A 72089-nucleotide genomic window follows, 5' to 3' on the forward strand; every position below is an offset into this window, starting at 1 on the left:
TATTTATACAAAGGCAGGCAACAAAACCGTATTTATTTGCAACACTGTCGAAAGAGAGAAAGAGGGAGAGGGTTGTGTGTGTGTTTGAGCCCCACATGGGTTGTAGAGATTACTTAAAAATAAAATCTTTAAAAAACCTTACAGAAGGGGAGGCTATGGCTGGGAAGAATATCCCAGAGGCAGTACAAATCTCTCTCTTAAGACTTTTCCAATGCTCTTGATGATAGGGAATGATACTATGTAGTAAACATTGACAACCCTGAGTTAAAAAAAAATTAGCAAAAGTTAAAGTTGGTATTTTAATAGTTTTGGAAATAGTTTACTCTCTTTATTTCACTTATATTTTCCTTCTTATGTATATCCAGAAGTGGACGTACATGATAAAATATTTTTAAATAAGTCTAGAAGACCTATGTCTATTAGTATAAGATAATTTGAAGTAGAATAAAACATCATATATTAGTTATATATGTATAAATTATATATAAAAACTCAACAGTGAGCTTTTATTTCTAAAGTGTTGAATATCTCAATACACAATCAATACTCTCCATGATGCCTTAGATTTGATGAAATACAATAATGGTGATGTAATATGAAAACTACTAAAATAGAAGGCAAAAGAACTGTGCAAGATAGAGTGAGAGTAGTGAATTAGCCTAATTTGCAAAAGTCAAGGGAATATTTGAAAGAGATGTGACAGTAGAACTGAGTCTTAAAGGATGCACAAGGTTTAACTAGCAGGAGAAATGTCAAAGCTTTCCATGCAACACATAGAGAGACATGACAGCACGTGGTGTTAAAAATAAAAGCCATAAACGCAGTTAAAGCATTTTGCAGAATGTGTTTCTTAAAGTGTTATTCCAGAGATATCCTTACAAGTGAAAGTTGTCTGTGGCCAAAGAAGCTTACAAAAAACTGTATATTATAGTTTCTTCTTCTAGGAAAGTTTATAAAAATGCATTAATATATTAAGAGTTTACTTTAATTTTTTTGACCTAAATATATTTTAACCCAGAATGCATCCTTGGGTAATGCCAGGTAAAAAATGAATTAAAAAGGAATGAGTATACAGAGATGGGACTGGTTATATAAACTAAGCCTTTTGCATATTGAGCAAGATGCTTCAAAGGGTTTTGAGCTTTATTCTTGGAGAAATGAATAGCCATTAGAGGATGAGCATAGAGGCCTTGTTTGAAATTCAAACGCAATTTTTAAACACATTTAAGTAAAAATGTATTTAATAAAGTTAAATGTCAGATTTTTAAGAAAGAATAAGTGCTCTTTTCCCCCTATATAATAGATACTCACTGTGAATGCTTGTAATACAGCCTTACTAAATATAGTTCTAAAATGACTTAATATAGAAAAAAAATCTATTGGCATATTCTGTTGATTTTTTTATGAAGCATCTTCCAACTGATTGCTTTTTAAAATATTTATTACATTACTGAAATATAATACAGATAGTAATTCAATAGAATTTAAATTACTTAAGGATAATTTTCATGATAAAAGCATTCATTTTAAGGAATAGTAAAATTTTATTTATATGGGATAAGAATGTTATAGCATTATGTGTAAATTTCATATGTATATAAATCTACATTTATACGTGAAACTTGAAATTGATTTAATTTGCAACTTAATTTTCCAAAAACAGTATAAATTAACTATCCTTATTAAAACACACTAGAATTAGTTCATACCCTATTGGATGTGATTTAGCGAAATAGTGCTCTGGAATCAATCTCCAGGCAAAATTTGGTGTCTGTTTAATATTAATAATTTAAAAGCTTATCACCAGTTTTTTAAGCAGCTCACAATAGGTAGAACATATTCTATCAAAGTCTTATATTAAATTACTTTATTCACTCGTACTGATGAGGATTGAAACTTGAGTGTGTTAACATCATGTACAGCAAGATAATTTATTGTTTTGATGTGGCCAGATGTATCAGGCATGCCTTTGCATATCATTAAGTACGAAGTTAGATATTGCTGTTAAGACCACGGGAGAAGAAACATGACCTCCAAGGCAATGAATGAGTGTCACGCACACTAGTCAAATTCATTGAACACTAGCAAGGAAGGGATTGATGTGTTGTTTTGAGCCAGAAATGCAATTGGTGAGTCAATGCACTTTTTAATTCCCAATATTTTCCACATGATGTATACTCCTTGTATTTTGTTATTCCAGTTTTTCTGTAGAAATAAAATGAAAAGTACAATGAATGTAGGGGGAATAGTATAGCTGCAGGTCCTGGTTACTTGGTTGACAGACATTTTTTTTCAGCAAGAGTAACAGCAGCAGAAGCAACATCTGGATCTTTGGCTGACTGCACTACAGAAAGTGACTGGTCAGACATTTCTTACTTACATTGGTGTCCATTAACTTGCCTGAAGATCAGTCAGCTGGGGGGCTATCCGGGAGAACCTGCCCAGATGCATGCCATATTCCTTTGATAACCCTGTCCTTGTCAAGAATTTGTTCAAGTTTACATGCCTAAGAATAAAATCTTGTTCAAGTTTCTGATGATTTCTTCCACATGTTAAGACCCTTTTTATGATGCAGAACAAAGGCCAAAAGAATTCCAGGGAAGGCAAAAGAGAAGGTTCAAAAGATCCATTGGTTGACTCACATTTGATGAATTATTAAACTACAGATTTCACCATGTGATACAGAATTCATTTTTCAATGTTCTAGATGAAATACAAATTCTACCCCAAAATAAAAGAACGTTTCTAGGATGACAGATTTACAACAAAGCTGAAACGATTAACGTCTTTACCCTAAAGAAATTTTATTTGCAAGTAATGCAAAGAAAGAAACAAGCCGATTCCATAATTTGTGAATGAGCAGAACATTTATACAGTGAGAATGTAAGCTTTCTTTTAGATATCTAGACATAATTTGCAGAGGTTAACCACAAATTAAGATTTACATGATATCAGAGTTAGATGAGATCCTAAAAAAAATGTTAATTTTCCAGTCTTTACTTCCCCTGCAAATGTCTGTTTTTGTCAGGCTGTGCTTTGAGAAGTTCACTACTTTCTCAGGAAGACAACTAGAATATATATCCTTGACTTACACGGAAATCATTAACCCTCTAGTTTAGTTTTAGTTTGATCTATAATGACCATTGTATCTGGTCCACTCCTATTAGTCTGCGTTTAACTATTCAAAAGCAACCATGGTGTCCTACCACTCTTCCCATTTTGAGTTTTTTCAACTTCAGACTAGCAAACTCAGCTTCCAACACTTGTTTTTCAAGTATTTTTCAGAACCATTTATTTCCCTTATTTGCTTTCAATTTGAATATACCTCTTTACTCTGATCCTCATAACTAAGAATAAATGTGGTATCACCATTATAGAATTTAACTCACTGAGTAATAAGCTAAAATTTATTAGATAATTCAAATATTGCAGATGGTAGATACAAGGAGACAGAAACTTCACAGGGCCTCCCAGAGATAAGAAAATTCAGATGATCACTCTTGTTCTTCCTGGGACGGCAATGAAAATACCTTGCATCTGTTTACCTTCGTGAGTTCTTTAAATTTCCTTTTTTGTTGTTGGTGTTCCTTCACCACTTGTTTTACAGATATTTTTTGCTCACTAAAATAAGCCAAAATAATGAAACTCTCTCTCATTTGGGCAATGAGAACTTTAGTAATGTTCTTTTTCCTGATTCCTTTTCATTCTTTCAACCCATTTACATAAGACTGGAGTTTGTATAAATTACCTATCATAACTGAATTAAAAAATCACCAATTATATGTTATTTTTAAGCAAATAAAACAGACTTTTCTTTAAAAATGAAATGATACAGAGTGCCTGAGTGGCTCAGTTGGTTAAGCATCTGTCTTTGGCTCAGGTCATGATCCCCGGGGCCTGGGTTCAAGCTCTATATCAGGCTCCCTTCTCAGCCAGGAATCTGCTTCTTCTTCTCCCTCTGCCCTTCCCCACCACTTATGCTCTTTCTCACTTGCTCCCTTTCTCAAGTAAATAAATAAAATATTTAAAAAATAAATATAAAAAATTAAAATGAAATTATAAAAATCAAGGTAATTTTTCTGATAATTTTGAAAAAGTACTCAGAAAATCCCTTAAAAATCCTAAATCATGTTTTCATTCTCTACCTTCAGTTTTTGCTGAAAGAATCTGGAACATCGGTGTTTCAGAACAATGTTTCATAATGTTAATCTGAAACATTGATCAAGATATTTTTTTAAGATTTTAGTTATTTATTTTGAAGAGAAAGCAGCATGGAGGGGCTAAGGGAGAGTGAGAGAGTCTTAAGCAGACTCCATGCTGAGCACAGAGCCTGATCCAGGGTTCTGTCTTAGGACCCTAAGATCATGACCTGAAATCGCACCTGAGCTGAAACCAAGAGTCAGATACTTAACCAACAGCACCATACAGACATCCCTCAAAATATTTTTAAAAAGTCATAATACTTGAGGCACCTGAGTGGCTCAGTCAGCCAAGTGTCTGACTCTTAATTTCAGCTCCAACGGTGATTGATCTCAGGGTTGTAAGATGGAGCCCCATGTTTTGGCTTGGCGCTCAGCCAGGAGTCTATTTGAGATTGTCTCTCCTCCACCTGCCCCTCCCACTCACTCTCTCTCTCTCTCTCTCTCTCTGGAATAAATAAATACATATTTTTAAAAACACTTAAGCTTTTTTTCTACTCTTGCTTAATTCTATTGTAAAAACAATATATAGATGCATAAAGTTTTAACTATATCATGTTTAAAACAAAATTTTCTGGAATATCCTAATAACCAAAGATTTATATGCAAATCAAAAATGTCTGCCTATTTCCAAATAACCAATGTATTAACATCAGAGAACCCAACATATATTTGTTGAATATAACCTTTACTGTTTCTTGAGGTATGCACATGAACGAATCCTTGATTCTTTCTTAATGTGATAATCCAGCCCAAGATTTTTTTAATATTTCAACCATGACAACAGTAAATATGCTTGTATTCAATTTGATTGTCTATCTTAAATATTAAGAACTTTTGGGCTGGGAATATGTATTAGGGCAATTGCAGTCAATAAGATTATTGTGTGGGGCATTGTTTCTGCCATTTAATAGTCATTCTCCCTCAAAATAAGTTGCTTGGAGTAGAAATATCAAATGAGAACAATAATGATATAATGGTGATCTTGAAAATATCATTATTCAGTGTTTTACAAATACCTTTTCAAAATATTGGATCAAGCAGTCAGATTTCTTTACAGTAGGAATTGTCTGATCTGGGATGCCTGGGTGGCTCAGTGTTTGAGTGTCTGCCTTTGACTCAGGGCGCAATCCTGGGTCTGGGGATTGAGTTCCACATTGGGCTCCCTTTGCCTCTGTCTGTGCCTCTATATATATGTATCTCATGAATAAATAAAAATCTTCAAAAAAAAAAAAGGAATTCTCAGATCTTACGTAGGTGAATTGTAGATCTGTTAAGGGATGACATAGTGGCAGCAATTCCAGAAAAAAATGTGTGTGTGTTATATACTTTTTGTGTGTATACATATGTATGTATACGTTTCTGTGTGTATTTTATATATATATATATATATATATATATAAAATCATATTATTATATTGCATGTATATATAATCTATCTATCTATCAGACATATATACATTTTTTTAAGGAATATTTATGGGACTGCTGTTCTAAAGAACACACTTTAAGAAATGTTGCTACAGCCAAATTCTTCATCTCACACCAATGGTAAAAAGGATGACATAATCTAATCCCCGATACCAATATATCCTAGAAAAACTGTTATATTTGTATAATGAAAGGAGTACAGTGTTACTCATTTCAACTTTATCTGTGATACAAAAAGAAAACAAATAGATTTTAAGACTGGAAACTATAATATTATGAAATATTCAAAAATGGAACATCACACAGCAGTAAAATGAATACATTTTATTTATATTTACCAAAATTGATAAATCTTATAAGCATTTTTGTGTAAAAAATAAAGTTTATTATGACAAAAAGTTTTGTTATATACACAGAAAATGTTTTATTGCCATTTGTACATACATGCATGTACATATATGCGTATAGATATGTGCATACATGGACATATGCATAAGCAATAAGTAATAGAAATATAGATGCAATAATATTTAGCTTTGAAGAGGAAAGAAAAAATGAGAATTCTAAGTAATTACAAACATAGCCCCAACTATATTGATCAAGCATTATTAAAAAGATCTTCAGATTTGTTCTCTAACATCTTTTCCCTGGACTCGAGTTGGTGGAAATAATCCACATATCATGTAATACACTAACAGCTCTTTTATGAAGAAGCTTCACTCTTAGTTTTATCAAACGCCCCATGAAATGTTTGCCTTTCCTATATTGCCTGGTGGGGGATAGAAGACTAAGGCTAGTAGAACAATTTCATATTTAAGCATATTCTGCATAGGTGGTTAGGCAACTTATTTAGAATGTGAGGGTATTTGGATTTACAATTTAATATTGACCTTCTTTATTCTAAATTATTTCTGATAAAAAGAATTATATTTTGACATGTTTTACTAATGGTCCTTCCTTCTACATATTTTCCCCTCAAACCTGCATATTCCTCATGTAATTATCCTGTGAAAATATAATTCAACCTATGATCTTTGCTTTGAAAATCATTACTATTTCCCTTGCTGTCTGAATAGGTAGAGATTCTTCAATCTGTATTCAAAAACTTGAGTGGCCAACTGTTTCTGACCTTCCCACCTTCCTTATTCCTGTAACAAAGGGAAAGAAATCGATTTCTTTATCTTATGTTACCTTTCTTCTGTAGTGTAATGAGGAGCTGGTAGGAGAGGGCCTTGTTATGAACCTAGAATTTTCTCATTTTCAATATCTGATCATCAGAATTTTAGGATTTTATTAAATTTTTTCAGATTCCATGTCTTCTTTGAAGGCTTGTCTTTCTTCTCCAGGAGAAACAATTTATTTAAAAAGAAAAAAAAAAAAGTCTGTGGTCATTATGTACTAGGTATTCTTGTAACCACTGAAAAAAATAAAGGAATTTTCTAAAAATCACACAAAAAGAACAGTGAGAAAAATTTTAAAACTCTCCTTTCGGCCAACCGGGTGGCTCAGTGGTTTAGCACCACCTTTGGCCCAGGGTGTGATCCTGGAGACCTGGGATCGAGTCCCATGTCAGGATCCTTGAATGGAGCCTGCTTCTTCCTCTGCCTGTGTCTCTGCCTCTCTCTCTCTCTCTCTCTCTCTCTGTCACTCATGAATAAATAACTTAAAAAACAAAAAACAAAAAACCCTCTCCTTTCTTCCTAGTCTTGTATTGTGTGGAATATAAGCTTATTTTTGTTTCTCCTACCCCCAATCTCCTTTCTAATCCATACCCAACTTTACCCGAGTTAGTGTTAATTTTCTTAAAATATACATATTCTTGGTATTGTTAACTTCTCCATAGTCTTGACTCAGTTATCCCTATTTTAGTTGCAACACACACCACAAGCAGAGCACACAGCAGGAGCTCAATGCGTTTCTTGATTTGACTTCATTTAATAACACATATTTGGTGTCATGCTATATGACAACTGATTCTAGAATAGAACTTGGATCTGAGCAAATGTCAAATGAATGATGACTTGAGAGAAGCAGGTGTTATACATGAATTAAAGATCCTTTGTTGGTACTTGACATAATATTAGTTCCTAATGTAGCAAGAAAGAAAAGGACTGCATAGGCATTAAATGACTCGATGGTCCTGAATTCTGAACGGTTAAAATAATGTGTTGTCAGGTTGCTAACACAATAGCAGGGGATTGACAGGGATAAAATGTGAAACAGCTGTTGTTATATTCTAGGAAGTCTTAAATATTCCTAAACAATGATTTTCTTAAAAAAAAAAAGATTATTTAAAGATTCAGGGAGAGAATGAAGTCCTAATTACAGCAAATATTAGGGATAGAGGAAACATAGGAATTCATAACCATACTGAGTTAGTGTAAGAAGGTAGAGAAAAGTGATGTGAATAAAAATAACATTTATATTTTAAACTATTTATATAGAGTGCAAAATTATTTTACCTTATCATACTCTATATTTATAGCAATGATTTGGACATGATTAAAGTTTTCATTGGATTTTTTGTACCTCCAAGCTAGTTCCCATTGTGTTACTTAAAATTGTTTGTCTGCAGTTTTGATAGAAATTGCTATTGTGAATCAAAATGTGTTTTAGGATCATATGAAGAATTTTATTTCTATCTGCATGCCTAGTTTTCATATAAATAGTTATACTATTAATTTGACATGGTTATTTATTTAATATAAATGTGCTGTTCCTAAAATTTTCTAGTTTGTGTTATTATTGATCTTTCATCAACAAAGAACTATGAAAGGGAATGTTATGATCATACTGGTAGAAAGACTATTGGGACAACAATACATAAAATGGACCAAAGGAATATGTAGGAAAAACTAACAAAAAGAATAGTTAGAGGCAGTGGAGTTAATCTGGTAAGAGGTGACTGTCTTGTAAAATGAGTGTCAAGGAATTCTAGGAAATTGGAGAGGATTTCCCTCATTAGATACAGGGAGGAAAAGGAGGGGATAATTACAACTGAAATTGGATTTCTGGCTTTAGACACTGGCTAGTACACAATGTCCTTTACCATTAATACCAGAAAAGGAAGAGATTCTGTAGTAAATGAGGTAATAGGTTGGGGCACCTGGGTGGCTCAGTTGGTTAAGCATCTGACTCTTGATTTCGGGTCAATCATTATCATAAGATGGAGCCCCGATAGCGGGGAATCTGCTTGAGATTCTTTCTCCTTCTACCTCAGTCCCTCCCCCGACGCATGAATGCACTTGCTCTCTCTCTAAAAATAAATAAATGAATCTTTTAAAAAAAGAGAGAGAGAGAGAGAGGTATTAAGTTGATTTGAGAACATATGGAATAAAAAGTTTTTCATAGGATGTCCAAATCAGAATTTATATAATAGACTTAAATACACAAATATGTTCTCAGGCTGGGACTCTGGAAAGATTAAAACAAATGACACAAACAAAAAGTTACTGAGTGAAGTCATGGAAATGGATGTTTTCATTGAGATGAATGTTGTTAGAAGAAATGATAGTAAAAAAAAAAAAAGAAATGATAGTGTCTGGTAAAAACTGGAAAACACCTAAAGATAATTAAGCAGAAGAAAGGAAGTCATAAAATAAAAGAAAGAAGTTACTATGTGTGTAGGAGAAACATGGGGAAGTGTTATTCCAAGTTTCAAGGCAAAGGAACATGCGAAGAAGGAAAGTGGTTGATAGTGTCAAATCAAAGAGAAACCAAGAAAGCAACTAAAAACTCAATGTTTCTACAAATAATCATTGATGACTTTTACCAGACTTGTTTCAGTTTAAGACTTTAGTATAGACACCAGGTCGCAAGAGTTTGAGAAATGAATTGGATAGTTGGAAACAAGATTTAATGGGAATGAAAGATACAATTGGTCTCCTAGGTGTGAATGAAATCTGCATTGACTTACTTTGAGGTTACGTCCTGATAAACCCATCATAATTTGAAAATGCATTTAATATATCTAAGCTACCGAACATGCTTTAAACATGCTCAGAGGGGCGCCTGGGGGGCTTAGTGGCTGAGCATCTGCCTTTGGCTCAGGTCATGATCCCGGGGTCCTGGGATGGAGTCCCACATCAGGCCCCCCACAGGGAGCCTGCTTCTCTCCCTGCCTATGTCTATGCCTTTCTCTCCTCCATGAATAAATAAATAAAATCTTTAAAAACAATTAATGCTCAGAACACATTAATTTACAGTTTAGCAAATTTATCTAATATGAAGCCTATAATACAGTGTTGAACCTTATGTAATTATTGAACTATGTACTCAAGGTGAAAAACAAAATGGTTGTACAGGTACAGAGCAGTTGTATCAGCTGTGATCATGTGGCTGACTGGGAGCTATGGCTTGCTGCCACTGCCCAGCATTTTGAAAGAGTACCTGTCCCACGTATCACTAGTCTGGGAAAAGGTCAAAATGCAGAATTTAAAGTATAGTTCCTACTGAATGAGTATTGCTTTTGCATTATTATAAAGTTGAAAAGTTGTAAGTTGAGCCATCATAGGTTGAACCAACTTTACAGTCAGGTATTGTCTGTATATCCAACAGTCGTGGATTTAAGGGAGAGTTTTTTTTTTTTCCTTCAAAATTTAAGGTATGGTTAAATAATGATGAGAAAGACTTAGTACAAAGCATAGGGAGAAAGTGATAGGATATGATGTAGAAATGATGGGATTAGTCTTACCATTGAGGGGGTGAGTATTCTATTTTTACTTGAGAGAAAGAAGGAAAGATACTGAGTCAGTTTAATCTTCTTTGCAACACCTCATGTAACTAAACAAGAAAATAATACCAGTTTTTGATCATGAAAGCCACATTCTGCTCAAACCAAAACAATGTAGAACTTAAGATTTATGTTTATTGGGGATCCCTGGGTGGCTCAGCGGTTTAGCGCCTGCCTGCCTTTGGCCCACCCAGGGTGTGATCCTGGAGTCCCAGGATCGAGCCCCGAATCAGGCTCCCTGCATGGAGCCTGCTTCTCCCTCTGCCTCTCTCTGTCTCTCTCTCTCTCTGGGTCTCTCATGAATAAATAAATAAAATATTTTAAAAAAGATTTATGTTTATTGGAAGACAAATAAGAAAACAAAAGGAAAAAAAAACAAAAAAAAAAGGAAAAGAATGAACTTAAATTTTCACATGGTTTAGAGCACTAAAGGGAAAAAAATGCAGATCAAGAGAGTCTAGTTAACCTTTCATAGATCATAGCTATTTGTATGCTTAATCATAGATGGTGTGTACGAATCTGTACAAGAACATTTTTTCTCTAAAAAGAAGCACCTCAAATCAATTTCAGTCCTCTTCTTAGGATGCCAAATATGTTTGTAACTCAATGTCCCTATTAAAACTAAGGGTTTTTTAAAGATGTTCTTGCAAAAACTCATTATCACAAACTATATATGCATTTTATTGTCTCCTTTCCCTGTATCAGTATCCTTAGAGTTCAGTCTTTTACCTAAATAAATATATTTGAAACATATTGATTTTAACACATATTGGTGTTTAATTGTTCTCCTAGAGAAACTGCTTATGATCCCTTGCCATTTCTATATTCCTAAAAATATATTTGAGTAATCAAACAAAAATGCTTATTTTCCTAAAATATCTATTTTTTTCATCGAGTAATATTTTTCCCACACCAGCAAATAGCATATACTTTCTCAATGGTGCACTCAGTTCTGAGACTCTTATTCTTCCTTCCACAGAAAGCACACTGTGTTATAGTCTGAAGGTGATCTTTGCCAGCGTTAAACTATTTCCAATTATGTGGGGGTCATATCTCCTTCATATGTAACTCTGTGCCATCATATGAACCGCAGAGGACCCATAATGGCATATATGGGTCATGTACTTAACTAAAATCCTAGGGGTTCAGTCACACAAGATAAGGTTGCATTCAGCTTTTTCTGAAGTACGTCTTCTATTTTGTTCCACTAAATATTTATTCATATAATTTTCCCTATACATAGGTACATTTACTCTCTCTCCAATGAAGAAAATATAAAAAACTATGCAATTACTTCATCCAATTCAACATCCAGGATCTCTGAACAATGCGATATCTCTCCTATCATGTTGCATATAATTCTGAAACTGATCTAGGAAAAAAGAAGAATGGAAACACATTCATTTAGCAATTTCTAATAGACAGAAATCAAGGAGAATCCTGTTGTATCAATAGAGTAAGTTCTTCTGTTAGCCCATCTGACTGTACCTGATTCTTGTCTCTGGAAACCTTTGTATCTTCTCTATGTCTCTTGGTTTTGCTCTTGGAAAGATATTTTCTTATTTATTTAGGATTATTATTAATATGCAATACTAATGAACATACTTCTATTTATAGGCAGAGAGAAAAATGTGCTTCCATGCTTCTTTTTTTTTTAAGATTTGTTTATTTATTTACTCATGAGAGACACAGAGAGAGAGGCAGAGACATGGGCAGAGGGAGAAGCAGGCTCCATGCAGGGATCCCGATGCGGAACTTGATCCTGGGACTCCAGGATCACAACCTGAGCGGAAGGCAGACCACCGACCGCTGAGCCACCCAGGTGTCACTTCCATTCCTCTTTAAAGTGACCACATCACTTTCTAGGGCCAGTGAAATATGTGGAAGCATCTTTATGATGGTGGAAACATCTATTGCCATTGGGCCATCTATCCTGGAAAGATATCTAATTTCACATCAAACATTTTAGGTCCAGAAATAAAACTTCTTGTTGTTATTGTTGTATGCTATAGAGGTTTTGATCATGCAACAAAACTCATTCTACACTGACTGATGCATCAAATTTCTGTGTAGCCAATTTGAATTTAGAATGTATATCTTTTCCAGAGGATGGTGAACTTTGGGATTTACTTCCTGCTAGGGCAGGTTTGGGAGTCTGGGGGCTTTTATAGGAATGAAACAATCACAGATAATTTTGTAATTTGGGATTTTTTTTGGGGGGGGCAGCAAGGTTATGTAGCAGTTTTCAATTCTAATTATTTAGAAAAACTTCCACTATTGAGTAACCAAACCTAAAGTCTATTCTTGATATTGTACTTAAGCTTAGTAATTCTCTTTTGCTTACTGAATTCTGTGCTTACATCATCTATCTATCTTCCATTTAATGACTCCATGTGAAGCAATAAGCCATCTAAAAGACTTCCCTTAGCCTAATCTTTGCCATGGATCTGACTCACAGTATCTGGCTGAAATTCTTAATAAGAGATTCAGAGAAAATATCTGAATAAGAATAATACCTCTTGCTAACTACATTTGAATAGCTTTTCCCAACCTATGAAAGACTTCAAGTTATTGAATTTTCATTCATTTGCTTTATAGCTATAGTCTTAGTGGGCATGTGGCCTGCCTTCTAGGTTAACAAACAACAGCAATTTAAGCAAATGTTTACTATAACATAATGAGGATCACCAGCTCTTTGGCTTGCAACACTGCCTGCCCTCCCAAGTTCAAAGGCAGTACTACATATTTCAGAAATTTAAAAAAAATCGGCAAGAGATTAGTTTTTTCAATAACTAGTAATATAAGCCATACTATTAAGAAAAAAATTCCAAAATAAAGTGTTTTAAACCAAGTTAGTTTATTTTTGTCTCCTAATAGATTCATAAATGGGCAAGTGGTTGTCAGTAAATCTGTACTCTGTTCAGGATTCAACTTCCCTTTTGTTCTTTTTCTCTTTTTTTGAATTATTTTTATTTTTATTTTTTCCCATTTCTTTTGTTTTAATTTCATTTATTGGAGTTCAATTTGCCAACATATAGCATAACACCCAGTGCTCATCCCATCAAGTGCCCCCCTCAGTGCCTGTCACCCAGTCACCCCAACCCCCGCCCATCTCCCTTTCCACCACCTCTAGTTCACTTCCCAGAGTTAGGAGTCTCTCATGTTCTGTCTCCCTCTCTGATATTTCCCACTCATTTTCTCTCCTTTACCCTTTATTCCCTTTCACTATTTCTTATATTCCCCAAATGAATGAGACCATATAATGTTTGCCCTTCTCTGATTGACTTATTTCACTCAACATAATACCCTCCAGGTCCATCCATGTCGAAGCAAATGGTGGTTATTTGTCATTTCTAATGGTTGAGTAATATTCCATTGTATACATAGACCACATCTTCTTTATCCATCATCTTTCGATGGACACCGAGGCTCTTTCCACAGTTTGGCTATTGTGGACATTGCTGCTAGAAACATTGGGGTGCAGGTGTCCAGGCATTTCACTGTATCTGTATCTTTGGGGTAAATCCCCAGCAGTGCAATTGCTGGGTCGTAGGGCAGATTTTTAACTCTTTGAGGAACTTCCATACAGTTTTCCAGAGTGGCTGCACCAGTTCACATTCCCACCAACAGTGCAAGAGGGTTCCCCCTTTCTCCACATCCTCTCCAAATTTGTTGTTTCCTGTCTTGTTAATTTTCACCATTCTCACTGGTGTGAGGTGGTATCTCATTGTGGTTTTGATGTGTATTTCCCTGATGGCCAGTGATGCGGAGCATTTTCTCATGTGCATGTTGGCCATGTCTATGTCTTCCTCTGTGAGATTTCTCTTCATGTCTTTTGCCCATTTCATGATTGGATTGTTTGTTTCTTTGCTGTTGAGTTTAATAAGTTCTTTATAGATCTTGGATACTAGCCCTTTATCTCATAGGTCATTTGCAAAAAAAATATCTTTTGTTCTTTTTCTTTGTTAGCCTCTGTTGTTGTCACCTACATGATTATTGCTGCTAACAATACCACAACTTCATTTCACTGTATGGGAAGAATGAAAGAAGTGTAAGACAAGTGATTTTCTTATACAAAAACATGATATGGAAATTGTGAACATTGAATAAACTCAGATGCTAATGACTGAGTGCCATGTCTAGCTGTAAGAAATGTTATTTGCAGAGTGATAAGTTTTAATCTCTAGTTATACCCTTAGCAGGGAAGGGGAGCATTCTTCCTAAAAGAAGAATCCTTAGAAGGAGAGAATTAATAGCTATGTCAATATTTGTAAAGCACTTGGCATAGCAGCTGATAAATAATGGTTACTTAATCAATGTATCTTTCATTGTTTACCATGCTGTGCCTTAATAATTTGGATTGAAACCAGAATAAGACAATTTATCCCTGGTTTAGTAGCTTTGTTATGGTTTTTTGGTTGCATAACTACTTAAGGTATATCTAACAGAGAATGGCCTAACTTTGAAAGTGCTACAAATGAACAATTAATGATGTTTGCTAGTGGTATAATACTATAATGCTCTTAATTAACACTCTAATGATGTTTCTGGGATCTTTAGCAAATGATGGGTCTTCTGATGCACAAGTGTTCAATTACATGTCTTCACGCTAAGAATAAGAGTTATGTTTCAGTTATTTCATGCAAGGATAAGAAAGATATTTTGATATTTCCTAAAGTTTTCAGGTCCATCAATCTGGGAATGAATCAGCAATGGGACAATAAAATCTGCCCATCTGTGTCAAATATAATCTTGTCCCAATGAGTATTCTGAAACATATATTACAGTGTGCTTTTAGGAGAACTATTTAAATGCCTAATTAAGGAATAAATTAAAATCATAAAATATTGCAGGTGACCTGTTTTAACTTTAAAGATGCCATCATCAGTAGGTAGATCATGTTATAAGCACTTATTTTAACCCCCCTTCCACTCCTTTTTTATGATACAGCAAAATGAGTATTCTCATACTTTTTTGAAGTAGGATGATTAATATATTTCTGAATAAAATTTAGTACTTCAAATTAAAGACCTTAAAAATATGAGTATCTTTAAAGCTTCAGTTTAGATTATTGGAATATAAACTTAGCAATGATATAAGAAATACACAGAAAGATAAGTCTACGAAGAGTGTCACTACAACATTCTATATAATAATTGCATTGATCAACTTTTACTTGGTAATAAAAATACCTCAAAACTCTCATTTGTAAAAACAAGCATTTATATAATGCACATGAGGCTACAGGCCACCTGTGCCTCTACCAGGCTCTTCTTTATTCAATGTATCTTCTCATCTGATTTTAGTCTGGAGAAACTCCAATATCAATGACAAAAAAGTGAGCTTTAAACTAGACACCGAGTATTTTCCAGAAACAGCAGCATTCTCACACTTTTGCCTAAATTCCATTGTTCAAAATAAGTCACAAAGCTGTAGCCCCAAGTTAGTGGAAGGAAGGGGCAAGGGGCTTATATTCAACTTTCTTTACTGAGAGTTACTGCAAAGTTGCATGGCAACAAGCTTTTATGAGTCATCCTATTATAAGAATATAGCAAGGGTATGAGAATAATAATCTAATTGATAACAGTTGCTCCCAAAATAGAAATAAATGCAAAGATATAAGTTAGATAAATTATTTTTCAGAGATATGATTAAATACCACCCAAACATTAAAAATGGTGTTCTTGAAAGAATTTAACTAAGATAATGTTCATAACACATATTTAAGGTGAAAATGCAGATTATAAGTTATATTTAATTTTCTCAATCTTATAAATGAAAATATATAAATAATTTCAGAGGAAGATATATAATATATATAAATTATATAATTAGTAAATTATATAATATATAATGTGTATATACATTGAAAACACTGACATTTTATATCTTTTTTAGCAACATGGGACTGTAGGTGATTTTTGTCTTCTCCTTTGTGCTCTTCCTCTAAAGTTCAAGATTTTATAATTTCAAATTTTTCACAACAAAATACATAGCTTTTCATTAATTGTAAATAATGTACCACTCTGGTGAGGGATGTTGGTAATGGTAGGGGCTTTGCATGTTTGGCCAAGAGGTATATGGGAAATCTTGTTTACCTTCCTCTAAATTTTTCTGTAAACCTAAAACTGCCCCAGAAATCAAATATATAGCTTTTACAAATAAAAACAACACCATTACAGGGAAGCCTAGGTGGCTCAGGGGCTGAGCTCTTCTTTTGGCTCAGGGAATGATCCCAGGGTCAAGGGATGGAGTCCTGCATGGGCTCCCTGCATGGAGCCTGCTTCTCCCTCTGCCTATGTCTCTGCCTCTTTCTCTGTGTCTCTCATTAATAAATAAAATCTTTAAAAAAATAAAAAAAAAAACCAACACCGTTAATTTAAAATTCAACTTTATTCTCTTATTTTAATTTTCTATTTTCTAAGGCATTGTTTGGATTCAGTACTAGAAAATGCATCTTTAAATAGCATTTAAACCTAGTATCAGTTCCTACTTTGGCTGCCCTCATCTGTGAGTTGCTTCATTATACATCCAGCTTTGCCCAGTTCTTAAGCAAATCACAAGGTCATACCCTTGGGATGGGAGCCACTGGGAAATAGTCCAAGCTTTATTAATGGCTTTATTAATTCATTCAATGAAGCTGGGCTTCTGACAATATTTCCTAATGTACAGTTTGAGTTTCTTTAGAGATAGAAGCCAGGAACATAGATTTAATAATTCAGAGAATTACTATGTATCTTCATCCTCAATAGGTGAATCTTCTAAAAACATCAAACCTACTGTTTGTTCTGACATTTTACAGTTTGCCTGCTCCTAGGACTTCATCTGCTGTGATTTTTTAAAAAATCCTTTATCAATTATTGAGTGTAACATAATGATAATGATAGGCATTGACACCTCTCTTCCCCCTTCCCTTCTCCTTTGTAAAGTATATATGTGTATGTAGAGAGGTTTTATATATATAAAATATTTTTATAAATAAATGTTTATATTTATAAAATGTTTATAAATATGTGTGTGTATATATATATATATATATACACACACACACACACATATTTTTCCCCTATAGTCACACATTACAAATGTTGAGCAACTTGCTCATTTTCTCCAGTTAGAGAAACCAAGGTCTCTCTACAGAGGAGCAAATATTCTTTCTCAGATATCCTTGGTTATGTAATTAGTTTAAAGCAAGTCCTTTGGAAAGTCTTAATGACTAGCTTTCTCAGTTGCTATCTCCAAAACCAAGATATTTCTTTATTTCCTTGCATTCAGGATTATTTTCCCACAGTTTTGAACCTACGTAGGTGAGATCTCAGCCTACCTAGAGGGATGATTTTGCTCAGTTGTGGTAAATGATGTAAAAAGTTCTCAGTGGCAAATATGAGTTACTTGGTTGTTTGCATTACAAAATGTCTTTTTGAAGGAGAATGCTTCTTACATGAGCTGAGATAATGACTACTCAAAGAGGGCTTTTTTTTTTTTTAAATGCTGCCTTTTGGGATTCTGGAACGAAAGAACATGTATTATGAGCCTAATATGTGAATCACTGTGCTAAATACTCTACTATCATTCAGTCATCACATAAGCCCTTCACAAAGTGAAAACTGAATCTCAAAGGTGTTAAGTAAATTTTCCAGGATAACAGAAATTGTGGAGCCAAGATTGAAATCCAGGACAGTCTGCTTCCATAAACTGTATTCCTTCTGTTATTCAATAACATTTAATGTAACTCAATATAATTGAAAGAAAAATAATGGAAAAGTCTATTTTAAAATACTCCTGGATATTCACTGGATATTCACCATTGAACATCTCATATTAAATGCTATTGCTCAGTTGGCCCACAAACTCCTGATTCTGCTGAAAGGGGCTAAGATAGTTGATCTCTCCCAAGGAACACAGATGAATATAGTCTTGGCTTTCTATCAAAATGGAAGAAGTTTAATAGAGGAAATGTTAATCCTTATAGTAGGAGAGAACAGTACAGTAAGAAGCAAATTTTAGGACAAGTATAACCAAATACTAAATAACCAGCAAATATTATAGTACAAAAATATTATTTGGGGACAAAAACAAAATAGTCATTTCTATAGTATAAAGCTATTGCTATGCTGCTGTTCCTTTTACTTTGAATTTGATTAAAAGTTTTACTTCTAATAATTTCAAAGGGTAATTCAGGATATTTTGGAACTTCGCAACTTTGCAGTTTGGAAATTTAGCTTAATCTTCAACAAGCTATGAGAGCTTATAGATGGTCATAGATGACCATTTTAAATTTGCAAGAATTACCTTTAGTTAATAGCATATTTTCAGTTATCTTTGATACAACTTTAATTCTTTTTATAATATATACACAAATTCAAGCCTCTTCCTGACCTATTTGATTACCATAAATAATATTCACTAGAATTCTGATTTCAAAAATATGTTACAAAGAATGTTACTTCATATATATATATATATATATATATATGTATATACACATTTGGAGTTTAGGATAAACTAAGAAAAAAACACAAATACATATTTTTAGCACAAATATAAGTTGTACTAATGATGAGTTTTGCCCTAAACTTAATTTTGATCTGTTGATTTTCACCCACAATTACCTAATTCCTTCTAAACCTCCTTCAAATTCAAATTGTTTGGAATTATAAATCTATATATTTCTTGATTAGTTACATACTTCATTTGGGAATATTTAATGACTCAATCACATTAAAAATACTTTCATTTTGGTAATCATAATTTACTCCCCTTCCAAAGTCCATGATGTGATATGTGTTTTACCAAATTGGGATGAACTAAAGGAAGTGTGGTGGCATTTTCTTGAATGCTTTGTTAGGGAATTACAGAAGAACAAGAATTCATATATATGCCTATAGAGAGAGACTTTCTTTCATGGTCTTAAGAATAGTAAGAATATAAAGGAGAATTTTGCAGACAAACATTAATTCCTCGAATGAGTATCACTGAGTGCCAATTCTGAGCCAAACACTATGCCAAATACTAAGAAAGAAAATATAAGTAAGATCCTCTTGCCAAGGATTCAGACAAATCAAAACGATAAACATTAAACAGGTAATTTGGGATTTCTGGTCCAAGATTATGAGCCCAGTTTATCTACTTGCCCTCCTGGAACCTCGCTAAAATTATTCTAAGAACCAAATAAATCCACATCAACAAAAAGAACATCAGTAGGGGGCCATTGATAGAAAAATGGTTGCAATAAAAACCTAGAAGAAGAACAGAAGTGTGTTGACTGATAAAGCATAGCAGTGGAAGTCATAGTAAATGGCATGCTCAGTAATGGCTGAAAGAAGAAGAGAGAGCTAATTTGCTAGTTTTAAACCCCAGGGAGTCTCTGGGCTAAAGATGTGGAGAGTGTCCTGATATATACACTACAGCGCTTGCCTTCCCCTATTCCTGAACACAGAATGATTAGAAGAAGAGCATCTACCTCCTAGGTAAATACATATCAACAAATGTAATTATGTGACTGGGAAGGAGAAGAATATCTGGAAAGGTAGCCCAGAATAATTCATTTGCACTTTGGCGTTTGGGAATACTCAGTAAAATGGAAGACCGTTCATCAACTCATCATAGAATGAAGAGTACCAGTTGCCAAGGGTTACTTATGAATGAAGAATATATAATATGTACTCTCTTTGCATCATTATTAATATAGTCTAATAATTTCTTATTTATTTTTAGTTTTTTAAAGATTTCTTCATTTAAGAGGGAGAGAGAGAGAAAGCATGAATATGAGCAGGGGGAGGGGCAGAGGGACATAAAATCCCAAGCAGGCTCTGTGCTGAGCAGGGACCCTGAGATCATGACCTGAGATGAAATCAAGAGGTGCTCACTTAACCAACTGAGCCACCCTAGTGCCCCATAATCAAATAATTTCTAAACAAGCAAAAATGGCCCCTTGAGGAAAAATCTAATATTCAGGGAATTGAAAAAAAGCATAATATAAATAGGAAAAACAAAGATCACAACATCTTCACCCCTCCAAAAAATTAGAGAAGTCACTTTAGCAGATATTTAAGCAATGCATGACAACCAAATCCTGAATAAAAGGATTATATAAGAAAAGACTAAAATAAATTGAATAGAAGGCAGTGTCAAAAACTATTTAGGAAATTCTTCTTAAAACCCAAGACCTTAAATAAAAACGACATATATACATGTATATAATGAATAAAAGTAACTTGAGCTTGGATACATTAGCATTGCATTTAAGAATATCAAAGCCTTTTGATATTTCATCAGTTCAACTTTCATTCATTTTAAACAAAAAACACTTCTTTTCCTTTTTTAAAAAAATTTTCTTATTATTTATTTATGATAGGCACACAGTGAGACAGAGAGGCAGAGACACAGGCAGAGGGAGAAGCAGGCTCCATGCAGGGAGCCCGACGTGGGATTCGATCCCGGGTCTCCAGGATCGCACCCTGGGCCAAAGGCAGGCGCTAAACCACTGCGCCACCCAGGGATCCCAAAAATACTTCTTTTCATTTGAAATAATGACTTGGGGATCAAGAAAATTAGGTCAATTGTGGCAACCAAGGTAACTGAAATAAACATTTTATTTTGAATTTTGTTGAACTTTCAGATTCTATTTACTGTTTAGGTATCACCAAATAAAATCCAGATTACACAAAACAAGAGAGTCTGTTAATTTTAAGAAATCATTGATTAGTAAGGTAAATTAGTGAATTAGTAAACTAAACTCCTGATTTTCTGGACATAATTACTACATTTAAGTATTAGATATAGAGGAAGTCTTTAATCTGGGAAGAAATTGAAAAAAAAAAAAGTTTAAACAAATTATTTAGTAGTCCTGAAGATTGTATACCTGAACCTTGCTGTGGATTTGTCTCTAAAAAATTCGAATGATAAATGCTGTTTCTTCTGCATTTTCAATTTAAAGTTAGATACATGAATATAACCCTCAAGCCTAACATTTTCCATTATAAATTGTAAATTTCTTGAAATACTCAATTTCTCATTTTTTAGAAAATATAAAAGCTTAAATTACCATATATCTAATGGTTGATTTGGGCTAGATACTGAAATAGATCTGAATGGATACAAATATGAATAAGCCATTTATATAAAAGGCTGTAGAAAACATGCCGTTTTACACTTGGTTTTGGATCCATTGAAATTTAATTAAAAACAAAGTGCAATTCTATTTGGACCCATCATATTCCAATTTATTAAAATTGTAAAAGCTTCTGGGCTGAAATTTACAGCTATCTCAAAATAAAATGAGTTGTTTTGAAAGATAATAGTCTGTACAAAAAAGTGAGAGATAGTGGATTCTATACTCATTACGGACTTCTGATATAATAACCACACATACAAACAAGAAAAGACCCTGGTTATATTATTATATTATATTATATTATATTATATTATATTATATTATATTATTATAATAGTATATTAATGTACTTTTCATTGAATCTGACATGAAAATGATAGAAAACACCAGCTTTTTTCATTTAGTTAGTGTTTTGTGTTTCCTGAACACCAGCACAAAGCAATGATGCTTTACCTACCCAAGACTGTATAATTTTAGTTGAACAGCATACTTAATAGTATCAGTTGTTATTAAACCAAAAAAATAAGATTGTGGGTTTGTTAGGATTTTAGGATGGTTTAGAATTTTTCTGGAAAAACAAGATTGTTCATTTTGTACTTGTAGAGTCTTTCCTTTGGCACCCAGCCAAAATTAAATACGCTGTTTTATTGTGCTCACAGAATATTTTATACAAATATATGTTCTGTATAAGCATTGTGTTGTAGTTGTCAATTTTGGAGTTTCCCACAAGAGTATAATCTCTCTAAGGGCAGACATCTTGTACTGTTTGTCTATTCATCTTCTGTCCTTACCACATCCACAGGCAATTTTGTGGATGCTCGATTAACAGTTCCTTGATGTTTTGATTAAAGCAAATGTAGGATGATATGTAGATTATCACTGTGTGTTTGTTGTAACAATGAGTTATTTGTTTTTTATAAACTACTCAGAAATTAAATGTGAATATAAAAGTAACTTAAAAGGAACATATTAATTTTTTTTCCAAATTAAAAAATCATAAGCAGGCAAGCCATATTAAATATATCCTAAAAAAGAGACTCTAAAAATACCCTAATATACACTGATATAACATATGAGTGTATATTAGGGTATTTTGAGATAAATTTAGAGCATATCCTAAGTCATAGAAAATAAGTGATCAATGATCAAATGACAACAATGTGGTTGTTAGAACAATAGAGTAAATATTTTGAAAAATTAGTAAAATGCCCTCTGAGAAATGTGTAGAAATAGAGATTTTTTAAAAATCTTCAAAGATTAAATTATTATTTTTTTAACCAGGGATTTTTTTCCCTAGGGAGATATAGAAAAAGAGTTGGGAAAATGGCTTGTTGCTAAATGTTGAATTATATTGCCAAATAATATTTGCCTATGGGCATTGTCTTCTAGCATTAGTACTAAGGTGCCATTCATAATACTAAATCATGGGAATTCAGTTTCTTTGATCACAGCAGCCCAGAGGGACAAGTTTGAGTAGAGCAAATTCAAGAGCTGTGACTGAGCCCAAACCCTCTTCTGGATAATGCTATTATTCCCTGCTTCAAAGTGGCTATCTTCCTTGTAATTTTCCTCAAAGCACATTACACTTCTTGTATTTGCTGCCAAGTATCCTCCACCCCAGCTGCTTTTTGTTCTCACTTTTGTCACCAGCATTAAAAAAAAAAAAAAAAAAATTCCTGGATGTGACTGTGGCTGAACTGAATCAGGGAAAAGGGGTAAAAGTGAAAAGAACACAGACTAGTTGGATATACCTGAAGAATTATATCTATCCTCAAAAGCATTTTTTATGAAACAAAAGAGATATTTTATAAGAAATTCCACTGTATTTTTTAAAGTATATAAATATTTTAAAACAATTTTCAGTCTCCATGAACAAATTGTTAAATATTGAAGAATAAGAGATATATTTATGATAATTTTAAAACTTTGGCATATGTGTGTACAAACAGAATGTAAACCTGGTGGAGAAGAAATGATTTAAAAAATTACTGAATTGACTCTACCAAACTTCTCATGGATTGTTTTCTAATAATAAAAAAATATATATTTTTAAAATTACCACTGCAAAACAAAATAGAGTGGTAGCTTATGTTTCACATTTGAGTTTCTGATTTTGAGTTTCTCTTGTAGCTTTGTCCTACAGAAATTTCCATAACCCCTTAGAAATTGAAGTTGACATGTGTCCTACTTTTGCTTCCAATGCTTCTTTACTATCACAGATAATGTCACTGACATTTAACTGGGACTACCTATTCTGCTCTGTTACTTTGCTGAGTTATTTTTTAGAAAAAAAAGATTCTTTACCTATTAAGTCAAAGTAAAGTTAACAGTTATAAGTATAAATTGACCATAAACCTGTAGAATTGTTTTCTCCTTCTTATGCAAACTTATATCAAATGATCTATTATATACATGTATAAAGGAATGGTACATTAATACTTAAGGAATGAACATTTGCTAGACACTGACTTATGTAAACTATAAGGACTCTAGTTTCCACTCTTCATTTCCCGCTTCCCACCTAAAAGAGAGGGAAGATATGCAGAAGTCCTTGACAGACAACCTATTAATTTCTAAGCAAGAAAATATTCAATTATTTTTGGAATAATTATTATAGGTAGGACATTTAGATAGATATACTATAGCTAAAGAGGTAAAAACACGGTAAAGGGCTTTCCAAAATTCTTCTGGTTTTGGTTATGTCTTGGAACCAATTACCAACAATGAGAGTCATGATCTAGTCCTGACTGGACTAGTCCTGAATTCATTTTAGCTTTGTCATGAGAAGCAAGCATTGTATTATATGCCAGTAAGTGAAGCAGATAAAGCATTGGCTATGAATCAGGGAAATCTAAGTTCAACTGGGACATGTTTTCTAGACCTGTGACACTCCTTGAGTTATTTTCCTGTTTCTTAATACACTCTCATAAATGTAGAAAATAATGACTTCTATTAAAAGTATATATGTTAAAATAATTACATTAATTTTGTGTTACCTTCCATCACTGTTTCTCAACCTTGAAACAATTGACAGTTTGAGACAGGAAATTATTTTTTTGTAGGGCCATGCTGTTTATTGTAAGACATTCATCAGCATCCCTGGCCTCTACCCACTGGATGCCAGTAGCACTCATCATCTTTAGTTATGGCAACCAAAAATATCTCCAGGTATTGCCAAATGTTCCCTGAGCAACAAAACTGCCCCTCAATTGAGAGTCATTTGTTTAGAGTAAAGAATTGAGTTCAATGCTTGGGAAATGCAAAGGACAGATACCAGGTAAAAAGATTGAAAGTGTTATTTTCAAAAACATGCAGTGTTTTACAAAGACAAGATAATGGTTGAAAGTTGCTATAAGTTTATTCCATACGACTTCTTATTTGATTTTTTTTTTAAGTTGCCTGTATCTAGAGCCCACAATGTTATTCCTCTTTCTAACTTTGGCAGATAGGCTAGTTTTTCTCTGTTTTTTTTTTTTTTTTTAAATCTAGAATTAAAATTTAAGAAGGAGCCAACAATTTGAACAGCTAAGCAATGGAAGTGTTTGACTTATGTAGCCTTGTATAGGAAACATTCAGAGACTGAGTGGACATCTCAATGGAAGGTTGGATGGAAAGCATTCTCTTATTAAATAAAATGACAAAGAATCTCTAACAACTAAAATTTTGTACATCTAATAATAGTGATTTTATTGCTTACATATGCAATTGTGAAATTGCAAAGCTGTTGTCTACCAGCCACTTAGTACAAAGATGTGGAGTCCCTTTCCTGACTTCAGCCAGGCTGGATGGCACCTTTCACTTGACAGGCAGCTTGCCATGACTCACTCAGCACTTCTATAAGTTCAATAAATAGAACCAAGTGAAAATTGGTAAGAAAGAAAGTGTGCGTATGGTCTCCAGATGCAATTTTGCTACTATAGAACCACTAATATAGCTCAGGCTCAGCCAATTTAACCTGGAAGACACCCAGACAATATGGAAACATAGGCTCTGTTAACAGGTAGAATCAGCCCAGAGTCTCTGGGACCATACCACACACAGAACGTTCCTCCTTAACAGAAATCATTGATTTTACTATTATGTTCTTGCAGATTTTAAGATCATATGAGTACTAGTTTTCTTGCCAATATTATTTTCAGCAAGTTCTGTGATCCACCACAGTTAAACAGTGAGAAACTTACCAAGTAGCTGCCATAAGCCTGTCAAAATCTAATTCATCAATTATCTCAAGTGTCACTCATCCAGTCAAATATTCACTTATTGGATGTAAGATTTTTGCCTTCCTCTTTGGTGTATAAATATTCCTGTGTGTAATCTGATAATTTCACAGTTCTATTAGATGAAGATATAGATACAAATAAATAGACATGGCTACATTAACACAGATACAGATATCTGTATATACTTATAGGGATAGATAAATAGATAGATTTAGAAAAATGATAGGGAAATATGTTTTGGAAAAAAATTAAAAATTGATGGTTTTGTTATATTGTGTTTTAAATGAGAGCTGTTCAGCAATAAAAAATGTCATGAAAATTAATGAGCTGTCCACTAAGAAATACTCAAGTAGGTCGAATTGCTACAAGATATGATAAACGAGATGGTTTGGGAAAAATGGACTCTAAATTTTCATCAAAGGAAACCAACTAATGAAAAACAACCAAATAGCTAGGGTTGCTTTGGCAAATATACAAATTATTGGTGCATATTATCTTTGACCCAGATAATTAAGACAGAAGTTTTTCTAAATATATGACTAAATGGCAGCAAAGAAACATGTAACTTTTTATTTTTAAAAATTCTTTTGTAATATAGATAATATACAAATCACAGGCATTGTCATTTCTGATTTTGCAACATCAGGATATATTAATTATTCTTTTGGTTAATTTTTAGAAATTTATTTGTATTTTTCCATCAAACTACCTTATACATAGCCTCATGTCTTCTAATTACAGGGGCCTTAACATAAGTCCTTCTATAAAGAATTATTATTTTTCCTCAATTTTCCACAGTGCAAAAAGACCAAAAACAAAAAATAATTTGTTTGTCTAGTAGATACTTTCATGAGTAGTGTACTTTGTTTCAATAAAACATGTGCACACACTATAAACTGGATTAATGAAAGGAAACCCCTTTTTAAAATAAGAACAAGGGAAGCTTTCAAACAGCTTGACTCATAGGAAAAACTGAAAGCCGTTTTCTCTGTTTTATGTACTGTGGTCACTTGCTGAAAGTTTATTCCCAGATATGAATGTTGCTGGGTGCAAGAGACATCAGGTGTGTGGATGGTGCTGAATAAATAAATTACTATCATAGGTAGATAGTTCAAAATGCCTGTGGTAACTATGAATGTTGCATCTTCTTAAATGAACATCACATCATTTTCTTAGTAAGCTAGAGGACTTACCATCTGACTATACTTAATAGAGTAGCATAAAGCTGCCTACTACTGGTTAATTCACATGAAAACTCTGTGGGATGGTTAAATATTTCCAGAGTTGTCATGGAGAAGCTGAGAGGCAGACAGAAAATCAATGCCAGAGTAAAAATTGTACCTTTAATGTTTTGTATTCCTGAACGTGTTCAGAACCCTCCTGTGATATTTCTAATACAATTATTTATGTCAATAAAGGTAATGAATTCACCAGTTTGTTGCATACATTTCTCATGTATTTTTCTTAAGAATACTTAAAAATAATGTTTATTATCCATATTTTAAATAGGACAAGTTATCACAAGCTAAGTTAGAACTGGATTTCAAATTCAGTTTCCTTAAACTACAAATTTCAGATTCTCTCCAAAAGTCTAGATAGGTTTCATTTTGAATTAGAAAAATATGGTTTTGTGTATGCAGATTATATAGAGTATATTGATAGGATTGAAGTTTGATAATTTTTTAAAACTATAGTATCTTGCACATACTAGAATATGCAATTTATCTATATCTATCCCTCTAGATGTACATTTTATGTCATTTTTTTGAATCATAGAAATAGAAATTGAAAATATGAAGACTGAAGACTTTGTCATTAGTGGTATTTCTGTCCTTAACTGAAGATATACGTGTATATCTATAATTATATATAATTATTATATAATATTATATAATATTAATGATATTATATAATTATACTCATACTGTTTTAGCAGCTTTGAGCTCATGAAGTTCTTCAAAATGTACTTTGGATAAACAGAAATAATAAGAAAATATGTTAAAAATAAGAAAATATGTAAAAAAAACCTTTTGAAAAATATAATTAATAACTGATAGATTGTATTAACCATATGACTGGCATTATTAGTTTTCCAAATAAGTTTTGTCTTTAACCAGAATTGTAAGGTTCATGAATATTTAAAGTCTATTATTTTATATGAGAAACTGAACATTGTTCAAAGGTAAAAAACAGGACAAGCTTACTGGCAGAAAGAAAGCACCATGACTGAAATGGATTTCAGATAAAAACTTGCAAGTTCTTACAAGAGGAGAAATCAAGGACAAAATAAAACAGCATATTTTCCCCTTATCAGTGAAAATATGAATTATTGTTTTCTAAGGGTAATGTAAAAAGTTACTGCCCCTTACAAAACCAAGAACATTTATGGAAACACAATTTCACTCTATAGTATTTTGTTATATTAGAGGAATTTCTATAACTCATTTCATCTAACTCTGTAATTTCAATTGCAAAGTACCACTTTAACGCAGTAGCCACTATTCAAAAATGATTTTTACATAGAGATGTTGTTATAGTTAAAGATAACCTTAATTTTAAAAAATTGTTTTAGGAGTATTCACAAGCTAAAATTTATGCAATACCTCAGTCTTTTCCATTTTCTACTTTTTTGGTTTGTTTAATGAAGTTGAGACTGAAAATCCAAAAGGTTATCATAGTATTTGTGTGAGCATTGGTCTCTGAAACTAGAGGCTATTCTAATGAATCTACAGGCAAATAACAGCCCAACCTGGGCTTGATGTTGATAAGATCAAATACTCTGGATCTGGCAGCTGTAGCAACATCATAGCAGATGTGCTCAATTATCAAAACCTGTGGCCCACTTGCAAATCAACCTGCACTTGGTAAAATGTGAATGTTTATCTCCTATGTCAGTAGACATAAAAAGGAACAGGATTTTTAAGCAAAGGAAAAGTGAATAAAGTAAAATACTAGTATATATCAATTCCTACTGTTAACCTACTCCTAATTTATGGTAAACAGCACATACTTAAACAAGTGAAAAGCAAGCAAATGGAACTTGTAAGCACATTAATGCAGAACCATTTTGACCTAGACATTGGAATTAGCCAATCATGACCTGGAAGAAAAGATGGAAATAATGAACGAGCAGATAGGGAATACATTCAAAGAAATAAAGACTATAAAAAGCAATTATATTAGTGAAACTACTCTGTATAATATAATGATGAATATGTGTCATACGTTTTTCCAAACCTATAGACTGTATAGCACCAACAGTGAACCCTAAGGTTGGGTCATTCTTTAAAATCTATTTTGTCAGTCTTTCTTTTTTGAATGATATTTAGATCAAATGGCAGATTTTAATGTTAAGACATAATGTTATTTTGCTAATTTGGCAGATAAAAAATATTCAAAGAAATTAATTATCTTGCCCAAAATGATCCAGACAAAATCAAAACTAGAACATGATCCATAACTTCTGACTTGACTCCAAGTAAAATAACTTCTGGTTTCTTCTTCAGAACTTTCATGTTATGTTTAGCACTAATATGAATAACAGTAATATTAAGTTGATTAATCCTAAGGATTCTACAAAAATATGCAGTTAATATACAACTATTTAAACACTAGTGTGTAAGTACAGTTGTCTGAAAGATGAGAACAGCAGCTTTTGAGTCCCTGTCAGTAGATAAAAATTGATGATTTTGTATATTTCTAGGCAATACTTCTATATCTGTCTTATAGAAGTTGACATATTCTTTTAGTACCAGTGCTTTCTAAGTGTCAATTAACTTAACATTTTTGAAAACTTCTATTTGTAGGCTCTGGGCTTTTTCTTTCTTGTCTTCTAGAAGCAGGTTACTGTAATTTTAATACCCTTTTCAAGAATATACTTTTATGATTATTTTAACTGTTTAATTCTATGGCAATTACAATAAGACTTTGAAAACCAACTATATTTTAACGTGAGCTTTCAGAGTTTACTACCACAAGGTGATAGCAGATGTCAGCTATGTAAGAGCAATAACTCTAGTCACACAACCATAAGAAAGCATAGCTCAGACTTAAAAATAACATGAATCAAATCCTGCACAGTAAACATAAAGCAAAGTATATAAAATAATCCTATCAGAGATGTGCACATTGTGACAAATGATAAACCACAATGTGTTTATGTTAAAGATAAAACATTTTGAAATGGGTCTTCATTCCCTATTAGTTTTCTAAGTTTAAACCAGCTTAATAAAGTTAATATAAGATGTATAGGCTTTATTGGAAAAAATTCTTCCATTTATCTTGAAAGTAGCACAATTTAGAAAATGAATCATAACATTAAATTTTGAAAGTTAGAGAAGTTTATTTAACTACATAAACTACATAATGTTGATACAAACATTTTAACTGAAGTTTGAACATTTAAATAAAAATACTTATTTTTGTGAAAAAAGTAAATAATTTTCCTTAGAATGCCTAAGGAGAATGAATAACTATGTATCTGTAGCTAGGCCATACATCTCATCTTTAGAAAGTATATAGAATAGTTTTGAAAATAAATAGAATAAGTATCTGAGTTACCATAATCAGACAACAGAATCATTGACATTTGTGATTTTAATTAAAATACAAAAAAATATTTTGCTAACAAATTTCTATATGGATTAGAAAAGAGAGGCTTAATAATATAGTTATTAAAAGTATAGTATCTGGAATCAGACTACCCAAGTTCATATCACTACTCTTCTATGTCTCTGACCTTGGATTACTTAAATTTTCTGTTTGTTTTATTTATCCATAATATACATTTAAAAGGATCTAACCATTTCTATATTATTAATTCTATTTCTGTATTTTAAAATTATAGTCCAATGATTTCTAACATACCACAAGACGATGAGAGCATTTCATGAAAGAATACACATATTCACTTAGCATGCTCCTCCCAGGTTGTAAACTATATATTATCTGCTGTGGCCATTTTTAAAGCAGTTTCAAAAGTCTGTCCTTGCATATTGCCAAAACACTGTGTAGGTTATTGCTTTCCATGTCGATGATTCAGAAATCCATATTATGTTACTTTGGATGTGTGTGTATGTGTGTGTGCACATTTTTAAAAATAACACTTCAAAGTTTTGGGAAATCTTTGAGATCTCATCAAAACCAGAACATATGAACATTGAGGGGCCTGATGATCCAAAACACCAGTATTTTTTTTCCACATATCAACTCACTCTTTGGTGAATTTTAAAGGTTTGAATGCAGCCAGGCAGTTCTAAATGCACCAAGAGTTTTGTCAGTATTCTTGCTCTTAGATTTCTGGATTATGGCCAAGCTATAAAAATAGTTTAGTCATGAGTGAAGTGATGGAGTCACTCATGGGAAATAGCCCTGTTATCCTCCTTTCTTAAAATAGGAGGTTGCAAAAGCAGTCAAATAATTCAAAAGGGAAATCTTGGCCCCCTCTTCATTAAAAAAAAAAAAAATCAGAAGAAAGGTAGTCTGACTTCTGGGGATGTTAGCCATTTCTATTTTGCATTTAGATATAAATTAGTGGAACTTCCCATTTCCTAGTACTTGGGTGTTTTAAGCTGAGTCAAGAACCATTAAAAAAATCAGAGCATAAAAATTAACAAAAGTAAATCTTTGTTAAATTCTGCTTTTGAATTCTTGCTTATGAAAACACTGTTGCATTCACTTTGTTTCTCTGTAAGTTTAATCCATTCAATAAGAAAATAATCGCTTTGGCAAACCAAAAAAATTTACTCTTAATTATAAAGAACAAAATGGTGGTTACCAGAGGGGTGGTAAGTGGGAGGATGGGTGAAATAGATGAAGAGGATTAAGAGTACACTTAAATCATGATGAGCATAGAGTAGTGTATAGAATTGTTGAATCACTATATTGTATACCTGAAACTAATTTAACACTTTATAATAATTATACTGGAATTAAAATTTTAAAATAAATAAATAAAAACAAAGCATCTCCCCCAAAAGAAACCCCACAAAATAATCTCTTTTTTTGTATCTCTGTGTGATTTTTGCAACTGATGAGGGATTTTTTAACTAGAATATTTTAATATGAATTAAAGTATTTGCCAACATAGCTGCCGCTAACAACTATAGTTAAATAAATTGAAGTATATTTATATGGGAATTATTTTTTTAAAGATTTTATTTATTTATTCATGAGAGACACAGAGAGAAAGAGAGGCAGAGACACAGGCAGAGGGAGAAGCAGGCTCCATGCTGGGAGCCGGACATGAGACTTGATCCCGTGTCTCCAGGATCATACCCCCCGGCTGAAGGTGGCGCTAAACCGCTGAGCCACCCGGGCTGCCCAGCCACCTGGGCTGCCCTATATGGGAATTATTTTATTTTAAATAGGTGATTGCAGTGACCTATCTCTATCAGCAGCAGAATTTGAAACTATTAAAAATGCACAGTTGAAATCAAATGCGTATTAAATCATTTACAGAGATCTACAACAATTCTCGTGTGCAAGATCACCATAGAGAAAACTTAATTGTGCATTGTGAGAGTCAGTGTCACTTCAGCCTAGGTAGGGATATCACAGCCTTTCATTAAGTTGGCTCTCATACTTCTGTGCTGTAATATCTTTCTGAGTAAGATATTACTGAGTGTACTATGCTTATCTATAATAATTGATAAGATTATCTATTGTTCTAATAATTGGGCTTATGCTTAATACATATTTACATAATCATACAGTTTTAAAAAGGTAAGACATGTGGACACATACAGGAAAAATTTCCTGAATGTCAGTTAAAAATGGCACTCACAGTTTAGAATTCTCATATAGCAATTTTTTTCTATTAGATTTAACGAAAAATATTATAGATATTCAAATAAATAGATTTATGGGTTTTTTTCTAAATAAAGTTACCATTTTCTATTTATTCAGTCAACAAATGCCATTACATTTTATACCTTGAATGGCTGATCTCCAAGAAACCCCTGGCAACTCCCATAGGTCTATTTTGATGCCCCTGATTTTTTTTACCCTGCCTTAAATTTCAAGAGATCATTATGGACATTTTCTTTATAATACCTAAGGGAGTTTTTCACAACTCAGTTTGCCTGCCTTCCATTAAAAATGTTTAAAGAATTTTGTGCAGAAAAATTATTCCCTTTTATCAGGACCTGAGTAGCTTTCTCTTTACACAAACTGTAGTTGCTCAAAGAAGTTGATGGAACTGACATAAAAAGGCTTATCAAAATGCATTCTGGGAGTCTAAAAAACAATTAGCAAAACAAGATAATTATCAAATTTAATTTCATCCCTTTGTAACGAGTCAACTAATTGAATGTTTGTGAATAATCCCCATGGAGTATTGACAATAAACCACTTCTATTAATTGTACAGTGCCTATCAAGAAAGAATAAAAGCCAATGAGTCTCCAAAGAATCACATGATTCTGATAGCTGCCATATAATTATGGATTATAACAGCAGTGATTTTGAAAGAATTTATTTAAATATCTTTTGTTCCATTGGACGGAAAATAATATTTTAACAAAAGTTAAGAAATAAACTGCACTGTAAAAAATTATAGTTACACACTTTAGGAGGTCTTTATATTACATTATTTTTACATCTTGAGAATGGTCTCAAGTTATATATCCAAGGACAGATGAAGGATGTTAATATAACTGTAACAACAATAACAACAATAAGAGAAATCTAATATTTTATCAAAGGACCATACTTATGTCACAGATGTTGGCCCATAAAAAGCTGAAAAGAGAGATTCTTAAGCAGAATTTTCAGAAGGATCCTTCTAGACAAAATTTGGCAATAACAGAAAGAGATTACTCAATGGGTAACTCAGATGACCTCAGTGAAAATACTTTTCAGTGAAATTATACCAGAACAATTTTTATAGTTAAACCCTTGTTTTTCTTTTTCAATAAACCCACCAATTCTATTCTGAAGTATATTGGCAGTTAATTTTTATAGCAATGTATCGTAGTATCTCCTGAATCACGTCCTGAGGACATTCACTGTAATTGACATTCAAATGGTTCAACAGAGAAGTTCTAAGGGAATCCTTTTGTAAATAAAAATATCTTCTTTCCCCCAAGTACTAGAAGTTTGTTTGAAAGCTAACAAAATCATCAGGTCTAATGCAACACAATAACTAGTCAAATATTTTCAGCAACTTTGCCAATAGACTCAAATTTACAGCAAATAAATCAGGTGAATTTTCATGTAGGGTGACAGCAAAAAAAAAATAGCATTAGATATATAATGTTAGGATTTTATAGTCTATATAAACATTTGTCACAAACAAAATCTATTTTTCTATCTTTATATATCAAAATTCTATCTATTTAACTGTAGTTATTATTCTTTATAAACAATAACACTTCCTGTTTCAGTGCTTCAACCAGAAATTCTTAGCTTGCTTGTTAAAATCCCTTCAATGCTCTACTCCAATGTAGCTGTCTTTCTTCTCACTGAATTTTAGTTTTAATCAAACTGAACAAAATCCCCCACATATGCCTTTCATAATCCTGATTTAATGTTTTGGGTTTACACAATCCCTTTCCTCCAGAATATTAATCCTCCTTAAGTCCATATTTTCCAACATGGAAATCTCAACTCAAATTTCTCTGCTGCCATGAAAATTTTCCTTTAGCCAGAATTAATCTAGTCCTCTTCTCAATTCCCAGAACACTTTAGAGCAATAACTGTGTTCTGTCATACATTATTTTGTATCTTTTCTTACTGTCCTGGATATGTCTGCTCTTATTTTCAGCTTATATATTCTTCAAGAACAGAGAAAATGTGTTTTGTGTATATATTTATTTTTTATTTTTTTTTTTTTTTGTGTATATATTTATATGGCCTTCACCCAGCATAGTCCTTCAACACACTCTATATGTACTGCCTAAAGGAATTGGTATTTGGGTTACTGTCAGAATGAGGTGTCTATAAAAATAGAGCTTAAATGAGAAAGCCCCAGTAAGACTTGCATTTTCTCAGAGATAGTACTGAATTTAGTGTAGGAATGTGTTATTTTTAAACAAAATATCATTGATAATTCTTTTTTTTTTTTTTTTTTTTCATTGATAATTCTTAAATAAAAATGTCTGAGACAATTTCCTCTTAAAAATATTAACACCAAAAAACCCCAAACAACTCAATTTAAAAATGTTGTCAGGATGGCTAGAATCAAATACACAGGAAATAAGAGGTTGCAAGGATGAGGAGAAAAAAGAACCCTTGTGCACTGTTAGTAGGAATGTAATTTGGTGGAGTCACTGTGGAAAACAGTATGGAGGTTCCTCAACAATTTAAAAATAGGAATTCCATATGATGCGGTAATTCCATTACTGGGCATTTACCCAAAGAAAATGAAAAAACTAATTCAAAAAGGTAAATGGACCCCTATGTTTATTGCAGCATCATTTATAATAGGCAACATAATGTTAACAACCCAAATGCCCATCAATAGATGAATGGATAAAGAAGATGTGGTATGTGTATAATATATAGATGCACATACAATAAACATATTACCCATAAAAAAGAATGAGATCTGGTCACTTGCAACAAGATGAATGGACCTAGAAGGGTATGATGCTAAGTGAAATAAGTCATCCAAAAAGACAAATACCAGATGATTTCACTTGTATGTAGAATCAAAAACCAAAGCCATCAAAGAGCAAAACAGCAGACGTTTAAATACAGAGAACAAACTAGTGGTTGCCAGAGAGGAGGTGAGTGGAGGGTTGGGTGAAATAGATAAAGGGCAGTAAGAGGTATAAACTTCAATTATAAAATAAATAAGAAAAAATAAATAAAAATAAGATTTTATCAAGAAGATGAAGACTATAGCATAGATGAATATAGTCAATAATATTGTATTAAAGTTTGATTTTAAAAATACCTAAATATGGTTTAGATCACTGTTCTTCATATCTTTTACCTATAACTATTCAAAGCTTAAGCAATCAATCCTCTATTCTCACTTATTATAAGATCACTTTCCTCTCTGCATATCGTGATATTCAGAAGGTCTTTTAGTTTAGAAGACTTATACACATTTGAAGTGTCATAAGACAGATCTCTAGTAGGTTGTGTTTTCCTATTCACCTGAAAAGATACATGTGAGAAGTTAATGTTTTTCTCTGATTTATATGAATTTACTGTATTATGAGTTTTATAAAATGCATGGTATTTTATTCATGAATACTACAGTGTATGAACATTTGAGGAAAAAGCTCAAATAGTAAGAGAAAAGGAGCCTGTCAGGATGAGAGCTAGATGCATTGTCAATGATAAAATTTCACAGCTTTTTTATAGTCCCCTGCCCTAATTACATTTACATCTGTTATCTTAACGTTTTCTTTTTTTTTAAGATTATTTTTATTTATTTATTTATTTATTTATTTATTTATTTATTTATTTATTTATTTATGAGAGAGACCAAAGTAGGGAGAGTGCCAGGCAGAAGGAGAGGGAGAAGCAGGGAGCCTGAATTGGAACTCGATTCTAGGATTCTGGAATCATGACCTGAGCAGAAGGCAAGTGCTTAACCAGCTGAGCCACCCAGGCACCCACCTTAATGTTTTCTTACGAAGGGAGAAAGAAGAACACAGGCAGCTTTCTGTCTCTCTGATTTATGGACTCAATGTTCATGCTCCCCTCATTCTTATGTTGAAATCCTAACCCCTAAGGTCATGGTGTAGGTGGGACACTTAGCAAGTGGTTGGGTCATGAGGGTAGAGTTCTCATGACTAGGAGTAATGCTCTTATAGAAGACACCCCAGAGGGTTCTATTGCTCTTCTGCCATATGAGACACAGCAAGAAGATAACAGTCTATGAACCATGAAGCAGTCTCTCACCAGACAGTAAATCTGCCAGCACATTAATCTTAGACTTTCCAGCCTTCAGAACTATGAGAAATAAATTTCTATTGTTTGCAAGCAGCCCAAACAGACTAAAACAATTAAGTATATGTAAGAAGCACAAATGTGACAGCATGCTGTCACTTATGCTACAAGAATCATTTATTTCTTTTAAAATTTCATAATTTGTAGACATTTCTCCATAGCCATTGTTTCTCTGCATGACAGATTCAAATGATAATTTATTACCGAAGTGAAAAATATATTATTTTTTAATGTTCTTGTTGAACTCTACCACAGTCATCATATAATTTTGATAAGTTAATCAAGAGCTTGGAAAAGTCACTGGGAAGACTAGAAAGTGTATTCAGGTATCTGAACAGGAGATAATCAATTTTACTTTTAATACATTAGGTATTTGGATAAAATGTTACCCATTGAAGATATGCTTATTTTTATTACATACTTCACTGGCTTGTTTTCCATTTAAAAGGTGTTAGTCCTGTCTTTTATAGTAATCATTAAACTTCCCATTCTCTGGGCAATAGAAATTGTTCTTTGTTATGTATTGAACCTTGCTGTCAAGTAATGATGAAAGACCACCTTGAAAAAGAAAAAGAAAAATCAAAAGCAGATCAAAAATGAGGATGAGCACAGGAGAAAGATAGTGGTTTAAGGACATCATAATTTACTAATTTAGACCTAGAAGTCAATAAAAGCTTAATGTCCTGGAAAGAGTGTTGAAACCTGTGTTTTACAGAGCCATAGCGTGCTATATTTCAAAGATGACAAAATAGCACAACACTAGTTCTTTTGTAAGAAAAATAAGTGGCCAGAGGAAAAGATAGGAGAAGAAAAAAAAAAAAGAAAGAAAGAAAGAAAAAGAGAAGCAAAATAGAATTAAATTCACTTTTAATAAGAATTTTATTTTAGAGATATAATTTAATTATTTGGCAGAGAAAGAGTACAAGCAGGGGGAGCGGGAGAGGGAGAAGCAGGCTCCCTGCTGAGCACGGAACCCAATGCAGGGCTCTGATTTGGGCTCAGTGTGGAGTTCTATCCCAGGACCCTGAGATCCTGACCTGAGCCAAAGGCAGACGCCCAACAGACTAAACCCCCCAGGAGCTCTGCTTTTAACAGGAGTTTATTTTGTACCTGTTCTATGCCAAATGCTGTGCTAATTGCTTAAAACTAGATAATTAAAAAGATACATTAAAATCTGAATTCTCAACGAATTTAAAATGTAAAGAGGAAATTGACAATAATTCTATATTAATAATAATGAAAATAAGGTGTTTTATACAGTAGGTCCTAGAGCAAAAGATTATAGGAATGTCTTTAAAAAGAGTGACAAAATGAACATGCAATTTATTATTTCCATTTGCACTTAAATATAGCACCACATTTACAAGGAAAAGTTTGATTTTAAAGTAATCATAAATGACTAGAATAGACATTTCTATGATGTGTATTTCAATACAAGTTTAATGGCCTAGAGAGAGTTTTCTCACTTGAGTATGAGGCCATAATACTAGTTTTCAAGAGGTAAAAAAGTGGCACAGTATTACTTTTTAATAATTAGGAAAAAACCCCAAACTTTCATAATTAAGGAAACTTGAAATTCTTGGGTTGTCCATATTGTACAACATCTCATATTTTGAGATGTGTTTGTATGTATGTGTACACACTCATATGACAGAAAATATGGATTATAAAGTACTCTAAGAAAATGATCTCTTATCTTTTGGTTTTATAATATTTCATGACTAGTATTTTTATTTAAAAAATGTAGAAATTAGACTTTTAGAATCACATGATTTTTCCTGTACATTTTATTAGAGCACATTTTGAATGTGAACAAGATAGTGGAACTTTAACAATAAACTATCATGAATCAATCACCTCCCTCAAATCTTATTTATATACCTAATTACTTCTTTATCCCAAATATTATATTAACAAGAGCCACATTATTTCATCTATGATTATTTAGACAGAACATTTTAGCTTCTATAAAATCATTATTTACATCCCTTAATTTTACAGATGACAAAATTCAATCCAAGGGACATAATTTTAGATATCATATGACTAGTTAATGATAGAGTTAGGATTAGTATCTGACACCAATGTCTCATCTTGCCATTGTCCAGCTGGATTTTAGGAAGTTATAAGAAGAACGGAAGTTTCTCAGTAGGAAATGGCAGAGGAAAACATATGAATGAACACATGAAAGTCTACTAATTTCAGCCCTCAACTCTGAAGAACCCCTGCAGCTCCAGAATTGCAAACCCCTCAGAGTTACAATTTTTAGAGTATTCCCTAATATAATTCCGGCATGCAAATCTTAGTCTCAGAATCTACTTTCTGAGTAGTCAACCTGTGACAAAACTGAACGTTAGAAGTATTTGTTGTCATTTTACAATGCAGCATTTTGAAGATTATGAATTTGTCCTGAAAATAATTTGCATGCTTTTGTGACTTTTCCTCAACAGTGGTTGGCAGGACAAGTATACAATAAGAAGGTAAAATACTGAGTTAACCCAAAATTGTTATATAAACTTGATTATAGAATATTAAGTAGCTCAGATGTTATACTGCAGATTTCATAGGAAATATATGGCTTTTGCAACTATCTTTATTCCTGTCATAACCAGGATTTTATCTCTATATCACTGGCTCAGCAAAATCTATTTGTAGGTTAGCAGGCTGCCATCTCCACTGAATTAAAGTGGTAATACCTACCAGGATGTTATACAAACACTGGCAAAAGGAAGACATAAAAAAACAACAACACTAAACTTTAAAAAATAATAATGCAGTGGGGACAGAAGGCGGAAGGCAGTAGTCTGTTGTTGTCTGTAATTGTACTCATGAAACAGCTGTAAACACTTAGCTATTTTCTATTTTATTGAGTTATCAACCATTATTAGAGCTGGAATAGTAAGTTTCAATTAAGAGGTCTGTTCATGCTTTATAGGGACATCATATTTTTCCCACTAAACCAGAGATTGCACAGTTCAAAATACCATGAAGTAGCTAAAAGAGATACAATCTTGAAAGAGAACTTAGTATTAGGAACCAGGGAATAGTACATAGGACATTTTGATGGTTAGCAGAATGGATGCAACTATGCACTTCTCTTCCTCTTGGGTGTTTGTATGTACTTGCCTGCACACGAGGTGTTTCTTGTTTCATTGCCTTTAAACTTTATTCTGAAATATAAAAATAAATCTCCTATAACTCATAAGAAATTATAGCAAAGTTGCAAAATACAAGGTTAATATATAAAAGTCAACCATTTTCCTGTATCACCAGCAATGGACAATTGGAATTTGAAATCAAAAGCACAATGCCATTACCTTAGTACCCACAATGTTAAATACTTAGGCATAAATCTAACAAAAAATATAAAAGATCTATGTGAGGAAACTATATAGAATCCTAAGAAACAAACCAAAGAACTAAATAAATGGGAAGTTATTCCATGATCATGGTTAAGAGACTCAGCATTATCAATATGTCAGTTATTCCCAACTTGATCTATGGATTTAATGTATTTTAAATCAAAATCCTGGGAAGTAATATGTGGATATTAAAAAACTGATTCTAAATCTTATATGGTGAGGCCAAAAGATGCAGAATAGCCAATGCAATTTTGAAGAAGAACCATTTTAAAAGATTGACATTACTTGACTTTAAGGCATACTACAAAGATATAGGAATCAAAGCAATGTGGTATTGATGAAAGAATACACAAATAGATCAATCAAATAGAAATAGAGCCCAGAAATAGTCAACTGATCTTTGACAAAGGAGCAAAGATAATCTTTCAACAAATGATGCTGAAACAACCTGACATCCAAATGTAAGAATCTAGACATAGACTTAAAATCCCTCAAGAGCATTGTCAGAATGTTTCATAAATCTAAATGTAAAATGCAAAGCTATAAACCTTTTACAAAACAGGAAAAATCTAGATGGTCTTGGGTTTGGAATTGACTATTTAGATACAACACCAAAGGCATGATCCATGAATGAAATAATTAATATGTTAGACTTCATCGATATTAAAAACTTATGCTCTGTGACATTGTTAAAAGAATGAGATTAGCCACAGATTGAAAGAAATTATTTGCAAAAACCATATCTGATAAAGTATTGTATTCCAAAGTATACAAAAAACACTTAAAACTCAACAGTAATAAAAATTTGACTTAAAAAATAAATATACGCAAATGAGAAATAAGTGGATGAAAAGATGTTACGTATCATATGTCATTAGGAAATTACAAATTAAAATAATGAGGTAACACTACACACCTATTAGAATAGCTGACATCTTAAATACTGATGATATCAAATACTGGTAAGGATGTACAGCAACAGGAACTCTCATTCACTACTTAGGGGAATGCAAAATGATATACCATTTGGAAAACAATGTGAGTTTCTTTAATTTTTTTTTTTTTTTAAGAGAGAGAGAGTGGGAGGGAGGGGTATAGGAAGAATCTTAAGCAGATTCCTGACCAGGGCAAAGCCTGATCTCATGACCCTTAGATTGTGCCCTGAGCCAAAATCAAGAGTTGAGTGCTTAACTGACTGAGCCATCTAGGCAACCTGCAATGTCGCAATTTCTTACACTAAATATCCACTTATTGAGTTGATCTCACAATTGTGTTTCCAAGTGATTTGAAAACTTATGTCTACACAAAAGCCTGCACATGGATGTTTACAGCAGCTTTATTCATAATTGCAAAAACTTGGAAGCAACCCTGATGTCCTCAGTAGGTGAATACCTGGATAAGCTGTGGCACATCCAGAGAATGGAATATTATTCACTACTAAAACGAAATGAGCTATGAGGCCATAAAAAAGAGGGAGGAACCTTAAATTCATACTAAGTGAAAGATACTAACCTGAAAAAGCTACACGCTATGTAATTTCAACTACATGACATTTTGGAAAAGGCAAAATAATGGAGAGAATTTAAAAATCAGTGATTTCCTGGGGATGGGAGGAAAGAAAGATGAAACAACAGAGTACAGAGGATTTTAGGGCAATGAAAATAAATGAAATTCATTCTGGCATAGCTCCTTCTATACCGTCAGAGCCAAATATGACAATGCAATTGACAACGATTTGAGAAGTCAAAATACCAACTAACATTCAACTGCAAATATCTGAATCATACTCAATGCTATTAACAGGCAAAAAATGTCAATGGATTAAAATCATCTAAGGATTAGGAACCGGGTGGTAGACCATACATAGGTTTTAGTGTCTTGCAACAGGTTACAAGTCAGCAGAAAGATCTAGTTTTACGATTGGTGAGTGTCACTCTACTTTGTGATCGGCACATTTGTGAAGAGGCGACATGGTGACGTGAAGTGATGGATCAGCAGGTGTGGTGTACGGTTTGACCTAGCTTGAAAAACTGGGAGATGTGACAATACTAGCTGTGAAGTCTCTCACAGTCACAATTAACCAGAACTTGGTGTCATTATTCCCTTTAGATAAGCTGTGATTTTGCTGTCTACTGCAGTCTCCTCTCCATGTGGTCTTTTTCAGTCTTGTATATCACCTGCCTCGTCTCTGCAGCCATTTGTTTTTAAATCTCTAGTCTAGAACAAACTAAACTGCATGAAATACATCTACTTTTAAGTAACAACCTATTTTTGTGATTATATTTAATGATAGTCATATTTAATGATATTTAATGTCTTTATTTACAATGTATAAGCTCATAATTCAACATGAAGTGTGTCACCAAAATTGGTATCCACTTAAATATGGAATTAAATTTTAGCTTTGAGGTTTTGTCTCATCCTTTCAGATCAAAGTCAGTAACATGAATAGCCCTTCTGAACAAATTTCTTGCTTGTCTCACAGTTGATAAAATGCACATGAGCAAAGAGGAAGCAAATTGAATGATTTCCAACTAAAGTCCTTGAGTATTATCGCAGACCCTTATAGTATTAGTGTATTCAGCTATGCCCTGGGTCCTTTCCTACCATGTTATTTGCTGAACCTTGTTCTGAAGAATACATATACTCATATACACATATGTGTGTGTATATATGTATGCAGTGTTTCCCAAGAGAAATCTTCAAACATATTTCATATGCAGATACCAAGAGTTTATGTTTGAAGTTGACAAAATTTTGAAAAGAGTCTGTGTCATAAGTTTGAATGGATGCAAGGTCAGTGTTAAAGAAAGTTATGTAAGCCATGGCATAAAGATTAAAATTGTATCAGAGATGGTGCCTGGGAAATCACTAAAATCTGCAGCTTTATGACATGTGCTTTCCTCGGCTAGTGGCTTGAATTAGTCTTAGGAAAAAATGAGGGGATGTTTAACATCTAAAAAAGACAATTTAGAAAAAACAAGGGAGAATGTGTCTTCGTTGTCTGAAAGCATGCCTTGGGATAGAGGGATTTGATTTATATCGCTGGAGAGTACAGAACCCAGACAATTTGGAAAAAGTTTGTGATGCATGTTTTTAGTCAGTGAGGTAGAGTTTTATAAATACAATATATCTACCTCTAAATATGCTCCCTATTTCATGAAGTAGTGAATGCCTTACCCTACACATGTCGGAGAGAATAATAAACTGACAGGTTCTCATAGTTACTGGAAAAAATGATGTTAGAGTCGGTAGGAAATTTAGACTAGAAGATCTCCAAGGAACATCCTTTCAACACTGATAAAATTGTGACAGGTAAAATATTTTTAAACACTATATATATATATATATATATATATATATATATATATATATACACACACACATATATATATTAGTATATATCACTATATATATCACTGTGTGTATATATATATGTATTCAAATTTTGACTTTATTTTTTGTTGTTTCTCTCTAGAGACATAATTTTATGGATGAAACAATAATCTGGTAGTTTAGAAACATAATACAGTAAGAAACAGATGGCTTGAATGTATTATGTGGTTAAGAAGATGTTTCACTGTAGCTTTTTTGGCATAGTATAAAGTTATACTAATTGCACCTAACTAAAGCAGATCTTTAGTTGGAAAATAAACCTCTAAAAGAGGCTGAACAAGGTACTACTATTTTAACACCGTACAAATAGATGGATTTATGACTGATTGTATCACAAATACCAAAGAAAGGAAATCCTTTGAAACTCTGCGACTCCAAAAATATTTTTAGATTCTACCTATAGTTTTATATTGATTGTAGTGGTTATTTTGCGTGACAACATAGAGTGTGATACATCACAGTTGTCAAAAATTTTAATGCAAGAGAAGGGTACTTTTTTGCATGCATAGAAGATGGTTTAGTGATGATTTAATTATACACTAGGCAAATAAAAAGAAAGCAAATGATACCGATTTGTAAGTAAATGTTTATATTAGTTTGGGAACTATAATCATAGCCAAGTTAATCATTATTAATATTAGTGTAATGAGGGGATCCCTGGGTGGCACAGCGGTTTGGCGCCTGCCTTTGGCCCAGGGCGCGATCCTGGAGACCCGGGATCGAATCCCACATCGGGCTCCCGGTGCATGGAGCCTGCTTCTCCCTCTGCCTGTGTCTCTGCCTCTCCCTTTCTCTGTGTGACTATCATAAATTAAAAAAATATATATTAAAAAAAATATTAGTGTAATGAAGTCTAATCTGCTTATTATTTTAGAAAGTGCCATGAAATATTTTTATTTTAGAAAGTGCCATGAAATATTTTTATTTTGTACTGGCCAGAAATATGAACTCAAAATTCCACATATAAATAAATATGGAAATACACTATATTATTTCTCCCATTGTCCTCGATTTCACTGAGAAATAATCCTCCTCTCAAGAAATAAAGTTGACAATGTATTTGTAGTTAGGAGATGGGAAAATAACAAAAATAGTAGCTGATGTAAACAGTGAGAAAAAAAAACACATTTTAAATCTTGCAAATGTTGGCAGAGATTCCTACAAACACATGCATGCACATGTGTGCTAACACAAATATGTGCACACCCACAAGCACAGACGCACACACAGTCATTCTCCTTAAGAAATAACTTCTCTTCTCTTACTGACCCCTCGCTCAGTTGTAGGAAGACACACTTGCCTCCTTGCTGTTCCTTGACAACCCGGGCACTTAACAGGCCTTTGCCGCCTTTATCTAGAATACTTCTACCCATGCCCTCAGCCTGAATATTCTCAAAGCTCACTCCTTTACTTCACTCAAATTTTTCCATAAATCTCACCTTTATTTAAAAATTAACATTTGGAAAAAAAATTAACATTTGGTGGGGTGTCTGTGTGGCTCAGTCATTAAAGCAACTGCTTTGGGCTCAGGTCATGATCTCAAGGTGTGGGATTGAGCCCCAAAGTCAACCTACCTACTCACACCATCCCACACCTCCCCCTGCTTCTCCCCCTGCTGTGCAGGAGCATGTGCTCTCTCCCATTAATTAATTAATTGATTAAAAAATAAATAAAAATTAACATTTTATTTTGGAATAATTTTACAGAAAACTTGCAAAAATAATATGCAGGGTTCTTCTGTATCCCTTAGCTAATTTTAGTTGTCCCTGATATTATATTATCTCATAGTACCGTGTAGTATATATGTCAAAATTGAAAACCAATATTGGTACATTATTATCAACTAAATGCCATATTTGGATTTCCACTAAAATCTTTTTTTTTTTTTTTTTTTTTTTTTTTTGCTTTTGGAGGATACCATTTATTATAACATAATTCATCTAGTTACGTCCCCTTATTTTCTTCTTGTGTGATGGTTCCTTACTCTTTTTTTTTTTTTTTTTCATGATTTTTGCTGTTTGGGAAAGTACTACTCAGATAATTCATAGAATCCGCTTTAAGTTAGGGTTCTTTTTTTCTCATGATTGGACTATGATTATGGGTTTTTGGAAAGAATATCACTCATCACTTCATATTAGGAAATAAATGATATCCACATGACATAACTGAGGATGTTATTCTTGATCACTTGGTTAAGGTAGTGTTTGTCAGGTTTCTCTATTATATAGTTATAAGTTTTCCCTTTCCATATTCTATTAATAGGACACCAATCACTACACTGAGCCACCTTCGAGGGAAAATAGGATTAAGTTCTATCAATGGAAAGGTGTAATCTACATGCATTAGAATTCTTCTGTAAAGATTTCTTTATTCTTCTGTATTTACTTAATCATCCATTTATATCAATATGACCTTATGAATATTTATTTTATATTTTGGAATACAGTCTAGTACTATGTTACTTATTTTGTTGCTCAAATTGTTCCAGCCTAGGCCATCGAGAGGCCCTTTAACATTGGCTTCTGTATTTCTTCAATCAGCCCCAGCTTTTTATTTTTTTCTGCACTTCTCACTTCCTGGCCCTACAAAATGCTCAAGGATTATCTTGTGTTTTCACTATTCTAGTCCTAACATCAGCCGTTTATTTAAGGATCCTTGGTTCCTTTTGTAGATGAATGGTATATAGAAGCTAAGATCTTTTTTTTTTTTTTTAAGATTTTATTTATTTATTCATGAGAGACACAAGAGAGAGAGAGAGAGAGAGGCAGAGACACAGGCAGAGGGAGAAGCAGGCTCCATGCAGGGAGCCTGATGTGGGACTCGATCCCAGGTCTCCAGGATCAGCCCTGAGCCAAAGGCAGCACCAAACCGCTGGGCCACTGGGGCTGCCTAGAAGCCAAGATCTTGATGTTAACTGTGTTTGTTTCTACTGGGGTAAATCTCTTTTCTTTTTTCTTTTCTTTCTTTTCTTTCCTTTTCTTTTTCTTTTCTTTTCTTTTTTCTTTTCTTTTCTTTTCTTTTCTTTTTCTTTCTTTTCTTTTCTTTTCTTTTCTTTTCTTTCTTTCTTTCTTTCTTTCTTTCTTTCTTTCTTTCTTTCTTTCTTTCTTTCTTTCTTCTTCTTCCTTTCTTCTTTCTTTCTTTCTTTCCTTTCTTTCTTTTCTTTCTTTCTTCTTTCTTTCTTTCTTTCTTTCTTTCTTTCTTTCTTTCTTTCTTTCAATTAAAACTATGTGTGGTTTATTCTCTCTTTTTGTCTCTTTATCTCATCATTTTAATGAGACTACCCTAATTACCCAATTCCATGCTGAAATCTTCCTCTCCCCCAGTCTCCATTCAAAATTCCCATTATCTTTTTATAGTGTTTTCTTTATCATAACACATTCAAGAATGTTATAGAATTCGGGTGGCTGGGTGGTGCAGTCAGTTAAGTGCTAACTCTTAGTTTCAGCTCAGCTTCTGATTTCAGGGTCCTGAGATGGAGGCCCCAGTCAGACTTCTAGTCAAACTCCATACTCAACCAGGAGTCTACTCAACTCTTTCCCTCTCTCTATGCCCCTCCCCTTCTCTAAAATAAATAAATAAATATTTTTTAAAAAGGATATAGAGTTTACTTTTATATTCTGAGTAATTTTAATGTCTGTTTTCTCCTGTCCCTACAATTTAAATTTAATGAAGGCAGGGATTTTTACTTTGATTATTATTGTATATCTAGCATACAGAACAATATCTGGTACAAAGCTGGGAGTCAATAATATTCATTGAAAATGTGTTGATATTTGCAAGAAAAGTTGAAGAATCTAAATACATTTTAGCTTTCATCTCATCAAACATTAAATATCTCAAATTATGTTTAAGTGTAAAATAGATCAATTTAGGACAATTCCTTTAATAGGATTGGAAAAATACAAGAAAATCAGGAAACTGCACTAAGATTATTTATTAAAGGCCACAAATTTAGTGTATTTACATGTTAAGACATAGACAATTGTACATAAATGTAAATAATTTCTCTTCAGTGAAAGTTTGTTGTTATCCAATAAAACATAACCATTTAGTATCTAATATGGCAATCAAAAGTTAACTTTCAGGGGATCCCCTGGTAGCTCAGCAGTCTGGCGCCTGCCTTCGGCCCAGGGCATGATCCTGGAATCCCGTGATCAAATCCCACATTGGGCTCCCTGCATGGGGCCTGCTTCTTCCTCTCCCTGTGTCTCTGCCCCCCACCCTCTCTCTCAGTGTCTCTCATGAATAAATAAAATCTTAAAAAAAAAAAAAAGTTAACTTTCATTAATTAAATTGTCTGTAAATAGGAGGTCATCAAAAGCTCTTCCAACTAATTTTAGCATCCTATTGTTCCTTAATTAAATAATGAGTTGAATAAAACATTTGGCATATGCTCATTTCAAATTTGCATGAAAGTCATAGTTTAAACCTCTGAAATTTACACTTTAGCCAGCTTACTTGTTAAATTAGCATTACCAAAATAGCAATCTTTAAGGGCCTATCTGATCTTATTTCAGTTAGAACAAAAAGAGACAAGAAACAAAGTTTAAGTGAAAACTTTATACTCTTTAAATTGAAAAAATTGTTTGCAATAGAAGTGATTATGAAAACTACTGCATTAACTTGATACTGCATGGAAGTTAAATCTGCTTTAAGCATGAGTTAATGCAAAATGATGCAATTATAGAATAAAATAAAAAAAATTACTTATACAAAATTTGAATAGGAATTTATAGCAATGTTCCTAAACTATGATTCAGTTTCTCCTCTACTACTGCTTCAAATACCTGAAAACAAACTTTGATGATTAAAACCTTATTACAAATACCAAACACAAAAAGAGAGAAAAAGTAATCCTATTTTAGAATCTTAACTCTAGAGTAAAAAGAAAATATGAAATAAAAAACAAAACAGAGACAATAAATGTAACTGAAAAAAAGTTAATACTTTCAATATATTGATATATTCATAAGACACTTATCATAAATAATCTCCTAGCCACCCAGTGAGTTATATGATATTTTCTTGATGATTAAGTTTACTGGTAATATTTTAACAGTACTTAAGAAAGATAATCTTTCTCTCTACTGTCTTTTTCTTTTCTTTCTCACAAACACATTTGTCTTCATACTCATCCACAAACATACCCATACTCACAAACATATACACTCATATATTGTCCTTTTATACATTAGGAAGGATGCCAGATGAAAAGCAAAATTTATTTTCAGTCTAACTATGTCAATCTAAATATTTATAAGTAGTAATCATTTATATACAAAGTAGGTATTTATAAATGATAGTTTTTGTCTTTTACAATAAATACTAATAACAGTATTTCAATAGTATATAAAATTTTTAGAAAAAAAAATCAGTGAGATCAGTTAAGTTTCAAGAATATTGGCATCTTTTGCCCTGAGAGCTATATATAATGTAAAATAAACAATATCCTTTAAGAATGTAATTTCATCAGTTAATTGGTAAAAAGATCATATTTATGAAAAAATTGTTGAAAAATAACCAGAATTGTGCTGAAGTCCTCTTTTACCAGTTTATGAGAGCTGAATGTTTCTGTCACTTCCCCTATCTGTGTTCCACCTTTCTGGACATGTTGGTAGTTAGAAATCAAACATGCTTGTAATATTTGCACAATGAAGACTGGAAAACACTTTGCATTAATAGGTTGTTTATGTGTGTGTTTGAATAACTGATTATTAAAAATTGGCCAGCAAAACTCTGAATGTCACTAAACCCTTGCACATTTAGCAACAGAATCATCTTGTTTTCTTTCTGTTTTGAAATTATACTTTTCTTTTTTCTTTAGATATATTATTTTTTCTTGTAATTATGGAAGAGCCATTGATTGAAAAATGTGATCATTGGGATCCCTGAGTCGCTCAGCGATTTAGTGCCTGCCTTAGGCCCAGGATATGATCCTGGAGACCCAGGATCAAGTCCCACATCCGGATCCCTGCATGGAGCCTGCTTCTCCCCCTGCCTGTGTCTCTGCTTCTTCTCCCTCTGCCTGTGTCTCTGCCTCTCTCTCTCTCTCTCTGTGTCTCTTGTGAATAAATAAAATCTTTTTAAAAAATGTGATTACTAATAAAGAATTACTTTTGTCTGATTATCATAGCATGAGAGAAATAAAGAAGCATAGCTTCAAAATACATTTTACTGTTTGAATATTCAAGTTTGAATTAATATTTTTAGGAATCTCTAAAGAGAATGTTCTTTAGAAATTTTCTAGCCACTCTTCATCATCTTTCACTGAATTTAGAAGATGTCAAAATTTATCTGCTTGATCAATTTTCCCATTTCAAGATGACTTTTAAAAGCCAAAATCAAACAAAACAAACCCATGAAACTCTTGGGTAGATAAAATTATGATTGAGATACCCATCTTAAACCATGTGAAAAGAAGTTGAGATAATAAATAAAACAGTGTTTATCAAGTCAATATTTTCTCTCTGGAGACATATTTCCTTATCAACTAGTCAGAGAACCTTCTGTCTTTATTTTTTAGTTTTGAGTTTGGCAACATCTGTGCTATTTTTCTTTCCATGACCTGAAGAGCTACAAAATGTGGTGTCAGGTAAACCATTGTTCCCTGAAGTAAAGCTGGAGTACATAATGAGGCTAGTAAAGCCACAAGAATATATTTAATTGTATTTACTTCTAGGATGTGTGCAGACTTTTAGGGTAGTGATTTGCATACCTAAATCAAGAAAATTTTAAAAAGAAAAGCTGCTCTTTTGTTACTATTGTTGTCATTGTTGCTCAGAAATATAGGGTATTGTGTTACAAGGAAAATCTTTTTTATGGTAATTTTTTTTTTTTTTTTTTTAGAGTTAAAGTGCATCAAATAGATCTCTTTCCCTTATTACACAAATTCTCCCCAGGAATGCCTGAGTGGCTTAGAGGTTGAGCTTCCGCCTTTGGCCCAAGGTGATATCCTGGGGTCTCAGGATTGAGTCCCACATCAGGCTCCCTGCATGGAGTCTGATTCTCCCTCTGCCTATGTCTCTGCCTCTCTGTGTGTCTCTCATGAATAAATAAATAAAATCTTTAAAAAAAAATTCTCCTCAACTCTCACAGGAAAGACATAAAAGGAGATGACATTTTTTTAGGCGGGGGTGGGGGAGGTGGAGAGGGGGATTTGGTTGATCTGCATTCTTTCTAGGACAGAAGTTTATGATTAATATATGGCAACTTGAAAAATAGGACCCAGTTCCAATAGACATATCCAATGGAGACAGCATTTCACCATAAATACAGTCAGTCAACTCTAATTATTCATGGGTTCCATATTTGCAAATTTGCCTACAAAATAAAATGTATTCGTAACCCCCAAATGAATACTCATGACACTTTCATGACCATTTATAGACATAAGTAGAGAAGCAAAAATTTGAGTTGCCTCACACATGTTCCCAGCTAAAGTTTCTGTCTTCTTTCAGTTTTTTTCAAACTTTTTCAATTTCCTGTTATATTGTAAATTAGTGTTATTTCTATCATCTATTTAATGCCACATTTTAAAATTTTTGTGCTTTTTGTTGGTGATTTCTCTGTTTTTACTGACACCCATGCATAGTGTTGAAGTGGGTTTCCTGTGCCTAAGTACAAGCAGGCTGTGATGTGCCTTAGGGAAAAAAAATACATGTGTTAGATAAGCTTTCTTTAGGTAGGAGTTATAGAGCAATTGACTTCTACTGAGTTCATTTAGCTCAATATTAACGAATCAATGATGTGTTTTAAATAAAGTATCTTCAAACAGAAACACATGAAACGAGTCATCCAATAATCAATTTCTGAAAATGTGACCATAGGCTCACAGGAACTGAACTCTGTGATTTTCCTGGGAGCAATGATTCAGAACTAATTAATTGAGCATTTGTATCTACTTTATAGACTATACCTACCATAAACTGTAAGAATTGACTATATATTGAAGTAAGTAAGGTAGGGAGATAGACTGTCATACCTAAAAGAAATTTGGTGGAGAACTATTAATTTTAACCAAGCTTTTATATCATTAAGTGATACCCTTCATTTGAACAAATTACAGAGATTCATAATCATGATTTAAAAAGTAATAATAGGGACCCCTGGATGGCTCAGCGGTTGAGCGTCTCCCTTTGGCTCAAGTCATGATCCCAGAGTCTCAGGATTGAGTCCTGCATTGGGCTCCCTGCATGGAGCCTGCTTCTCTCTCTGCCTATGTCTCTGCCTTTCTCTTTGTGTCTGTCATGAATAAATAAATAATATCTTATAAATAAATAAATAAAAAGTGGTAACTATGATATAAATTGTAAAGCCACTTTAAAATTGTCAATTTGATAACTATCTTTAGGCCAAGGCATCCTAAAAGTTTGGCTCCTCTTGGGAGCAATTGTTTTTGATAATCAATCATTGTATAAAAAAACTAGTTGATAAAGACATTCATTTATTAAGATTATTCAACTCAGTTAAAAACTATAATTCATAGAAAAATGAAGAATAAAGGTTAATAGGTCATCTGTATTTGAAATATAATAAACTTCTACAATTTATGCATGTCAAAAATATTGTTTTTATAATACTAAACTACATAATTTAATGAGGAGAAAAAATAGCTACCATATATTGAGTACTTGTTACTTTCTCTTGCTCTTTATATATAGTATCCCATTTTGCCCAGTAACCACTGTATTAAGTAAATTATATTAGTATCCCAGTTATACATTTAAGACTACTAATGAGCCCAAAGTCACACAACTGGTAAGGAACAGACGCAAATTCAGTCCTAACTCCACGGCCAGGAAATAAAGACATAACACAGTTAACACCTTTTATCTAATGAGATTTTTAAAAAAGATTTTATTTATTTATTTGACAGAGCATAAGAGAAAGAGATCAGAAGCAAGGGAGAGGGGTAGAATGAGAAGCTCACTCCCTACTGCACATGGAGCCCAATGTGGAGCTTGATCTCAGGATGCTGGGATCATGACCCGGACCAACAGCAGATGATTATCTGACTGAGCCAACCATGCACCCCTGAGGAGACTGTTTTAAATACGTGAAAGTTCCATTTTTATATCTGTTCTCCATCCATAATACCTTATATATATATAGATATAGATATAGATATACAAATATATATGCTTTTATGATGTTATTCTCAATAAACAATCTGTACTTTCAACCCAACAAAGAAAAGAAGCAAACAAAATAATTATTTCCTGTCCACTCTCACCAATTATTCCCCCTTTAGGATATTTGTAATTTGAAATGTTTTAGTACTCCAACATTCAACACTATTAATTAAGAAACAGGTCACGAATATGATTAGATGTGAACTGGACTAAAAGTATAGGATATTTCAAATTAAATTTGTTATATACATTTTTAGGGAAATAATTATCTAGGTTCTTGGGATGGCTATTTAATAAACAATTTAAAGAAACAAAATATTAACAGCTCCAGAAAAGAATTCCCCATGAATTTGGTATACATACGGGCACCTTTACATTAAACTGATGTAATGATGACAAAAAAAAACAAACAACAACAACAACAAAAAAAAAACTGATGAAACTGATGACAAAATGATTTTTTCCTGGAATATAAACACCAAAACTACAACATCCAGATGCTCTACTCTATTCTTTGTAAAATTCTCAGATAAATTTGGTTATGACGATTTGTGTTTGTTTGTTTAATATGCTCTATACATCATTTTAACAAAGTCATCATTATTCAGTTTTTCAGTTGTTCCCAGGAACGGGAAATTTCTCCTTCATTTTATTTGTGGCAGGATTTCCACATAACCCCAACCCCACTGGGGATCTTTCCAATATTTTCAAAGAAATAGGTTTTTGACACTCTCTTTTATCAATTCGGTGGGACCTTTAGCTCAGATATGACTGCAGTTCTTTTATTTCAGTTAAAATCGTCCAAAGAAGACCAAGGCAGATGATCAAATGCAATTCTTCCTAAGGGCATCACAGTACAACAAATGTATTTGTTTTGGGATTCGTGACAAGTAGCAAACTCTGTTTATAAATACAGATTATGCCATAGGTATTAGTGACAGTCAGTCACATCACATCACACAGCTGCCACTGAATAATTTTAAGGTGTCTGATTCTCATTCTTTTTGTGACCGTTTTATAAGCCGAAGAAGAGCATCTTTGCTACATGGAAATAAAATTCACAGCAAAACACAAATTCTACCCACCCGTTGGTCATGTTTAGTTGTGGGCATCTGAAGTGACATAAAGGGCAGAGATTTCTTTTCACCTTCAGAGAAAATACATTTCATCTGCTCCTTTCCTTTTTTTTTTTTTTTGGTTTCCTATAATAAAAGAATCTGTCTTAAAACACTAACCGATTTATTGCCTTCTGTAAAGTTTTGTGGTGAATTAGGCACAGCTGAAATCAATGGAAAGTCTTTCCTGCAAGGCTTTTTAGGGTTTGATTGTCTACACATGGAATTTGCCAGGAAATCTCAATTATGGTTTGAGCTCTGCTGGAGGGTGTGACTCCCTGTGGGGAGAATCTCTTACAACAGGGATGATGACCCTCCCTGCTGGACTGGTTCTGGAGTAACTCAGAGGATGAAGAGACGACATGATCTCCAGAGCCTCTGTCCAGATACGTAGAAGAGGGATTTAGCAGCCACTGCCAGCTCTTAATTAGAAACAGGTGCACTGAATCTTTCACCAGCAGCTCAATTTCTGCCCTTCTTTACATTTGAGTGGTGTGTCAGTGTTTGACAATTAGACAAAAAAATGCAGGTATCTGACTATCCTAAAGGGAGGATGAAGTCAGGAAAAAAGTAATTCCTGGGAATAAAATCTAGGATTCAAAAAAAAAAAAATCATGGAGTTGCTTTTTCAGTTCATATGAGTTATTAATTTGTGAGAGGGAAATAAATTACCCATAATTGGACTAAATAAGCAAATTTCATGGACAATGAACACATTCGAGTCTAAAGTAATCACTGGCAAAACTCATGGAAAGAAGATACAAATGTTTGTGCTTGTTCTCAGACACAGACATAATTTATATAAAAGAGTGGTTAAGCATGTGACCTCTGGAGCCAGGAGGCCTGGGTCCTCTACTTACTACTTGTATGATCTTGGATGTGTCACTTCACCTTTTGGGTCTTTTGCAAATTTGGAAATGTGCTAACATTTCCCTCATGGAATTGTTGTGAGGATTGAGTTTTAAAAGACCTAAAGTGCTCAGAATACTGCTTGGCATAAGGTAAGTGTGATTCATATTATCTAGTGTTTTTGCTGTTACTAACTTTATCTTTGATATTATTGTAAGAGCCATCTTGGCCTTGCTGATCACGTCCCCTTAGAAATATTTATTTTAATCTTCTGAACCACCACATTTGTTAATTTTCCTATTTCACTATCTTTAGTGACTTTTTTCATCCTGTTGCAGTGTCTCTAACATTGGATTCTTCAGGGCCTCTAAATTTTGGGTGTGCCTGAGGAATCTTTCTTTGAACTCTTTTCTATCTATACGTCCTTGGTAATATCATTTTGATTCATAACTTTAAATTGCCTCTGTATACTGACAATTCCCAAATATATAGTACCAGCCCATACTTATTTCTTAAGCTCCAGACAGTTGCTTATACAATGTCTGTATTGGAATCTGCAGAGCGCAGGAGCACAAACAGGTGTTGTGTGATCCTAGGCTTATATAATTGGGAAGAAATTTACACTATAATAATACAATATTATATAATGAAACAGCATTATAAATAATATAATATTATAAGTACAAAAGTAGGCATAGAAGTGATTTTTCCTCCACATGTGCTGTAGAGAGTCAGACCACTTTTTCTTGAGATGTATTTTGGCATTTTACCATAAACGCTCATACTTTAATGCTTCCTGTAAGCAGCTTGATTTTTCCACCTTACTTAGAACACTTAGCAACTCACAAATACACTAGCATTTATTGAAATCTATACCAGAGAGGTACCAGAACTTATCTGTCCCTAGCTAAATAGTAAACCTGCTTCAGTAAAGGGATATTTGAATTTATTCTAATATATTCCTCCCTCCCCATGTTTAGAGAAATTGGAAAGCTAAAACTATATATTATGGAGATTTCCTTGAAGCCAGGGTTCTGGATGTTTTCCCTTCTCTTATTATTCCCCCGACAATTAGATGTCTTTGTGCCAGTGTTGGAAGAGAAAAATGGCATGTAGATCATTTTCTTAGGGGCCTTGGCTGTTGCTTCTGGCAATCCAGTTAAGATAATACAAGGCCCTTCTGTAGAGCTTTCCAATGTCTTCTCTCCAGTTTTGTGGGTAAGAAGTATCAGTTGCCATGGCAGGGGCTTTTTGACCTTTTAATCACTGGGTCATAGATGGATATATCTGTTATTTAGCTTACTGGTGAAGACAGGAAGCCTATTCAGCAGTGAGAGAAGAGCTATTCTTGATATTCGAGATCTGGGTCCAGAAAACTATCTGAAAATGGACCTACTGTAGTGGTGCAACAGAAGGGCTTCAGATACATTTGTTGAATGTGAGTCTAAAGAGTTTGCCTTTGTTTTTTGCTCCCCCCGATAGAACGAGTGGAGAATGCAAGGTATTAGTAAAGGAGCATAGGTGGAAAGGGGCTAGTGAGCCAAGTAAAGTTCTCGTGTCTCAACATTTTAAAGGAGGAACAGGAATATTCCATTTGCCTGAGTGTGACATGAAAGGATCTGAGAAAACCCACTGCCTTTCCCACAACTTAGCATGGCCCAGCCATAACAAAAATGACTCTCATTCTTAAGAGAAACCCATAAGCAATTGAAAGAAAGTGCCAAATGCAAAGGAGTCCTGAGGCTGACGATAAGACAATGTAGCAGTAAACTGTAGACCACATAAGAATGAGGAGCACTCAGCAGAAACCAGTGTGGAAAGATGATGCCCCAGAAAATACCCTTCTATAATTTTGCTAGGTATACCAAAGAGAAATAAAAACTTTTATCGATGGAAAGCCTTGTAAACAGACGTTTCAAAAAGCTTTACTCATAATAGCCAAACACTGGAAAAAATTTAAATGCCCTAAAATAATGGGTAAACAATGCTTTATGTTCCCAGTATAGATTAAAAAGTTCTCAGCTGGAGTAATGTTGTCTCCCTAGGAAGTATCTGTAAAATGCAGATTTTTTTTTTTTTTTTACTGTCATAATTCAGGTGGATAGTGGACTAGTGACTAGAAGCTAGAGATGTTGTTAGACATCCTGAAATGCACAGGACACTCCCATTATTAAAAAAAAAAAAAGTAGTACAAAATGTCATAGTGTCACTGCTGAGGAACTCTGTGTATGAAGAATAGGAATGTGAATATCTGAAACTAGTTGATGACTTCCTCAGAAATACAGATATTTAATGTATCTTTTCTTAAAGTGTCCCAGTTTTGTTAAGTAGATGATCAAAGTTCCTCTATTTGCTTTGAGCTCTAGTTTCTTGGAAATGAAAAATTCACCAAATTGTCTCTGGGAAAATAGATTTTCTTCCTAAATGGAAAAATAAAGACTTTCCAACTCCCAAACACTTTGTTTGTAGTATTACACATAATTGAAATCCCAAGTAGTCATTTGTTGTGCTTCTGTTTTAAATGAGTGAACATTTCTTGACAATTATGTACAATACACCAAATAGAGAAAATCAATGTCATTTGTATTTGCCAGCATTTAATTACATGTAGATTTAATTACATCATTTCCCTCTTTATGTTTGTCTTTTCAATTCTAAATAACTTCTCATTAACTTTTTTCTTCTAAATTAGGATATTAGTTTTCTCATGTTGAGATTTTAAAATATGTCTTATATTTATGTCATCAATATCTAAAGTATTAAAATAAAGTACAGAAATACTAGTCAGAGTTATTGTAATGTCAGGAATAGTTTGTATCTAATTGCTTTACAGAAGAAAATAAGGAGCTTACCTTATAAAAATATATACCCACTAAAATGTTTGAAATAGAAAATTAATGGACCAAATATCTATTTAAAAATATATAATTATATTCAGACAAAACCATGGTTGATAGGACTTCATAAAAATTAATTATCTTACCAAAATAATTCATTTTGTCCTGAACTGGTGAGTTTGTGATCTCTGGGTCTTTTTTTCTTATATATATTGACTGTCACTACTTTGGTCTTATAGCTATCAAATATAAAAACATTTTAGAAAGGATTTTATATATGGATCCCATTGCAGAGCCACTTATGAAACATAGCCAGGAGCCTTTATTTGCACAGGTATTTAAAAATGCAGATTTGGAAAAATAACAATGGATACCACAAAAATAAAAATAATCATAAGAGGATATTGTGAAAACTATATGCAAACAAACTGGACAAGCTAGAAGAAATTGATAAGTTCTTAGAAACATATTAACTACCAAGATTGAAACAAGAAGAAATGAAAAATTTGACCAGATAAATAACCAGCAAAGAAATTGACTCAGTAATCAAAAACCTCCCAAATGAACAAAAGTCCAGGAGCAAATGTTTCACAAAGATACTCTATGATTTAAAGAAGAGTTAATACCTCTTCTTTTCAAACTATTCAAAAATAAAAAATAGAAAAGAAAGGAAAACTTCCAAATCCATTCTGAGCCCAGCATTACCCTGATACCAAAACCAGATAAAGACACCACCAAAAAGGAGAAATTACAGGCCAATATCCCTGATGAACATACATGTAAAAATCTTCAAAAAAACACTAGCAAACCAAATATGACACTGCATTAAAAAAATTATTCACCACAATCTGGTAATTTATTCCTGGATTTCAAGGGGGGGGGGCTCCATATTTGCAAATCAGTCAACAATCTATATATCAATAAAATAAGGATAAGAACCATATGATCGATTCTGTAAATACAGGACAAGCATTTGACAAAGTACAACATCCTTTCATGATAAAGCCCTCAATGAACTGAGAACATCTCCCCTAAGGTGAGCAACAAGACAAAGATCTTCATTCTCACCATTTCTATCCAACTTAATGCCAGAAGTCCTAACCACAGCAATCAGACAACAAAAAGAAATGCAAGGCATCCAAATAGGTAAAAAAGAAAGAAAACTTTCACTATTCACAGATGACATGATACTTTATATAGAAAACCCAAAAGACTCCGCCAAAAAAAACTGCTACTCCTGATAAATGAATTCAGTAAAGCCACAGTACACAAAACCAATGCACAGAAACCTGTTGCATTTCTATACATCAATAATGAAGCAGCAGAAACAGAAATTAAGAAAATAATCCCATTTAAAATTACACCAAAAATAAGAAGATACCTAGGTATAAACCTAACCAAAGAGGTGAAAGACCTCTGTGTTCTGAAAACTATAAAAAAAAAAAAACAATGAAAGAAATTGAAGATAACACAAAAAAATGGAAAGACATTCCATGCTCATGGATTTAAGAATAATATTGTTAAAATGACTATACCATGCAAACAGTCAACACATTTAATGTAATCCCTATCAGTGGTGTTCATCATCACTTGCCATTAGGGAAATGCAAATCAAAACTACAATGAGATATCACATCATACCTCTCAGAATAGCTAAAATCAATAACACAAGAAACAAGAGGTGTTGGTGAGGATGTGGAGGAAAAAACTTTCTTGCACTGTTGCTGGAATGCAGACAGGTGCAGTCACTATAGAAAAGGTATCAAGGTTCCTCAAAAAGTTAAAAATAGAGTCACCCTATGATCCAACAATTGTACTACTGGGTATTTACCCAAAGAATACAAAAACACTAATTCAAAGGGATACATATACCCTTATTGCAGCATTACTTGAAATACCCAAGATAAGTAAACGGCCCGTGTCCAGTGATTGATGAATGGATAAAGAAGATGTGGTATAGAAATACAAGGGAATATTATTCTGCTATCAAAAAGAAAGAAATCTTGCCATTTTCAATGACATGAATAGAGCTAGAGGGTATATGATAAGCAAAACAAGGCAGTCAGAGAAAGAAAAATATGATATGATTTTACTCATATGTGGAACTTAGGAAACAAGCAAAGGGAAAAAAAGAGAGAAAAAAATCAAGAAACAGACTCTTAGCTATAGAGGACAAACTGATAGTTACCAGAGGGGAGACAGATGCGGGATGGATTATGGAGTATGTTTGTCTTGATGATGAATGAAATTGTTGGTGATGTATGGAATTGTTAATCACCATATATAAAGATGATGTAGATTTTTGCAAATACTGACATCATTTCTAGCACCTTCATTGTGATGATAAACGTTTTCATTTAAAAAGAGCTCTCTTCAAATAAGTTCTTTTTTAAGGCCCACAATAACTAGTTTAGCTTATTATTACAATACTAAAAATTACTATAACTCTTGATGAAGACATCTTTAATCCCATGGAAAAGGACTGTACTTTTCACGTTAACATTTCTTTAGGGATTTATTTTGAAATAAAAATATTATATCAGTTCCAACTCTACATGAAGGTCAATCCTATGCAATTTAACATAATGAAAGATTCCTTTTTTTTAAGATTTTATTTATTTATTCATGAGAGACACACACACACAGAGAGAGAGAGAGAGAGAGAGAGAGAGAGAGGCAGAGACACAGGCAGGAGGAGAAGCAGGCTCCATGCAGGGAGCCCGACATGGGACTCAATCCCAGGTCTCCAGGATCATGCCCTGGGCTGAAGGCGGCGCTAAACCACTGAGCCACCCGGGCTGCCCATAATGAAAGATTCCTATTGCATAGATTGATAACACATTTTCTTAAAGAGAAAATATGGGCAAATAATGCAATAAACTAAGTTAAACATAAATATACTATGCTTTCAACTTCCCCATTCCAGCTATTAATGTTCACAATGTTTCACAACATTGACAAAACTTTTAATATTTCCTCCTTTTGTTCCTTTTGGTATTCTAAATATCTGGAATTTTGGCAATTCCAGTTTTCCTCACTAAGTGGTAAACATAAATTATGGAATGTGTTGATGATTATTATACAAATTTGGAACAAAATCAGACTCCAATAGTTAAATTACACTGGGGAAAATTGGGAGAGAAAACAGGGACTAATATTTACCTAATGTTTGATGTGTTCCAGAGTTTTGTAAACCATGTTAATATGCCTCAAAAATGACAGCTTTGTAGCTGCATCATTATTCCCGTATTTAGAAAGGAGAAGTCTGGGATTCAGAGAGATTATGTACTTCCAAAAGCTTTCTTCTGCCCTCTTTATCATTATTATTACTATAATAATTATTATTAACTAATGATAAGAACACAAGATCTATCTTTTAACAGTATTTTAAGTATATAATGCATTATTAACTATAGGCGCTATGCTATATAGCAATTCTTTTTTTTTTAAGTCTTTTTTTTTAATTTTATTTATTTATTTATTTATGATAGTCACAGAGAGAGAGAGAGAGAGAGAGGCAGAGACACAGGCAGAGGGAGAAGCAGGCTCCATGCACCGGGAGCCCGACGTGGGATTCGATCCCGGGTCTCCAGGATCGCGCCCTGGGCCAAAGGCAGGCGCCAAACCGCTGCGCCACCCAGGGATCCCCTATATAGCAATTCTTTAGAACTTATTCATCTTGTGTAACTAAAATTTCTTACCCTCTAAAACCTCCCAATTTTCTCTACCTTCATTTTCTGGCAACTGCCATTCTCCCCTCTACTTTTATGAGTTTAACTATTTCAAATTTCTTATATAAGTAGTCCAAAATGTGTAGGGAACTTAGCAACTCCCCAGTGATGTGATTTTAAAAAGGCAAAAGAATTGAATAGACATTTCTCCAAAGATATACAAATGGCCATAGGTAAATGAAGAGTGCTCAACATCACTAATTATCAGGTAAATACAAATTACGGTTTATAATATCATAAGTAAAATATATATTAGAAGTAACACAGTAATTCTTCTCTGAACTAGAATGAGAGAAAGCAGAATGGATTGGAAGGATCTGCAATGAATAAACAGAAAAAATAACACATGCAGTATAATCAACTATATTCAAAATACATGCAAGAAAAGAGAACAAAGTATATAAAACAGGTACTGATTATTTTCCCTGTGTTGTGGAATCATCATCATTTGCCTTTGCTTTTTATATTTTCCAAAGTTTCATCAATTATAATGTATAACTTTAACATTTTCATTAGATAGCAAACAATATCTGTATGAGCTTTTATAGATTAGGAAACTGATGGAGAAATGATTATTCCATATCAATCTTCCATTTAGATGAAGAATAAAATAAGTGTTATGAGAGGATTATTACTTCTATGTTTTGAACAGGGACACACAAAATATAGGTGGGAAAACTCTGGTAATCTTTAAGGAGTAACTTTCTATGAATGTTTAACAACTGAATAGATTATTTTGTTGTTTTTCTGCGGACAGCAGCAAAACCATTATAAATGTTTTCATCTTTAACTTTCAAGCTGTTACAGTTGGGAGGATTCTGTGATTTGTCCTGCTGTGTGTAAAAACTGTGTTTTCCTACTGAAATTTCCCATCAGCATATTCCATAAAGTTCTAATGTAAAAAAATAGCTGAAGAGGGGTGGTTAGAGTATCTTTTGACTGCCAGATCAAATTCTGTAAAATGAGGGTGTCATCAGCTTGGAATCATTTAAATAAAACATGAATTGGAGGATTATTAATGAGCAAGAAGAATATGAAGTTTTATTCCATTTCTATTTTAGTTTCAGTTCGTGACCACATAACAAGGTAAACGAAATATGGCAATAGAGAAATGAAAGGCACTATCTTTAAAAAGCACAATTGAAAGTTAACATGACCACTTGAGAGAACGTTTGTAGAGAAACAGTTTAATTTTAACCCCAATTACACGTTAATTTTTGTTCAGAACATAATCCTTCCAGGGTTTAGAAACTTTTCCACATGGGCTGTTTTTATGACAGTGTATCTTCAACATTGGAGTAAAAATAACTGTAAATCAGAATGTAAAAAGAAAATTATTTCTAATTTTTAAGGGTTCCTTTTTCATTTCAAAATAAAAGATATCTTAAAGACTAAAATCTGAAAAAAAATAACTTTTTTAGGCATCTGTATTATGAAATAACTTATTTTTGGTAATCTTTAGAAATGTTGAGAACTTGTATTATTCAAGAAAGCAATATAAGAACTAGGATGGAAATAACATGTAAAGAATATTTGGCATACTAAATATATCATCACCCTCTCTCCATGCATGTCATTTCTTACTTTTTTTTTGAAGATTTTATTCATTTATTATTCATTTATTATAAATGAGAACAGAGACACAGAGAGGCAGAGACAAAGGCAGAATGAAAGCAGGCTTCCTGCAGGGAGCCTGACAGGACTTAACCCCAGTTCCAGGATCACGCCCTGAGCTGAAAGCAGATGCTCAACCACTGAGCCACCCAGGCGTCCCCTCATTTTACTTTCAATTAAGAATTAAATAAGGGATTTTTTTTCCTGTATCAAAATATGATTTATTTTAATGCTCTTATAATGAAATAACTTATCCACAAGGAGCCATGTAAATAGTAGCTAGCTGAGTTGAGCTGCCAAATTAAAGAGAAAAGAAGACACACTTAAATCATCAAATATTGGAGAGCCTATTATATGTATATCATATGTTGTCTAATCTTAAAGTCTACATCACCTCATTGGGAAATATTAAAAAATACAGTGTAATAAAATCATTATTTGTATTGGGACACCTGAGTGGGTCAATGGTTGAGCATCTGCCTTTGACTCAGGGCATGATCTGGGGTTCTAAGATTGAATCCCGCATCAGGCTCCTTGCATGGAGCCTGATTCTCCTCCCTCTGCCTTGTCTCTGCCTCTCTCTGTGTCTCTTATGAATAAATAAATAAGTAAGTAAAATCTTTTAAAAAAATCATTATTTGTATTGTAAAACATTATCCATTTTAATATGATGATGTTACTTCCCAGTAAATTATATAATTTGACATTTTTTACAGGTTCATTTAATATTTTACACTCAGTTTTATAACCTTGATCAGATTCTCCATAGCAGATTCCTAAAATAAAACTTAATCTGGAAGCACTCAAAACTGATTGCTTAGACTCTTATAATTAAAAATCATTGAAGAAAATATGAGAAAAAAGGGAAACCGTTTTCAAGGAGATAAAAGAGAGATAAAAATGAAAAAGAAATGTGAAACTTGCCTTACACTAGGTGAACAACTGCCCATTCTTTTTCTACTGAAGAATAAAGTTACTAAATACAGAACTGTCAAAGAGCATGCTTTGCTTATTTACCATTAAGTAAACTCCATCTCCATCAGGTTCACCATTCTCTTACCCTTAGAAGTTTTAACTTGGAAAACCTACATTTCACTACTCATTACAACAGAAATACAGCGGTATCTATAATAGTAATGCCAACCAATATACAACTACCATATTATAACAATACAGCTATTGTATATTGTATTTTTCTTGATGCAAAAGGTGGTGTATTTTTTTTTTTAGAGTGATAGTAATCATCAAATTGAGATGAGGAAGCTTGCTTAAATTTTTCTATGAAAAAAATTCCAGGTAATAATTTCTTAAGACGATGATGAAAAGCAGAAATACTCCCAGAATGGCAGCAATGACTTCTTAAATATATTTGACATAATTAACAATAACAATGTAGCATTTAAAAATAAAAAGGATGTTAAGAGGAGACATTGTCTCAATAATTTTAAAGTCCTTGCTTTCTGGAAAGTAATTTACCTTTCTATTTCTTCTTTAGGATCAGTATTTTGGGTTCTTTTCCAGTTTGTCTGCCTCACTTTTTCCTATGCCAAATTTCTAATTGGATAGGTCAGTACTCTGTCAATCTCTTATTTTAAAAAATATTATGAAATTTTAACTCTTGACCTCTTTAATGGGATTTTTGTCAGTTCAAATTGTGGGTCGTTTGGCACTGAACAGTTTCCATCAGATATTGGGTTTAAAACTACTCAGCCACATTTCAAAACGTAAGTGCCAAAGAAAATACTGCAGGAATCCAGCTAAGGATGTGGAGTTTAGATCAATTCTTTTAAGAACAAAAGCCGGTCTCTATGCCATATAGCGATGAGTTTTGCACTTGGGAAAACCCAAAGTTTAAATAGTTATAGCTATTATATATTGATTTTTTTATTGATGCATTTTCTTATATTAATAATAATCATCAAATTGAGATGAGGAATTCTGCTTAAACTTCTCTCTAAGAAAAATTCTGGGAAATAATTTCCTAAAATGAAAGAAGGAAAGCAGAAATATTTGCAAGGTCTGATTTACATTTTGTCCCCAATATGCAAGATTCCCTTTTTCTAGTATGTTTATCATAATAATAGGAACAACAAATAGAGCATTAGAAAAGAATTTTAGGAAGGAAAAGCTCACTAATTTTTGCCACTATTTTATTCATTTTATCTAATACATATAAAGTCATCTGTATTTTTTATTAATCAATTCTTTGTGCTTTTATGATTTTTTAAAAGTTGAAATAAATGTAATTATAAAGGAATTTAATGCAAATTTCTTACTGAGGGATGCCTGGGTCACTCAACAGTTGAGCGCCTGCCTTCAGCCCAGGGCGTCCGTCATCCTGGAGTCTCTGGATTGAGGCCTATGTCGGGCTCCCTGCATGGAGCCTGCTTCTCCCTCTGCCTGTGTCTCTGCCTCTCTTTCTCTTTCTGTCTCTCATGAATAAATAAATAAAATCTTTAAAAAATTCTTACTGAATTAAATAAGGAGGAGAGCTTGTTTTCCCCTTCCTTTCTTTCTTTCAGTAGTAGCATTTTAAGACAGAAAAAAGTCCTTCAAAGGAATATAATTAAACAAAATTCAGAGACAAATCCAGCAAGCAATGTTTTCCGATATGTAATATTGATATAAGAATATTCGTTAGGGCATCCCTGGGTAGCTCAGCAGTTTAGCACCCGCCTCTGGCCCAGGGTGACCCTGAGGACCTGGGATCAAGTCCCGCATCGGGCTCCCTGCATGGAGCCTGTTTCTCCCTCTGCCTGTGTCTCTGCCTCTGTCTCTCTCTGTGTCTCTCATGAATAAATAAAATCTTAAAAAAAAAGAATATGCATTAAGATATATTTTTCTTAAAGGGAGAATTTATATAATCTTCTTTATATGTTCTCTAAAAAAATTTATCTTGAGCTATTTTTATCTGGTTGGTAGGTAGCTCTATTATCTCCATTTATAGATAAGTAGAGATTAAACCAAAAAGTTTAAGTAATTTGTCTGAGATCACATAGCAGGTAGAAGATGGTGCAATTTCCTAATCACTATGACAATGCTTTTATCCACTGCACTGTGCTGCTTCTTTGTTGGTTCCCAGACTCAAGAATTTTATCAACACTAAAGAGTTGTTTACAGCTTTCTATCAAGTGTGATCATGTAGCCAAATACTTTTTTAAAAAACATATATGCATATATTATTTCAATAACATCCGATTACTTCAATATAATATTAGAATATGACTGTCCTTTGGACAAGGGTAAATAATGATGCTGTTCAGAAAATATAAATAATGGAAAACAGAATAAAGAAGGAATGCTATATTCAGATAAATGTTCTAGATTTAGAGAACAGGATATGATGAAATACACATAACCAAAGAAGAAACCAGAGTTAGAATTCTCCTTACTGTCTCACCGTCTAGTAATAAGCAAAATTTATAAAATTTGATAAAATATCTCCTTCAAGATATATCTTGATATTTTAAGTGTACTTTGAGGAAAAAGTAATGTGGCTAAAGCATATGAGAAGAAAATTAAAATGATTTTCATAATGTAATAGGGCGGGGGCTTCATATTATTCCCAAGGGATAAAAAATATTATTGAGAAATAGAGTTTAAAGGAAAAAGTACTTCAAGTATTTTAACCAAGTATACTATTATCTCTGTGTAAAAGTGAAAACAATAAAATATCAGATAAGTAAGGATGGAGGAGGAAATAAAACACCCATAAAATATCCTGGAAAATTATTAAACTTAATCTACCCAGATTTTTTTAAACACATCAAAAATGAAAAAAAAGGAGGAAGAGAAAGAAAATATCAGTGAAACTATGAAAATTATGTAATCATTACTACTATCATAATAATGAAAGCACATGTAAGAATCATAAGTCGTAAAAAGGAAATGGAAATAAGCTGCTATTAGTAATGACATATTTTAATTACATATTATAATCACAACGATTGAATAGGGGGTAGAAAAAGGAAAGGAAATGCATCATCTTATTACTTTGATATTATTGGCAGGAAAGGTTTACACATATGTATGTATGTGTGTGTTTAAGTGAAAATAGTATATGCATGTTAAATACCTTGAGAAAAAATGAAATTTTTGAAATATAGAAAAATACAATAGGGAAAAAAGATAAAACCAATTTGGCATGAAAGTATGAAAAGTACACGAAGGGTAAAAGAAATAAGGTCCAACTTATTATTTATCAAAATTAATATCAATGAGTTAAACCAACATACTAAAAGAAATATTTGGGGATTAAATTAAAACTCAAATTCAAATATGTGGCATTAACAAGTCAAATAACTAAAACAAAAAAATATATAAAACTTTAAAATATGACCAAGAAGACAGAGTGGCAGTACTAATAAAAAGCAGGAATTATAGGAGAATTAAAGAAGATAACATTATATCAGAGTAAAATAAAATAAATTTATTATAAAGACAACAGAATCATAACTAACTGCTAAATAAGGTAGCATCACACATATGAAAATTATCTGAAATTTCAAAGAAAAACTAAACATAAACATGACAGCATTTCTGTTCAGTGTTTATTTAATAAAAACTCTTTGTTTTAGTAGAATTGAGTGAATTTTTAAAGTTTTCATCCAAATATAGACATTTAATTAATATGAATAGTATAATATCTAGTATGCTATAAAAACAAGGTTAGAACACACCTCTAATTTTAATGTCAGATCCCCAACAATTTCTCCTCTCTGAGAATGATGATGCATTCTTCTAAGACAAATATTTTTTTTTAAAGATTTTATTTATTTATTCATGACAGAGAGAGAGAGAGAGAGAGAGGCAGAGACACAGGCAGAGGGAGAAGCAGGCTCCATGCAGGGAGCCTGACATGGGACTTAATCATGGGTCTCCATGCCCTGGGCTGAAGGTGGCACCAAACCGCTGGGCCGCGGGGGCTGCCCTAAGACAAATATTTTTAATTTTTTTCACTAAATCAAATATTAAACTTATAATTATTTTATGCAGTTGGCATAGGTTCAGTCTCAAGTTTAAAAGTGAGTATTTTCAGTTTCTTTTTTAGAGTTGGTCCTCAGTGAAAAACACAAATTTGAACATCAGAGAAGTTGAATGAAAGACAAATCAACTCATCGGCATAGTATCTCTTTCAGTGTCGGTGATATGAGAGAGTGCTTTGTAGTCCCCCTAGGATGGTGAAAAATGATATGTCCATGCTATGATTACATATATGTAAAAGATCTCACCCTCCCTCACAAGAAGAAAATCCATAAATAGCTTTGCTCTTTAAGATATTATATGCACTCTTTTTATGCTAAAATTAATTGAGAGGATAATATATTAAATATGTAAAATATGCAAATTAAACATCTTTTTAGAGCAAGTTGAATTTATCCACAACATCTGCCTAACACATTTATTCAGTTTGATTTTGTTCAGAAATGGTATTTTTCTCATGCTGATAAATCATACAGAGAGAGCCATTCTCAAAAAAAAATTTATTATATCACTATTAGTACATTCCTGACTACATCTCCTAAAACATACACAATTCAGAAAAGCCATTTTGGCCTTTTCCATGATTACTCTTAACTACATGTTTTTTTTTTTTTGTTTTTTTGTTTTTTCTTTTTTTTGTTAAAGAGAATATCTCTATACTCTTCATCTGCAGCACTTTACATAAGAAATATATTGGGTTTTTGTTTGTTTGTTTGTTTGTTTTAGGAAAAATAATAGATTTAGCAATTTCAATTGGCACATCTTCCATCCCCACCCTGATTTATTTGTGTTATGTGGATTTTATAGTCTATTACAAAACACTGTCTATAAAAAATTTCTATAAGGCATTCAAGTGTCCAGACACTAAAAACTATAAGCTTCACTGAGAGTGACTATACCTAGTGAAAGTTAAATTTGTTATCCATTTTTTAACTTTTGCTATATAGTTACAGTACACAAATTCCTTCATGCATCAATTTTGTTTTAACAGTAAAAAGAAAAAATCATGTTCCTTAAGATGCTGTAGCTTCAAACCATACAATAACATATCTGTTTTATTTTTTATTTTTTATTTTTTTTAATTTTATTTATTTATGATAGGCACACAGTGAGAGAGAGAGAGAGGCAGAGACATAGGCAGAGGGAGAAGCAGGCTCCATGCACCGGGACCCCTCGTGGGAATCGATCCCGGGTCTCCGGGATCGCGCCCTGGGTCAAAGGCAGGCGCCAAACCACTGCGCCACCCAGGGATCCCAACATATCTGTTTTTGACAAAATAGCATAGGAAATTTAACAAAAGAAAAAATCATTTTTCAGGCACCTAAGAAACAGATATTTACAAAAGAAAGAATGAGTAATAATAGTTCAGGACTTGGATAAGTAAATATGTATGCAATTATAAATTTATACAAACAATTACAAGCTTCTAATCCCATATAATTAATTAAACTAGATATATTTTTCTAAAAAAAAAAATATTTTCCTTTGTGGATAGATAACACTTATAAACTTAGTTGTTAACACATGAAGTGCTTTCCTTTTTCATTATTCAGAAAAGAAGCCAGAATTATTAGTCAATAGTCATATGTTCATGCACACATATTTTCATGATGTTCACATATCATGTAACCTTTGTGGCAAGAAAGTTAAGTATCATATTATAGCAAGAGCTTCAATTGAGGACTCATAACTCACATTGCAGTCCATTAGTCTCAGATAAAGCTTACAATAGCAGACATGATTACTTAAACAGTTCAGGAATATATGATGAAGGCATTATTCAGTCATCTACTATAAGTAATCATAAAAGATATGTCACAATTTATTACAGCTAGATCAGCCAATGAGTCCTGAAGCACCAGCAAAATTATTTCCCTTTACTGTATATCCAACTCATCTTTGTGAGTTGGGTCTCATGAAGACAAGAGTCACTGAAATTAAAACAGACCAAGGGAAAAGATAATATGTGTATGTGCTGCTATTCATATAAGCTATAATTTAAGGTCAGCAAAAAACTGAGTTTGACTTTCTCTTTTCCCCTATGCAGAAGTAAGATGCCAAAACATCTTAGAAGTTGGCTTTGATTCACCTGCAGGTGCGAAGAGTTGAATGTGAGTAGTCATGGTGATTGAATAAATAAAAAAGTAATGTGAAAAAAAGTATACCTTTGAGATTTAAAATTTTACATCAGCCAAAATGTACTGTAATATTTTAAGACAGTTTTTTTAATAAGAATTAAGGATACAAAATCTTACATGTGAATTCCTTTGATTTTACAAAGTAGCTTATATTTTTTGGTAAATAGTCATGCAAAACCTTTTGTTTTTTAATGTCATGAGTTTTTTTGTAATGTGCTTTAAAATTGCACTTTCTGGGAAGCACTTAAATCTGTGAGCTACATTTATTTTCTAAGTAATGGCTAAGAAATGATGATAGATTGTCAAATATTTTCTCCAGAGTGAGCTTACAGACAGTGATTAAAATCTAATGACTGATTTCATAGGAAATTATTTTTACAAGCATTTAATCAAGTCAGGTTTATAGAAATCTCTGTTTATTACCAAATATAAACACATCTAAATCTAAACTATTCTTTGAGTGTTGTTTCAAGTATAGTCTACCTCTGGTTGCCAGAAAATATAATATCTATAGTACAGATTTTCCTAAACAGTTTACATTAAAATATAACTTTTCCTTGCTATCTAACTTGCTTCTAATGTCTCATTATCACCAGGAAATGTCTCATGGGATGCAAACTTATTATTGTTTAAAATTCATGACATAGCAAATTTGTGACTCATGAACAGTTCAAATAAGAGAATCCTACCCTATATTGAACAATTTTTTCAAACACAAAGAAGGTGCTATACATAAGCATAACTTTGTCATAGAAGTGACTTTAGCTTTATAGTTAGTAACCTCTTTCTTATTCAAAATAGTAAAAAAATGTTTTGATAGAATAGCATAGATAATAATGATATTAAGTCACATAATTATCATTCTTAATTCTATTGACCTTTTTCCTAAGCTGAAGTCCTTAATGATGGTGTCTAGCATCCTTTATTTTGATTGCTAAGTCTCTCACGCCAAAACCTTCTGACTCGTCAGTATAATATTTGCCCTTGTCGGTTTCTTTTTAATAATATAAATAAAACAATGGTATTCAGTGATGTGGCATGTGGTGTAATAAAATGCAAATGGAATAAATATTAATATTAAAAGAAAATACAAACAAGAGGAGAAGTAGAATCTAGGACTCATGTTTAACAGAGGTGGAGAGAAATCAAGGTTCATTCTAATTTTCATTACAATAGATGAGGTCAGTTCAGTTGAAAACACATTAATTTGAGAGCTTTCTCTATCTTGGTCACTGATTCATGCATTACAGTCATCAAGTGTTTATCGATGATCTATTGTCAAAGTCCTGCAATAGATATATTGTGGAAAAATTAAGACTTCTTTTTGTCTTTAGGTTCTTTTAGTCTACTGAAAAAGAGAGAATTATTAAGGGATTGTTACAATACAATGATAACCGTTATATTGGCGACTGACTAGTAAACATACAATGATCCTTTGTATAGACTAAAGGATGAAAAGCCTTTTTGGATGAGATTTTGCCTAAAATTAGTTTTAAAGGGAGGAGTGCCCCCATGTGAGAGAGAAACAGCTGATTCCTATTCATTATTTATTTTCCACATAGTCTACAATAAGAGCTTACTCTGTCATTTGGCTTCCTCATCCCCCCATCCCCATGTTCTTTTGTTGTGAACACATTGAAAGTTTATTGTTTTGGTGTTTTATCGTTGTTTGTTTATTTGTATGCTTTGTTGCTTAGAATTACTTAAATGTAAGGATTAGTAAATTGAAACAATTTTTACTGATTGGAAAGAATTATTAGTCTCTTCAACATTAGAGATATCATTTGTTTAAAATTTCCCTTAAACAAATAAGCTAAAAACACTTTTTCCACTCTGTATAGTCTCCAGAACACAAACTGGGACTTGTTCACCTGACACCCTCCTCTTAATCCAACGCTACTTCCTTCAGATTTTGTAGGCAAAAAACCTGGAGGACAGCTCTAGTTAATGTCCAGTGTAGGACAGGAGGGTCCAACTTCATGTAAGCCACAGAATTATAGACTACTGTTCCACATTTAGTGTCTTTCTTTTGGCTATTTTAAAAATATATCCACTTACTTAATTTTTTTATATTCATTATATATTAGGTCAAAACATTTTGTGTTTTTTATTAAGTACTTATCTTTACAATTCACCTTTTTCACTATGATTATTGTTATTATTTTTCTAATGTTCTTTTCATTATCTAAACTTTATATTTAATAGCAGTCATTATGAAACTAAAAACTATGAATATCTAATTTTAGTTATACTTATACCTCCTAGTATTTATAATTGGAATAAACTAATTTTACCCCTTTTCATTCTTATTATATTTTCCCCCAGTTTGCC

The sequence above is a fragment of the Canis lupus genome, chromosome 15, assembly GCF_011100685.1.
Source record: "Canis lupus familiaris isolate Mischka breed German Shepherd chromosome 15, alternate assembly UU_Cfam_GSD_1.0, whole genome shotgun sequence".
NCBI lineage: Eukaryota > Metazoa > Chordata > Mammalia > Carnivora > Canidae > Canis > Canis lupus.